Source organism: Astyanax mexicanus, unplaced genomic scaffold (assembly GCF_023375975.1).
Source record: "Astyanax mexicanus isolate ESR-SI-001 unplaced genomic scaffold, AstMex3_surface scaffold_45, whole genome shotgun sequence".
NCBI classification, from domain to species: Eukaryota; Metazoa; Chordata; class Actinopteri; order Characiformes; family Acestrorhamphidae; genus Astyanax; species Astyanax mexicanus.
This window is the reverse complement of record NW_026040055.1, coordinates 750,024-822,112: the sequence shown is the minus strand read 5'-3', so window position 1 is coordinate 822,112 and position 72,089 is coordinate 750,024. Positions and strand designations below refer to the sequence as shown.

General features: G+C 37.5%; 2 protein-coding genes and 1 long non-coding RNA gene across 3 annotated transcripts in view; 2 read left to right on the top strand and 1 right to left on the bottom strand.

Moving 5' to 3' along the window:
- Positions 1–3,063: 3,063 nt before the first annotated feature.
- LOC125795248 (uncharacterized) lies at positions 3,064–3,993 on the top strand. The gene is made up of 3 exons (XR_007434254.1): positions 3,064–3,240; positions 3,338–3,512; positions 3,617–3,993. It is a non-coding gene; the product is annotated as an uncharacterized LOC125795248 (long non-coding RNA).
- A 31,057-nt stretch (positions 3,994–35,050) lies between these two features.
- LOC125795232 (smoothelin-like) lies at positions 35,051–55,929 on the top strand. Its single transcript, XM_049473730.1, has 12 exons — positions 35,051–35,191; positions 38,281–38,284; positions 40,626–40,843; positions 41,030–41,105; positions 42,884–42,916; positions 43,518–43,697; positions 44,619–44,681; positions 44,767–44,836; positions 44,944–45,114; positions 46,441–46,558; positions 46,761–46,912; positions 53,822–55,929. Exons 1-12 carry the CDS (start codon positions 35,051–35,053, stop codon positions 53,973–53,975), a joined length of 1,380 nt encoding a protein of 459 aa, XP_049329687.1. The 3' UTR covers positions 53,976–55,929.
- Positions 55,930–62,334: 6,405 nt separating this feature from the next.
- The window catches only part of LOC125780516 (DNA topoisomerase 2-alpha-like), a 65,390-nt gene continuing 55,635 nt past the window's right edge, over positions 62,335–72,089 (bottom strand). The window contains exons 25-32 of the mRNA XM_049473734.1: positions 68,534–68,729; positions 67,393–67,481; positions 66,020–66,163; positions 65,855–65,938; positions 65,609–65,734; positions 65,093–65,225; positions 62,959–63,040; positions 62,335–62,861 (exon numbers count right to left, since the gene is read on the bottom strand). Coding sequence (XP_049329691.1) covers positions 62,456–62,861; positions 62,959–63,040; positions 65,093–65,225; positions 65,609–65,734; positions 65,855–65,938; positions 66,020–66,163; positions 67,393–67,481; positions 68,534–68,729 — 1,260 coding nt within the window. The 3' untranslated portion in view covers positions 62,335–62,455. The remainder of the gene's footprint in view (positions 62,862–62,958; positions 63,041–65,092; positions 65,226–65,608; positions 65,735–65,854; positions 65,939–66,019; positions 66,164–67,392; positions 67,482–68,533; positions 68,730–72,089) is intronic.

The following is a 72,089-nucleotide window of genomic DNA, read 5'->3' as shown; positions in this document are numbered from 1 at the left end:
TAATAATTCATGCGGATTTCTGGCCCGCCGGCGGGCCAGGGCATGTTAAGAGGTTAAGGAAACGACAGAAGTCACATCCATTGCTGGAAAAAGATATAAGTATGCTGAAACAGTGTGAAACTGGTGAAGAACACATGACTTCCAATTTGCATATTTATGCCACAAATAATGAAGTTGATGACCACAATAGAGAAATGCTTCACAAGACATGCAAAGATACTATAGTTATTCGAGCACAAGATTATGAGAGAGACCCGAAAACTGGACACTTTCAAAAAGTAAAGGGCCACCACAGCAATGTTTGCAAGACATGTCTTTCACGATCACTTCACATTGCAGTTAATGCAAGAGTCATGCTCCTTAAAAACATTGATGTTTCAGATGGACTTGTGAATGGTGCTTTTGGTACAGTTAGTGATATACATTTTAATCCTGGAGAAGATTTCCCAACAAAAGTATATGTGACATTTGACAATGAAAGAGCTGGTAGAGGCTTACGAGCAAAACGGCCATCCTTAAACCCAGGACTGGAAAAGGCTACACCAATTGAACCAGAAGAAGAGAGAGTCACAAGAAGTGGTGGCATACGACGACAGTTTCCCCTGAAATTATCTTGGGCTTGCACTATTCACAAAGTACAAGGTCTAACTGTGGATAAAGCTGTTTTGTCACTTAAAAAGATATTTGCACCTGGACAAGCATATGTGGCATTAAGTCGTGTGACTTCTCTGGAAGGTCTCATTATAGAAGATTTCAAGGAAACAGCTATTTATGCAAAACCTGATACAGAAAGTTTCATGCAAACTATGCCCGCATTTGTGGAGCCACTTAGAGAAACACATCGGTCATCATTATCATGTAAAGCACTTCTGCACAATGTTCAAGGGTTGTCATGTCACCTGGAAGACATAAAACAAGACAAAAGGTATATGGAAGCTGATATTATTTGCATGACAGAAACATGGATACAGTCAAGTCATAGTGAAAATGATCTACAAATAAGTGGATTTTCATTCTGCAACAGCCCAAGGTCTGTTTCATATGACAAAAGTGAGGAACTCTTTGCTTAGTTGAAAGAAAAAGAACATGGTGGTGTTGGTGTGTATTACAAAACACAGATTTACCCTGTATGAACACAGAGTGCATGCAGTTTACTATTCCCCACCTGAACTCAACAGCTGCAATTGTGTATAGACCACCTTCATACAGTTTAAAAGCATTTGTTAACAAGCTGTCAAATGTAATCAGTGTCATTGACACGTTTGCAGGAGGAAAAATTATTATGGGTGACTTCAATGAAAACCTTTTTGTGTCCAATACAGTGAGTGAAATGATGCAGCATAATGGCTTCACTCAAATTGTGAAAGATGCAACCACTGAAAATGGCACTTTAATTGATCATATCTATATTAAAGACATTGCAATTGAGAGTATATGTGTTTCTGTAATGCCTACTTATTTCAGCTATCATGAATGTGTTGTCTTAAATTTCTCGTATTAAAGGTTAGGTAATGACTAGTATATGGAGAGCAGTCCCATAAGATTCGTCCACCACCTGGGGGGGTGGGGGTGGGGGAGACAGGGGTATGACAAAAAGCTGGACGGCCCCTGTGGGAAGTGGGTATAGGCTAGAGCTGAGGTGCCCTATTAACTGGTTTACAGCATACTGTATTTTTCGCACTATAAGGCGCACTTTCAACAAATATTAAGGTGCACCGGATTATAAGGTGCATTATGTGACACTGGTAAGAAACAGTGTAAAAAAAAAAAACATGTTTTCCTTCTAATTCAGAGCAACTAACCTAACCAAACAAAACTAATTCTTACAACAGCAAAAAATCTGAAGAGTCAGATAAGTTAAACTAGTGCTGGACGCTATTCTACACACATTTCTCCTCTGAAAACTGTTTATTTGGGTGAGTAAAGCACTTCTGTTTTTTTTTTTACAGTAAGCTTAGATGTCCAGACTTTCCTCAGGAACCCTGCGTGTTCTATTAAACCAGGGAGATATTACCTACCGGTTCATCTCATGTAGCTTGTTTTAACATTGTAAAGGCTCTGGCTACAGGCCAATATACTCGCCTCTGAACGGGCAAAAAGCTAAAGATTAGCGCAGTTAGCACCTAATGCTAATACTGCTGAATAACTAAACTGAAACTGTATAATGCTGTATTCAGCAGAATGGCTTCACTGCTTCTTAATACTTGAATGGTAAAATTCATACATAAGGAGCACTGGATTTGTAAGTGCGCTTTATAGTGTGAAAAATATGGTACTTAATATTACTTTAATTATATAGTTTGCCCTAAAACTTGCAGAGGGTTACTTGAACACACAAAATGTGTATATTGTTACATGTACTGCGTCGATTTCTAAAAATCATTTGCTGGCAATCACTATAGGGCACCTCAGCTCTATTTTGTTTTTATTTATTTTATTTTTTTGAGACAGAGCTTTGTGCAAGATATATTTAATATTACAAATTATGCATGTCTTAAAATTTTATTTGTTTATAATATGTAAATGTATGTTATGTAATATATATGCACTTGTTAAAAATCATCCAAGACCTCCAACATTACAGCAACAATCACAAAGCTGTCCACTGACTCCAAGCACCAGAGATGATATATATGCAGTTGCAGCATTCTTTATAAAAGGTCACTAGATATACATAGCCAACTCTCTGCATAGAAGTCTTTTCTCATGACATTTAATAGTTCTCACACATGTCTTCTTGTCCCTTCTCATTCTCAGAGACGGCGTTGCCAGTCTGAAAATGACACAACTAAGCCAAGTTGGGGCTCCAGTCAACAGAGAATGCTCAAACTGAAGGTGGAGCAGTAGTCTGGACAAAGATTCATCATACCCAGAGTGTGCAGTATTCACCAAAGTTTCAGTATCTCACACCAAGATATCATCCATGCAGTTGCAGCATTCTTCATATCAGGTAAGTCAAATATATAGACAATTCTCTGTATAGATAATGTTTTCGCACAACATTTAATAGTGCTCACACATGTCTTCTTGTCCCTTCTCATTCTCAGAGACAGGGTTGCCAGTCTGAAAATGAGACAACTAAGCCAAGTAGAGGCTCCAGTCAACAGAGAATGCATAAACTGGAAGTGGTGCAACAGTATGGGCCATGAGTCATAATACCCAGACTGTGCTGTATTCCCAAAAGCTTCAGTATCTTACACCAAGATATCATCCATGCAGTTGCAGCATTCTTCATATAAGGTAAGTCAAATATATAGACAATTTTCAGCATAGAAATTGTTTTCTCATGACATTTAATAGTGCTCACACATGTCTTCTTGTCCCTTCTCATTCTCAGAGACAACGTTGCCAGTGTGTGACAGCTAAGCCAAGTTGAGACTCCAGTCAATAGAAGATGCTTAAACTGGAAGTGGTGCAGTAGTCTGGGTGAGGATTCATCATACCCAGAGTGTGCTGTATTCCCCTAAGTCTCTCACACCAAGATATCATTCATGCAGCATTCCTCATATAAGGTAACTTTAAATACACAGACAATTCTCTGCATAGCTAATCTTTTCTCATGATATTTTTTATTTCTCACACATTTCTTCTTGTTCTTTCTCTCTGTCTCTGCCAGTCTGTGAATAAGACAACTAAGCCAGGCTGATGCTACAATGAACAACAGATGTCTAAACTGGAACAGGTGCTCTACTGTGGACAATGACTCATTATAGCCAAATTGAACTGTAATCGCGAAGGCTAACTCACACTACATCGACCTATGCATGGACAAGTATTCCACTTACTTCACTTTAATTTCCTCTTGGATGCATCCTTTGCACTTGGACTATTGGACTATTACTCTATGACAACTCCCAACTCTACTACTGTATTCAAGCTGGCATGCTAACAATACATCTGTCTTTATGTACACTATATAATAATGTTTAATCATACCTGTTAATGTTTTTATGTATTTCATTTTGCTACTGTCCAAACAAAACCACATGTCTCCAAAATAGTTAGTTTACAGAAAAAAGGAAAAACAATCCCAATGTGAAACAAAATGTAGTCAAATTGTGTCATATTTTACACAATGAACATAGATTGGTATTTGTCTAACCGTAAAGAAATATGTATATAATATAAACAGAAGCAGTGGGGGAAAATAATCACTAATGTTACTATGTAGGCAGATGTTTTGTGTGGACAGCAGTAATATTCATATATATCCTGCACAAAGCTCTATCAATTTATTATTCATAGCACAAGTTGTTTTATTATTTATTTATTGTGTGTGTGTTGGGGGGGGGGGGTGGGGGTTTATTGAATTATATATGGGATTGTGTAGATACAATGAATATATGATTAAATAAAAGAAATCCTAAAACAACAGATTTGAAATGGTCTTTAAATAATATTCTTTTTAAAAAGCAGATGGATTAAAGTACTGTTCATGTATATATAAATATAACATCTTCATTCAACATAAGAACAGTGTGATCCATTAAATCACCTTTATTTACAATTGTAATGATCACTAACATACTTTACCAGGACACACAATTATCTTATATATATACATATCATTTATATTTATTATTTTTATAATAACTTCTAATAAAGAAGAATTTGAGATTATTTGGAATTCCTCTATGGTGTTTATTACAGGCTTGTGTTCACTTCCCTCTAGTGATCAGTGGGTACAAATGTATTAATATCCTGCTCTTACTAAATGTGGACTGCATTCCTCTACTCACTATAGATGTATAGCCTGAATGTTTACATACATTTGTATGATTACATATGTATTAAACACTGTATTTCATATTTCTAAAAAGTTACTATAGCATTTGCTATGGTACCCTCCAGCATTTTGTGTAAATAATAATGCATATAGCATCTCTGGTTAGAAGCTAGCTGCGTTTCATACGCTCTGTACCTGCACACTAAAAGCAACACTAAACTTCAGTCTAATGCAATGTAACCTTATAAATGAGGAAATAATGATACAACATATCGCCTTTATAGAAACATTTTCTATCTGTATTGATATTAAATTATTGTCTAGACCTAATGGTCTTTTTTATGTTTTGTAAATGCTTTCACATACCAACCTGTGGGAATTTAAATAGATCTGTGTCTTTTATTACAATAGAACATATTTGAACTGCCACACAACACATTCCAGCGTAGTATCATTTATTTCATAAAACTGCACTCAGCTCAAACATGCAAGCTATCATTACTCCACTAGAACTGCTAAATGTGTATTAATTGTATTATTAAAAATTAGGTGCCCCGTAAATCACAATTCATGCATAGCCAGCAATCAGGAACACTGGTCCACTAAGCAGCTGCATGGACAAAAGGTTGTTATCTTGTCTGTTTTAGGAGAAAAATGAGTTTCCTTACATTGCCGTTGGTTTTGTAAACCCACACTAAAGCTGCTGATTGCAAATCCATCAACCCTGTTTGGCTTTCTGAAATGGCTGATCTCCCACATGTTTTTTTAAAAGAAGTATGATGCTTTCATTAGCCCTAATACCATGATGATATATTCAAACATGACAATTTCTCAAAGCCAGAACCAGTGAAATTGACGTGTTTGAACATAAGTCAACAATCATGGGGTTAGTGTGTATATAAAATTAAAACTTTTACTAAGTAATAGGGACAGGAACGTTTTCAGAGCACTACAATACTATACAAGGGTTTCTGGACACACAATCAAAAAGGTGTGAGACTATAAAGAAAGGCACTGCTGTTGTGAAATAAACACAGAGCAGCAGAAAGGTGTAAAAATATGGGTAAAAAACGCTGAGAGCGGAGTTCTCCTGCAATGATCTATTTTCAGACTTAACACATGTTAAAACACACCGCACCACCAGGAATGCATCAATATCGGTGCCAGACAGAACTAAGAGGGAGTGGACCAGTGAACTAAGGACAGGCAGCATATAAAACTGAATAAACCTGAATAAAATGTATCCATTACCACCCTCTAGTGGACATTCAGCATAAATGTGCTTTTGTGCCGCTCTTATTAAATGCAGATATAATTTACTTTTTTTCAATAGCTAATTTTCATGTTACTCCCTATGGTAACATTCTGAATTCCATGTTAACGATACTGTATATTGCACTGCTGTTGGCCCGGTGTCTGTACTTTTCACACTAGAAGTTCACTAAAACAATTAGTCTCATGTTATCTTCTAAATAATTAAATGAAAAAAAAAACTATGAATTTCTATCACACCATGTATTGATATTAAACTATTATCCAGGCCGAACTGTCAGACACTGCAAATCTCTCAGTACCTAATCTCTCAGTAACCAATCATCAAAGCATGACCAAGATGGATGACCAACTTTAACATAAAGACAGGGCTGGTTGACTAGCATGACCATAATAAGCATGCTAGATGAGTGGTGTGAGTAAACTAGTTGAAAAGCATTGATAAACTGAGCTGTAGTGTTCAGCAGGTTTTATTTGGTCTCTTGCTGCACTCTAGTGGTCATTTGGTGAAACAGCACCAGATCTTAAATTGAAAAATACAAACCACATTAATCCTGATGAGAGCCTAGTAGTGAGAAATAAAAATGCCACATACAAATAATCCACAAATAGTGTATATGTTTTAAAATTATTAACATTCAGCCTGTAAAAAGTTTGCTGGAAAGTCATTGGCTAATAGTGACCACAAGAATGTATCAAATTTTCATTTGGTGTACCATTAGTGCATGGGCCGTAGATGATAAATGCCCAGGTTGAGCTTGAAACCTTGTATGGTTCTAGAGAAACACTTATCTAGCATTGGCCCCGCCCCTTGGGGGTGTATGTCTACTTAAACTGACAGGGTATCTGAGAATCATGTAATGATCAAAGGACTGAAGTGGTATTAGTGTCAGGTTAAGCATTCAAAAGTTATAAGTGTTAAAGACATTTTACTGCACCATGGTGAAACTAATTTGCATATGGCGACCATATTGTTTACAAATGTAAAGATTTTTTAAATAATTATTGAGGAGTAAGCTCTGCTGAACTGTTTGACACCAAACATGTCATGATTGGTCAAGGATCCAAGGACAAGATCTCAAAAGTAAGTTTTGCATATTATGCAAATTAAAAAAAAATAAGTGAGTGAAGCATAAACAAGAATGACCCAGGTGGCTGAGCAGCATGAACAAGAAGGATAAAGATGTTCAATTAAGCAAGACAAGCAAGATTGAATAAGTTCAGCAGAGCTTTAATTTAGAATAATTCACCTGTAGCTGTTTCACCAAATGACCACCAGAGCGCAGCAAGAGACCACATATAACCTGCTGGAAATCTATCACTCTATCAGTAAGACAGAACATTCCCTATCAGTGTGTTTCTATTTATTAAAAAGAGAAGAAACGTCCGATTGGGCTCCAAATTGGTAGTCATGATCAAGTGGTCTGTATATACATGGATGTAAATTTGTGTGTCGATAGGGTCAAAGGTTCCTGACTTCTGTCCATTTAGATTTGAAAAAAGCGATAATACAGGCTTGAGGCCTACAAAATCGCTGTAGTTTTCCAGCCGTTGTAGAGGCAAAACATGTCCGATTTGGCTGAAAATTTGCAGATTATCAGTCTATATATGTGTATAAATTTGTGTGTTGATAGGGTGAAAGGTTCCTGTCTTCTGTCCATTTAGTTTGGAAAATAGCGATAAATAGAATAAATTGAAAATAGTTATTTTGTCACTGTAGAGCCTACTGAAGACTTATTTGGCTCATACTTGGCACATGTACTTCAAATGTCATTGTTAATTAGTAGCTTCAACAGTTTTGGCATGTTTTAAACTTTGACAGAGTTTTGGCCAAATAACTCTGAAAAGGCTTTCACGTACATGTTTGATCAAGGTTTATGGGCCTCAAATAGTTAAAATGTCAAGATTTTTTCGATAATTATTTACCTACAGGGTCTCAAGATTGCATCAACACCAAATTTGTTTTGATTGATTAAGGACTTAAAGACAAGTTCGAAAAGAGCAATTTTTACTCTTTTGGCCACTGATGAAAATCTTTGCATTTTTGGTAAACATATGTAATTACAAAGTTGTAAAGGATACAGCAAAGTATACAACTAAAAAAGAATAACAAGCCTAGGCCACTTGTACCTTTAGATATAACTGATTTTCTGCTATAGCGCCCCCTTGAGGCCAATCAACGCCATATTTTAATGGATGATAGAAGGCCCTGAGATACATGTAGGGTATAAGTATCGTCCTGATTGGTCATTGTTTAGCATGTCAAAAGCTTGCTGGAATCTGATTGGCTAATAACGATAGCAAAAATTTGCATATCAAATTGTCCTTCTGTAAAACATTAGGACATAGGCCATAGATGATACGTGCCAAAGGAGAGCTTCATAACTTGTATGGTTCCTCAGAAACAGATTTTTAGCTTTGGCTCCGCCCCCTGGGGGCCTATGTCTACACAGATTGACGGGCTACCTCAGAATCATGTTGGCATCAAAGTTGTAAAGTGGCATTAGAGTTCAAAAGTTACAGCTGTTAGAGTAAATTTGGGTGTGCCACGGTAAGATTAATTTGCATATGGCGGCCATATTGTTTACAAATTTCACAATTTGACCAAATGACCAAAGTGAATGGCCAGCATGACCAAGCTGGATGGCCAGCATAACCAAGCTGGGTGACCAGCGTGACCATAAAGACCATAATGGCAATGCTAGATGAGTGGTGTGAGTAAACTAGTTGAAAAGCATTGATAAATTGAGCTGTAGTGTTCATCAGGTTTTATGTGGTGTCTTACTGCACTCTAGTGGGCATTTGGTGAAACAACATCAGTTCTTAAATTGAAAAAACACAAGGCATAAAAAGGGCATATAAATAACCCGTATATAGTATATAAGTTTTGACCTGATTAACATTCCGCCTGTTAAAAGCTTGCTGGAATGTGATTGGCTAATAGTGACCACAAAAGTGTCCATATCAAATTTTCATTTGGTGTACCATTAGTGCATGGGCCATAGATGATAATTGGCTAGGATGACCTTGATAGCTTGTATGGTTCTAGAGAAACAGCTATCGAGCATTGGCCCCGCCCCCTGGGGGGGTATATGTCTACTTAAACTGACAGGGTATCTGAGAATCATGTAATGATCAAATGACTTAAGTGGTATTAGTGTCAGGTTAAGCATTCAAAAGTTATAAGTGTTAAAGACATTTTACTTCACCATGGTAGAACTCATTTGCATATGGCGGCCATATTGTTTATAAATGTAAAGATTTTTTTTTTTTTTTTAAACTTTATTTTTTATTGTCTTTTAACATATAAAGGACAAACAACAAAAAAAAAAAAAAAAAAAAAAAAAAAAAAAAAACAACAGAGAAGGCAGATCAGGCATTTGACAAGGGTCTTCAAAGGGTCATGTAAATGCTATACATATATTTATATTAAGTAGGCAAAGAAAATAAAGGCAAGTCCTGTGAGAGCACAAAACAAAAAGAAGTCTAAAATGTGAATTTCAATTTATGAATCAATAAGGTAAATCAGCTCAGAGCCAGGTAGGATTTCCAGTTTCCCCAGTATGTTTTAAATCTTTTAGCCGATTGTCTTATTGAAAAGGTCATTTTCTCCATGACATAAATCTCCTGAACAATTTCAACCCAATCAGAAAGAGTTGGGGATTCTTTACTCAGCCACTTTTTAGTTATTGCTTTTTTACTACCCGCTAATAGTATTTGTAACAAATACCTATCCGAGTTTCTTAATTCGGCTGGTACATTTCCCAGATAAATGACACTAAAATTGAAATCAAGATCGTAATTGAGTATTGATCTAATCTCCTTTACCACATCAACCCAATATTCAGAAATGTTTGGGCAATCCCAAAATATGTGGAAAGGACCAGCAGACATATTGCCACATATCCGCCAGCACTGACCATGTGCAGGGTTGTTGCTTTGTACCTTTTTGATATTTGGAGTTATAAAAAATCTTAAAATATTTTTCCAAGTAAATTCCCTCCATAGACTTGAGCTAGAGGTAGTAGACAATGTCCTACATATGTTTGTCCAATCATCCTCAGTTAACATTATATTAGCCTCTTTTTCCCATCTTGATTTGACATACATTGTGGAGAACCCCTTTTCCAGCTGTAATGATGAGTAGATCCTAGAAATTAGACCTCGGTTGGTGTTCCCTTTGTATGAGTCAGTAAATATTTTAATTAAAGTCAGTCCCTTCTCTCCCACTGTTTTAATGTTTTTTTCAAAATAAGATCTCATTTGAAGATATCTAAAGAAATCTTGTTTTTCCAGACTATATTTTTTTGTAAGTTGCTGAAAACTTTCTATATCCTTTCTGGCAAATACTGTGCAGTATGATGTTATACCCCTATTTATCCAGTATTTAAACCTAACATCTAGCTTCGCTGGTGTGAATTCTGTGTCATATGCTACCCAGCGCAAAATTCGTACATTTCTTTCAAATTCTGAATTTTTCAATTCTTTATACCAAATATTTAGAGGGACCGTAATCCAATTTTTCATTTTAACTAAGTATTTCTTTAAGAGGTTTTTGTCTCCTAATATAGATTGCAAGGGTACATCTAGTTGACTTTGTTCTAAATCTTTCCATTTTGCCTCAAGGTCTGAATTACACCAACATACCAGAAATCGTACCTGTGCCGCTTTATAATAGTCTTCTAAACAGGGTACGGCCATTCCGCCCTGATTTTTGGGTAGTTGTAATGTTCGTAATCTAATTCTTGGTTTTTGTTTCCCCCAAATAAAGGTTGAGATCATTCTTTTCCACTCACAAAACTGTTTATGAGGTATTTCCACGGGTAATGATTGAAAAAGAAAAAGCAGCCTAGGTAATATATTCATTTTTATAACATCTATTCGGTTGGACATGTTCATTGGCAATGATGACCAACGGTTAAGGTCTGACTTAATTTCGGCTGTTATTGGGATATAGTTTTGCATATAGATAGCAGATAAGTCTTTAGGTATATGCACTCCTAAATATTTAATAGAAGAGTTTTCCCATTTAAACATTTGTTTTTTGTTAACTCCTACTTGTGGGTTATAATTAAACGTTAGAATTTGAGTTTTGTGTAAATTAAGCTTATAACCTGAGTATGTTCCAAATGTTTTGAGCTGAGATAATATTTTAGGTAAACTCACTTGAGGCTTAGTTAGTGTCAAAAGTATGTCATCTGCGTATAGACATATCTTATATTCTGTATTTTTAATAATCACTCCTGTTATATTTTTATCCTCTCTAATTGTCTGTGCTAGTGGTTCTATAAAAAGAGTAAAAAGTGTGGGGCTAAGTGGGCATCCCTGTCTGCATCCTCTCTCAAGAGATACTGGTTTAGATAAATTTCCGTTTATTTTAATTCTGGCCATTGGAGAGCAATACAAAGATTTCAGACAGCTAATCACTTGGTTATTAAATCCAAATTTTTCAAGGGCCAAATACAGATATTCCCATCGAACTGAGTCGAATGCCTTCTCGGCATCCAGACTTAGAACTAAAGAGTCAGTGTGACTGTTTTTCATATGCTCAATAAGGTAAAGAGTGCGTCTCACATTATCTTGGGTATGTCTATTTTTAACAAAACCAGTTTGATCTGTATCTATCAGGTCTGGGATAATATCCTCCAATCGTATTGCTAGTATTGATGCGAATAACCTATAATCAATATTTAGAACAGAAATAGGTCTATAGGAGCCACAATCTGTAATATCTTTACCTGTTTTAGGGATTACTGAGATTATTGCTTGTCTCCAGGATGGTGGGGGCTCTCCCCCTTTGAGTACATAGTTAAAGCAGTCTTTAAGCAGTGGTATTATTATCTTTCTTAGGATCTTATACCATTCTGATGGGTAACCGTCAGCACCTGGCATTTTATTAGTTTTCAATCTTGATATAGCTCTGTTTATTTCTTCTTCCGTTATCTCCTGAGTTAATTTTTCATTTTGTTTAGTTCCTATTGATGGTAAGTCCAAAGACATCAAAAATTGTAATGTGTCTTCTAATTCAGCTGCTGAGGGTTGGGCATATAACTTTGTGTAGTACTTTTCAAAAGAATGTTGTATGTCTTCCATTTTGTCACACATTTTATTAGTCTGGGGGTCCTTTACTTTTTGTATAAATCTCTCTGCTTGTTGTTTACGCAATCTCCATGCCAATATTTTTTTGAATTTTGGGCCATTCTCATAATAATTTTGTTTAATTAGTTTCAGTTTCTGCTCTATTTTATTTTCATACAATTCATTTAAATGTTGCTTTGTATTTCGAATCTGATCTAAAACACTAGCTTCATTATGTATCATGTGTTTACTTTCCAGGTGTTTTAATGTTTCGGTTAAATCTCTAATTTCTTTTCCTCTTTCCTTCTTTTTTTGAGCTGTCCACATTATAAGTTTACCTCTAATTACAGCTTTTGCGGCATCCCACAATATGCTGGGGCTTACTGTTTCATTATTGTTATTAATCATGTAGTCTTCAAATTCTTTCTTTATATATTTTACACACTGAGGGTCATTCAGAACACTGGTGTTAAGCCTCCATGCAGTCTCCTTGGGCATATTATCCAAATGTAATGTTAAATATACACCTGCATGGTCAGAAATGTCTCTTATCCCTATTTCACAGTTCAGAATCCTATGTCTGTCTGAGTTAAACATGAAAAAATAATCAATCCTTGTATAAACGGAATGCGCATGGGAAAAGAAAGTGAAATGTTTATCAAGTGGATGAAGATCCCTCCACATATCTACCAAACCCGATTCTTTAAGTAATTTATTAATGTATTTTGCATCAGGGTTTATAGTCTTTATTCTACTTGAGGAGTCTAAGGAGGGGTGTAAATGAATATTCCAGTCCCCACCACATATCAGCACCCCTGATGTTTCTAACAATATCATATTAAAAATCTTCTTAATCAGTTTTTTATCGCTACCTGGTGGTCTGTATACATTCAGCAATGTAATTTCTTTGTGATCAAGAAGTCCCTTCACCATTATGTAACGTCCCTCTTTATCGATAATCTGTGATGAAAACTGGAAATTAATTCTGTTTGGGATAAGTATAGCTACCCCTCTTGTGTTTTTCTTTTCAAAAGAAGAATAATATAGGTTTTTAAATCCCATTTTTCGCAACTTCTCATGTTCAATATTCGAAAGATGTGTCTCCTGCCAAAAAATTATATCATGTTTTTCTTTTTTCATTTTAGATATTGCCTTACTTCGTTTGATAGGATTATGTAACCCGTTCACATTAAGAGTAATTATTTTATATTTTTGATGATGCATTTCCCTTGTCAAAAAATGAAAAACTCTTTACCACAGTATTTAAATATCACTAGATGCTTTGAGCAATGAATCTGCCTGAAACATAAAAGGAAACTTAACTGACTAATACACAAATTTAACACAAGTGACTTCCATTTCTGAAGTATGAACTCAACTTCTGAATTAGGAAGGGAAGCCCTACGACCTAGAGGGGCCCTTCCCTGTGCGATCTGGTATTTCTGGCCGTTCGGCATCAGAACAGTGCACATAAAACGCAAACATCAATCACCAGACATACGGTCAGTTTCAAAGTTTGGGCTTATAACAGGAAATTCTCACGTAAGCTTTATATTTCAGTGTCCAAAGTGTTCAAGTTACTAAATAAGTGCTTTTACCAGATGTTATGGGAAGCTATCCAGTTCTTTAAATGTTTGCGGGCTCTCGTGTAGTATCGGCATGGTGGCGGAATCCCTTCAGCTTCTCCTGAATATGCCTAAATCGAGCCTCGCGTTGCCTGCGTGATGTTCCTCCCGCTGGTTCCCATGAGAGATCTTTCATTCTCAACGAGTGTGCGCCTCGTTCAGTGACCTCAGCTTCAAGAGAGTCTATTCCTCTTTTCTTCAGATCCTCTCTCGCCTCCGCAGCGCTGTTGTAAACAATTGGTCCGGTGTCCAAAAAGACCCGGAGTTTCGCTGGGTAAATGGTCTGGAAACGGAGCCCCCTTTCTTTAAGCGCTTTCCTGATTGTGGAAAAGGCTTTTCTTTTTCCCAGTATTTCAGACGGGTAGTCTTGCTCAAAAAACACCCTTCTGCCACTATGGTGTATCTCCTTCTTTTTCCAAGCGGAGCGGAGCACCAGCTCTTTGGTTTTATACTCCTGGAAACAGACCACTATAGACCTCGGGTTAGAGCCTTGCGGTGGTTTGGGTCCGAGAGACCGGTGGGAGCGCTGTATACCGAGGGTAGCGTCGGGGAGGGACAACTCTGTTGTGATAAACTTTTCCAGAAATACCTCCATATTCTCTCCCTCGGCTCCCTCCACAATCCCATGTATGCGTATGTTATTTCTGCGTGAGCGCGCCTCTAGGTCTGTTAGCTGAGCTTGAATGCTCTCCTGGAGCTCCAAAGTGTGGGAGAGCACCTGCTTAGCTTCGGTGCTCCACTCCTCCATTTCGGCTACTCGCTGCTCCGTCTCCTCGACTCTACCAGTTATTTCTTTCAGGTCAGATCTGATAGAGTTCAGCTTCTGATTGACTTCTTCTCTAAAGCCCACCAGTTCCTTTTTCAACATAAGCACAGTTTCGCCGAGTTCTTTTTTCACGTCCGAACGGATCTCCTTTATCTCAGTAATGATGTTAGCTTGGATAGCTTCCATAGCTTGATACTCGGTGAGATTGCTAGCGTCGTCGCTGGCGTTTTCACTTACATTCGAGGGTTTGTCGTCCGTTTTGGGGTTTTGATCCAAATTTCCTCTTGTCTTTCTCTTGTGCCCCCCTTTCATGGCATAAAAAGAAAAAAAAATCTACTTGAATCCTCAGTATTTGTTGAAGGGGGAGTAAGACCGTCTGGGAGCCTGAAACTTAAGCTGCTGCTAGTGTCGGCGCCATACCGGAAGTCGTAAAGATTTTTTTAATAATTATTGAGGAGTAAGCTCTGCTGAACTGTTTGACACCAAACATGTCATGATTGGTCAAGGATCCAAGGACAAGATCTCAAAAGTAGGTTTTGCATATTATGCAAATTTATAAAAAAAAAATAAGTGGGTGGAGCATAAACAAGAATGACCCAGGCGGCTGACCAGCATGAACAAGAAGGATAAAGATGTTCAATTAAGCAAGACAAGCAAGATTGAATAAGTTCAGCAGAGCTTTAATTTAGAATAATTCACCTGTAGCTGTTTCACCAAATGACCACCAGAGCGCAGCAAGAGACCACATATAACCTGCTGGAAATCTATCACTCTATCAGAAAGACAGAACATTCCCTATCAGTGTGTTTCTATTTATTAAAAAGAGAAGAAAAGTCCGATTGGGCTCCAAATTGGTACTCATGATCAAGTGGTCTGTATATACATGGATGTAAATTTGTGTGTTGATAGGCTCAAAGGTTCCTGACTTCTGTCCATTTAGGTTGGAAAATAGCGATAAATAGAATAAATTGAAAATAGTTATTTTTTCACTGTAGAGCCTACTGAAGACTTATTTGGCTCATACTTGGCACATGTGCTTCAAATGTCATTGTTAATTAGTAGCTTCAACAGTTTTGGCATGTTTTAAACTTTGACAGAGTTTTGGCCAAATAACTCTGAAAAGGCTTTCACGTACATATTTGATCAAGGTTTATGGGCCTCAAATAGTTAAAATGTCAAGATTTTTTTGATAATTATTTACCTTCAGGGTCTCAAGATTGCATCAAGACCAAATTTGTTTTGATTGATTAAGGACTTAAAGACAAGTTCGAAAAGAGCAATTTTTACTCTTTTGGCCACTGATGAAAATCTTTGCATTTTTGGTAAACACATGTAATTACAAAGTTGTATAATAACAAGCCTAGGCCACTTGTACCTTTAGATATAACTGATTTTCTGCTATAGCGCCCCCTTGAGGCCAATGAACGCCATATTTTAATGGATGATAGAAGGCCCTGAGATACATGTAGGGTATAAGTATCGTCCTGATTGGTCATTGTTTAGCATGTCAAAAGCTTGCTGGAATCTGATTGGCTAATAACGATCGCAAAAATTTGCATATCAAATTTTCCTTCTGTAAAACATTAGGACATAGGCCATAGATGATACATGCCAAAGGAGAGCTTCATAGCTTGTACGGTTCCTGAGAAATGATTTTTAGCTTTGGCTCCGCCCCCTGGGGGCGTATGTCTACACAGATTGACATGCTACCTCAGAATCATGTTGGCATCAAAGTTGTAAAGTGGCATTAGTGTCGGTTTAAGCATTCAAAAGTTACAGCTGTTAGAGTAAATTTGGGTGTGCCACGGTAAGATTAATTTGCATATGGCGGCCATATTGTTTACAAATTTCACAATTTTTTCGATAATTATTGAGGTTGGGACTCTGCTGAGTTGTTTGACACCAAATATGACAGGATTGGTCAATGACCCTAGGACAAGTTCTCAAAAGTAGGTTTTGCATATTATGCTAAATAGCAAAAAATCTAAGTGGGCGGAGCTTAGTGGTTCTATTGAACTTTTTGATTTGCCATTAACCAAGGAATCATATAATGCAAGAATTTTTGCTCTAGCTATCAGGGCGTGGGAGTTACAAGGCCTAACGCGTTTACCTTCGCCATAGCGCCCCCTTGAGGCCGATCGAGCTCATCTTTTGAATCTGAGTAGCGGTGAGAAGTACTACCATATGACCAAGTCTCAGCCCTGTAGGCCTTACGGTTTCTTCTGCCCGATCACTTCTATGGCAGAAAAAGAATAAGAATAATAATCGGAACAATTACAATAGGGTTTCTAGCACTACGTGCTCGAACCCCTAATAATCAGAACAATTACAATAGGGTTTCTAGCACTACGTGCTCGAACCCCTAATAATAATAAATATAGCCGCAAGCGGCGATTTACGGGGTTCGAGCGTTACAGGCAAAGAGACCCCTGGAGGCCAGTTAGGCTTAAAACATGTTGCCGGTTGACCGGCATCGCCAAACTGGATGAGGATGACCAGCATGACCGTGAAGACCAAGCTAGATTACCAGCATGACTAATCTAGATGACAAACTTGTTGACCATATTGACCAAGCTGGAAGACCATAATGACCAAACTGGATGACCAGCATGGCAAAGGTGGTTGGCCAGTATGACCAAGCTGGATGACCAGCATTGCTATGATGACAAAGCTGAATGACCAGCAGGACCATAATGACCAATGTGAATGACCACAATGACCTAGCTGGATGGGCAGCATAACCAAGCTAGGTGACCAGCGTGACCATAAAGACCATAATGACAATGCTAGATGAGTGGTGTGAGTAAACTAGTTGAAATGCATTGATAAATTGAGCTGTAGTGTTCAGCAGGTTTTATGTGGTCTCTTGCTGCACTCTAGTGGGCATTCGGAGAGCCTAGCAGTGAGGCATGACAAGGGCACATATTAATAACCAATAATATCAATAATAGTACATAAGTTTTGACCTGATTAACATTCAGCCTGTCAAAAGCTTGCTGGAATGTGATTGGCTAATAGTGACCACAAAAGTGTCCATATCAAATTTTCATTTGGTGTACCATTAGTGCATGGGCCATAGATGATAATTGGCAAGGACGACCTTGATAGCTTGTATGGTTCTAGAGAAACAGCTATCGAGCATTGGCTCCGCCCCCTGGGGGGTTGTATGTCTACATAAACTGACAGGGTATCTGAGAATCATGTAATGATCAAAGGACTGAAGTGGTATTAGTGTCAGGTTAAGCATTCAAAAGTTATAAGTGTTAAAGAGATTTTACTGCACCATGGTAGAACTCATTTGCATATGGCGGCCATATTGTTTATAAATGTAAAGATTTTTCTTAATAATTATTGAGGAGTAAGCTCTGCTGAACTGTTTGACACCAAACATGTCATGATTGGTCAAGGATCCAAGGACAAGATCTCAAAAGTAGGTTTTGCATATTATGCAAATTTAAAAAAAAAATTAAGTGGGTGGAGCATAAACAAGAATGACCCAGGCGGCTGACCAGCATGAACAAGAAGGATAAATATGTTCAATTAAGCAAGACAAGCAAGATTGAATAAGTTCAGCAGAGCTTTAATTTAGAATAATTCACCTGTAGCTGTTTCACCAAATGACCACCAGAGCGCAGCAAGAGACCACATATAACCTGCTGGAAATCTATCACTCTATCAGAAAGACAGAACATTCCCTATCAGTGTGTTTCTATTTATTAAAAAGAGAAGAAAAGTCCGATTGGGCTCAAAATTGGTAGTCATGATCAAGTGGTCTGTATATACATGTATGTAAATTTGTGTGTTGATAGGCTCAAAGGTTCCTGACTTCTGACCATTTAGGTTTGAAAAAAGTGATAATACAGGCTTATGGCCTACAAAATGGCTGTTGCTCTTTGGCCATATTAGAGGCAAAAAATATCTGATTTGGCTCAAAATTTGCAATCAAGATCACAATATCAGTCTATATATGTATGTCAATTTCTGTGTCGATAGGGTCAAAGGTTCCTGACTTCTGTCCATTTAGGTTGGAAAATAGCGATAAATAGAATAAATTGAAAATAGTTATTTTTTCACTGTAGAGCCTACTGAAGACTTATTTGGCTCATACTTGGCACATGTACTTCAAATGTCATTGTTAATTAGTAGCTTCAACAGTTTTGGCATGTTTTAAACTTTGACAGAGTTTTGGCCAAATAACTCTGAAAAGGCTTTCACGTACATGTTTGATCAAGGTTTATGGGCCTCAAATAGTTAAAATGTCAAGATTTTTTTTGATAATTATTTACCTACACGGTCTCAAGATTGCATCAAGACCAAATTTGTTTTGATTGATTAAGGACTTAAAGACAAGTTCGAAAAGAGCAATTTTTACTCTTTTGGCCACTGATGAAAATCTTTGCATTTTTGGTAAACATATGTAATTACAAAGTTGTAAAGGCCAGGCCACTTGTACCTTCAGATATAACTGATTTTCTGCTATAGCACCCCCTTGAGGCCAATCAACGCCATATTTTAATGGATGATAGAAGGCCCTGAGATACATGTAGGGTATAAGTATCGTCCTGATTGGTCATTGTTTAGCATGTCAAAAGCTTGCTGGAATCTGATTGGCTAATAACGATTGCAAAAATTTGCATATCAAATTTTCCTTCTGTAAAACATTAGGACATAGGCCATAGATGATACATGTCAAAGGAGAGCTTCATAGCTTGTACGGTTCCTGAGAAACATACACGTACATCCACGCCTCAGAAAACACTGGTAATTTACACTGCTAGTAAGAGTGTTACTGACCAAAATAAACGCTTTTCAGGAGAGATATAAGTTCTGTGTAAATATTTATAAGACAATACCTGACAAAATCTGTTTTAATGATGTTAATAAACATCACTGTGACAGCGCTAGTCACAGTTTCACCGCAGTAAAGGACGTGAATCACTTATCTAACCAGCCTGTACTGATTTCTGCTCCAATAACCCTTTCAATAACCTCCAATAGCCTTTAATAGTCCTCAGTAGCCTTCAACAGTCTAACCTTGCAGCCGTGGTGTGTTCTAAACTCCGTAGTTATAAACATCCTGAGGTTAGCAGCGCGCTAACTGACCTGTTTATAATGTAATCCCAGCAGTGACTCTGTGACGGCTGCTCTAAACTGCTGCTGTTAGCTGCTTGGGCTGAAAGATGAACTGTAGAGAGCTGTATTATCCGTTTAGTGGGGTTAAAACCTTTATTTCATACACAGATAACTGTAAAAAACGCTCTAGACTGGCTCAGCTGAGCCCTGTAGCCCGTGGCTGGGCTGTAGCTCTGACTCAGTAAAGACAGCGAGGCTTGTTCTGCTGCTGCTGCAGCTCTGACTAGTGGTTGGATGAGGAACTGCAGCTTCCTGTAAGTGAACAGTTTCACCAGTTTCATCCACACACAGCTCTGATAAACTGCTTAACCCTAAACTCCTGAATCAGACCGGCTAAAATCAGAGGCTGATCGCCGATACCGTATTTTGGCTGAAAATCGGCCGATCTCTAGTTATTTGGTTTTTGTGTGTGTTTTAAGAATGAGGGCCCCTAGGGCCCCAAAATGGCTAGATCCGCCCCTGCTAACTAACACTACATAATAATCTGCACGTTATAAATGTAGATAATAAATAAATAAATGGCAATTGGCCCTGTAACAGATAATGAGCGGAAAATGCCCCTTTCAGTGCTCGGCTCTTAAACAGCAACCCACGCAGTTAGAACCACATTTCCCTTAAAGTACTACAACTTTATACTCGTAATATTACATCTTTTATTCTCGAAGTGAACTGTTTTTATAGATTTCTTGTATGGCCCTTAAACACTGTCGTAATTTTAAGTCAGACAGACATGGTGTGATTTTTTTAATCAGGTGTGGAGAGCTCATCTGCATGTTTGAATGGTTTGTCCTGTAGGAAAACGCACACGATTTATATGCATTAATCCACCTGCAGAGCTTTAAACTCGCGGATGAGCTCTAACTTTGGATCAGCACAAAAATCACAGTGTGTTTTATTACATTGAACATAGTTCTACATCAGTCACAGACCGTTTTCTCCAGCCGAACCCGACAGCGCGCCAGGAAAGCAGAGAGAATTCTCACCGGCCCAAATTCAGGCCTCGGGTCAGTCAGGCTCGCGTTCTATGGAGTCAAATTGGGGTCTTTAATGCTGAAGAGAAAAAAAAATCTGATATTGTAAACAAAGAAGAGAACATGAGTTACCTTTTTTCACTTGTAATATGTTTTTTAGAATGAATCTTGTGCAACAACACTTTTTCTTTGTGTTTTGCGCTTTTTTCTTTTTGCATTAGGAGAGGAGAGGGGCGTGGCTAATATGGAAAGGCGGGTTATGGAGGATCGGGTCATGTAATGCTGTGTCACAGTTTAGCCCATGTCTGTCTTCTGTTTCTCCCTCATTTGGTCTCTTGTGCTCCTGCCCCTCTGTTTTCCTGTCATGTGTTTCCCAGCCATGTGCTTTTGTTGGGTTTTTGTACCTGTCTCCGCCCTAGCTCCGCCCCAACCCTGCCCTAGCAATTAGTGTTCTCACCTGTGTCTTGTCTGTAACCCCGCCCCCTCGTCATCCAAGCCCAGGTGTTTCTCATTGTATTTAAGCCCCTCTGTTTGAACTGCAGTGTGGAGTCTTTTCTATCCTTGTTTTCCGTCTATTCTAGTTTTGTGTTCTGTGGTCCCTGAATCCAGGTCTGTTGTTTTGTTGTCTTACTTTTACCAAGTTTGTTAATTTTGTGTTTCTAGTGTTATTATAGTTATTCTGTGTTTTATTTATTTAGTTACATCTAGTTTTGTTCATAGTTTTCTTAGTTCTGAGTTTTTTGCGTTACCCACGTTTTGTTTACTGTTTTGATTTAATAAATATAAATATCACAATATTCAGCACATACGTCCATCCCCTCATCATGTGTGACATGCTGCAGGACGGCCAGTTCAACCTGTATAAAAGTTCCTGGAACAGTCTAATTTCCACAGGGAGATTAATAAATAATTTCTTTAAGTTCTGTTTTATTAGGGGTTTGAGCATGTAGTGTAATTGTTCTGATTATAGTTCTTATTCTTTTTCTGCCATAGAAGTGATCGGGCAGAAGAAACCGTAAGGCCTACAGGGCTGAGACTTGGTCATATGGTAGTACCGCTACTCAGATTTAAAAGATGAGCCCGATCGGCCTCAACGGGGCGCTATGGGCGCTAAGGTCATGACGTTAGGCCTCATAACTCCCTCCGCCCACTTAGATTTTTTGCTATTTAGCATAATATGCAAAACCCAGGCTGTGACCGAAATGGCTCCCTACTCCCTCATTAGTGTTGCGCTATGTAGGGAGATACTAATAAGTTCACTAATTAGTTGTAAAACGGGAGTGAATTTGGACACACCCTCATCATTATCATGCGCCAGCACCGGTCGCATAAACACACAGGTGAGAGAGGGGGTTGAGCCGTGTTTAAAACTCCATAAACACACTGAACTGAGCTCTGAATTAAAGATAGTGAAGCTCTGAGCTGATCATTAAGTTATTTATATGCTTGTTATATTTACGCTGTTTAGAAGACGATCCTCACATTACTGAACTACATGAAGAAAACCTTAAAAATAGCAGCGTACACCGGCTCGCTCTGTTGCCAGATTGGGCGGTTTCATGCCAAATGTCGAGTTGTATCTGAAATTGTTTGGAGGAAACTCTGTGATTTGACAGGTGAACAAAACTACCAAGTCAAAGTCAAAGTCAAAGTGGTTTTTATTGACATTTCAGCTATATACAGAGTACACAGTGAAACGAAACAACGTTCCTCCAGGGACCATGGTGCACATAAACACAGTGTAGACAGAACAATAAGTGCAACAGTACAAAAGTGCAGACAGACAATCCAACACAATACAGACAAAGAATAATAAATAACAAGACAGTGTGCAAATTATGCAGTGTGCAAAAAGTGTGCAAAAAAGACCAGTGAGGTAGTAATTACCTCTATTACACAGTGTGCAATAGAGTCCAGTGAGGTAGTAGGGTTTTTAGTGCTTTCCATTTTCTGGGGTAAGTGGGGTAAGAGTGTGTTTGCATGTACAAAAAACCATCAGTTCAGTCTCTGCAGTTGAGGAGTCTGATGGCTTGGGGGTAGAAGCTGCTGCAGAATCTGGTCGTGCTGGACCGGATGCTGCGGTACCTTCTTCCCGAAGGCAGGAGGGAGAACAGTTCGTGTGAGGGATGGGTGGGGTCATTCACAATGCTGGTTGCTTTGCGGATGCTGCGGGTGGTGTAAATGTCTGTGATGGAGGGGAGAGAGACGCCGATGATCCTCTCAGCTGTCCTCACAATACGCTGGAGGGTCTTGCGGTCAGAGACGGTGCAGGTCCCAAACCAGGCAGTGATGCAGCTGCTCAGGATGCTCTCAATGTGACACCAAGGAAACCTCTCAGGTGAGGTTATCTGCTAAGTGGACACCAAGGAACTTGGTGCTCTTAACAATCTCCAAAGAGGACCCGTCGATGTTTGGGAAATTTAACTCATCGGTGTTGTAGTTAGATATGTGGATTTGAAACACGTTTTACCCTGTAAATTGGTTTTATCTGAATCCCACTGTAACAATCTGGCAACCCTGGTGGCTCGCTGTCCGCTCCGTTTCTTCGGCTGTCTGTTGCTTAGTAGCGAGACCCGCAAAGCATTTTGGGACACATTCAGCTGGCTTAGTAAGCAGCGAAGTTTACTATAAATCATGATGCATTATGGGAGTTTTTAGTGCCCTCAAAATCACGTTCGAATCCCCCCTTATGATTCGGACACTCAAAGAAAAATGGCTGACATACTCAATAGTGCCCTAACTAGTAAACAGGGAGCCATTTCGGTCACAGCCCTACTTTTGAGAACTTGTCCTAGGGTTATTGACCAATCCTGTCATATTTGGTACCAAAGAACTCAGCAGAGTCCCAACCTCAATAATTATCTAAAAAATTGTGAAATTTGTAAACAATATGGCCGCCATATGCAAATTAATCTTACCGTGGCACACCCAAATTTACTCTAACAGCTGTAACTTTTGAATGCTTAAACCGACACTAATGCCACTTTACAACTTTGATGCCAGCATGATTCTGAGGTAGCCTGTCAATCTGTGTAGACATACGCCCCCAGGGGGTGGAGCCAAAGCTAAAAATCTATACAAGCTATCAAGCTCTCATTTGGCATGGATCATCTATGGCCTATGTCCTAATGTTGCACTGAAGGAAAATATGATATGCACATTTTTGCGATTGCTATTAGCCAATCACGTTCCAGCAAGCTTTTGACAGGCTAAACAATGACCAATCAGGATGGTACTTATACCCTACATGAATATGAAGGCCTTCTATCATCCATTAAAATATGGCGTTGATTGATTTTCTGCTATAGCGCCCCCTAGAGGCCAGTTATATCTAAAGGTACATGTGGCCTAGGCTTGTTATTCTTTTTTAGTTGTATACTTTGCTGTAGCATTTACAACTTTGTAAATACATGTGTTTCCCAAAAATGCAAAGATTTTCATCAGTGGCCAAAAGAGTAAAAATGGTACTTTTCAAACTTGTCTTTAAGTCCTCAATCAATCAAAACAACTTTGGTCTTGATGTAATCTTGAGACCCTGTAGGTAAATAATTATTGAAAAAATCTTGACATTTTAACTATTTGAGGCCCATAAACCTTGATCAAACATGTACGTGAAAGCCTTTTCAGAGTTATTTGGCCAAAACTCTGTCAAAGTTTTAAACATTCCAAAACTGTTGAAGCTACTAATTAACAATGACATTTGAAGCACATGTGCCAAGTATGAGCCAAATAAGTCTTCAGTAGGCTCTACAGTGACAAATGAACTCTTTTCAATTTATTCTATTTATCGCTATTTTCCAACCTAAATGGACAGAAGTCAGGAAACTTTGACCCTATCGACACAGACACTTATACACGTATATAGACTGATAATTTTCAGCCAAATCGGACATGTTTTCCCTCTACAACGGCTGGAAAACTACAGCGATTTTGCAGGCTGTAAGCCTGTATTATCGCTTTTTTCAAACCTAAATGGACAGAAGTCAGGAACCTTTGACCCTATCAACACAGAAATTTACATACATATATATATACAGACCACTTGATTATGACTACCAATTTTGAGCCCAATCAGACTTTTCTTCTCTCTGTAATAAATAGAAACGCACTGATAGGGAATGTTCTGTCTTACTGATAGAGTGATAGATTCTCGGCAGGTTATATGTGGTCTCTTGCCGCGCTCTGGTGGTCATTTGGTGAAACAGCTACAGGTGAATTATTCTAAATTAAAGCTCTGCTGAACTTATTTAATCTTGCTTGAACATCTTTATCCTTCTTGGTCATGCTGCTCAGCCACCTGGGTCATTCTTGTTTATGCTCCACCCACTTAATTTTTTTCAAATTTGCATAATATGCAAAACCTACTTTTGAGATCTTGTCCTTGGCTCCTTGACCAATCATGACATGTTTGGTGTCAAACAGTTCAGCAGAGCTTACTCCTCTATAATTATTTTAATAATCTTGAAATTTCTTAAACAATATGGCCGCCATATGCAAATTAGTTTTACCATGGTGCAGTAAAATGTCTTTAACACTTATAACTTTTGAATGCTTAACCTGACACTAATACCACTTCAGTCCTTTGATCATTACATGACTCTCAGATACCCTGTCAGTTTATGTAGACGTACAGCACAGGGGGCGGAGCCAATGCTAGATAAGTGTTTCTCTAGAACCTTACAAGGTTTCAAGCTCAACCTTGGCATTTATCATCTATGGCCCATGCACTAATGGTACACCAAAGGAAAATTTGATACATTCTTGTGGTCACTATTAGCCAATCACTTTCCAGCAAACTTTTTACAGGCTGAATGTTAATCAGGTTAAAACATACACACTATTTGTGGATTATTTGTATGTGGCATTTTTATTTCTCACTACTAGGCTCTCATCAGGATTAATGTGGTTTGTATTTTTCAATTTAAGAACTGAAGTTGTTTCACCAAATGCCCACTAGAGTGCAGCAAGACACCAAATAAAACCTGCTGAACACTACAGCTCAATTTATCAATGCTTTTCAACTAGTTTACTCACACCACTCATCTAGCATGCTTATTATGGTCATGCTAGTCAACCAGCCCTGTCTTTATGTTAAAGTTGGTCATCCATCTTGGTCATGCTTTGATGATTGGTTACTGAGAGATTAGTTACTGAGAGATTTGCAGTGTCTGACAGTTCGGCCTGGATAATAGTTTAATATCAATACATGGTGTGATAGAAATTCATAGTTTTTTTCATTTAATTATTTAGAAGACAACATGAGACTAATTGTTTTAATGAACTTCTAGTGTGAAAATTACAGACACCGGGCCAACAGCAGTGCAATATACAGTATCGTTAACATGGAATTCAGAATGTTACCATAGGGAGTAACATGAAAATTAGCTTTTGCAAAAAAGTAAATTATAAGAGCGGCACAAAAGCACATTTATGCTGAATGTCCACTAGAGGGTGGTAATAAATCCTTTTTTTCAGGTTTATCCTGTTTTATATGCTGCCTGTCCTTAGTTCACTGGTCCACTCCCTCTTAGTTCTGTCTGGCACCGATATTGATGCATTCCTGGTGGTGCGGTGTGTTTTAACACGTGTTAAGTCTTAAAATAGATTATTTCAGCGTTTTTTACCCATATTTTTACACCTTTCTGCTGCTCTGTGTTTATTTCACAACAGCAGTGCCTTTCTTTATAGTCTCACACCTTTGTTTAGTCATTTTATTTCATTTTATTAACTCTACGTGTTAGTATACCTACAGTCTTCATGCTCTTCTATGGAGTAGTGGAGGACATATTGGCTTTTCCCACCTGCAGCCTGGGTTCAAACCCTGCTTGTTCCAAGTTTCTCATATCTGCTTTTTGAGTTCATCCTGATTGTATTTTCCTTAGACATGTGTAAATGTGTAATTTTCCATTATAGCTGCTTCAGAAAAACAAACTGTGTGTCCAGAGACCCTTGTATAGTATTGTAGTGCTCTGAAAACTTTCCTGTCCCTATTACTTAGTAAAAGTTTTAATTTTATATACACACTAACCCCATGATTGTTGACTTATGTTCAAACACGTCAATTTCACTGGTTCTGGCTTTGAGAAATTGTGATGTTTGAATATATCATCATGGTATTAGGGCTAATGAAAGCATCATACTTCTTTTAAAAAACATGTGGGAGATCAGCCATTTCAGAAAGCCAAACAGGGTTGATGGATTTGCAATCAGCAGCTTTAGTGTGGGTTTACAAAACCAACGGCAATGTAAGGAAACTCATTTTTCTCCTAAAACAGACAAGATAACAACCTTTTGTCCATGCAGCTGCTTAGTGGACCAGTGTTCCTGATTGCTGGCTATGCATGAATTGTGATTTACGGGGCACCTAATTTTTAATAATACAATTAATACACATTTAGCAGTTCTACCTTTGTGGAGTAATGATAGCTTGCATGTTTGAGCTGAGTGCAGTTTTATGAAATAAATGATACTACGCTGGAATGTGTTGTGTGGCAGTTCAAATATGTTCTATTGTAATAAAAGACACAGATCTATTTAAATTCCCACAGGTTGGTATGTGAAAGCATTTACAAAACATAAAAAAGACCATTAGGTCTAGACAATAATTTAATATCAATACAGATAGAAAATGTTTCTATAAAGGCGATATGTTGTATCATTATTTCCTCATTTATAAGGTTACATTGCATTAGACTGAAGTTTAGTGTTGCTTTTAGTGTGCAGGTACAGAGCGTATGAAACGCAGCTAGCTTCTAACCAGAGATGCTATATGCATTATTATTTACACAAAATGCTGGAGGGTACCATAGCAAATGCTATAGTAACTTTTTAGAAATATGAAATACAGTGTTTAATACATATGTAATCATACAAATGTATGTAAACATTCAGGCTATACATCTATAGTGAGTAGAGGAATGCAGTCCACATTTAGTAAGAGCAGGATATTAATACATTTGTACCCACTGATCACTAGAGGGAAGTGAACACAAGCCTGTAATAAACACCATAGAGGAATTCCAAATAATCTCAAATTCTTCTTTATTAGAAGTTATTATAAAATAATAAATATAAATGATATGTATATATATAAGATAATTGTGTGTCCTGGTAAAGTATGTTAGTGATCATTACAATTGTAAATAAAGGTGATTTAATGGATCACACTGTTCTTATGTTGAATGAAGATGTTATATTTATATATACATGAACAGTACTTTAATCCATCTGCTTTTTAAAAAGAATATTATTTAAAGACCATTTCAAATCTGTTGTTTTAGGATTTCTTTTATTTAATCATATATTCATTGTATATACACAATCCCATATATAATTCAATAACCCCCCCCACCCCCCAACACACACAAAATAAATAAATAATAAAACAACTGGTGCTATGAATAATAAATTGATAGAGCTTTGTGCAGGATATATATGAATATTACTGCTGTCCACACAAAACATCTGCCTACATAGTAACATTAGTGATTATTTTCCCCCACTGCTTCTGTTTATATTATATACATATTTCTTTACGGTTAGACAAATACCAATCTATGTTCATTGTGTAAAATATGACACAATTTGACTACATTTTGTTTCACATTGGGATTGTTTTTCCTTTTTTCTGTAAACTAACTATTTTGGAGACATGTGGTTTTGTTTGGACAGTAGCAAAATTAAATCCATAAAAACATTAACAGGTATGATTAAACATTATTATATAGTGTACATAAAGACAGATGTATTGTTAGCATACCCGCTTTGGCGTAGGAACCGGGGGGCGGGACATGTCTCACCCAATATTAGAAACAGGTGGATTTGTCCCCCCAAAAAATTATATAGTTTCGCTCAGATCAGCTGTACTATTAATGGGGAGACACACAGGACCAATCACGGAGCCGGTTCAGGTATTCAGTCCCGCCTCTCAGTAGAAACAGCCAATCAGCTTACTGGTTTTGCAGCGCGCGGAGGAGAGGCAGTTTGCTGTTGGGGAAGCCCCGCCCCCTCGCTGTGAGATTTAGCAGCGGGATCGGGGTGCAGCAGCTTCATCTGATTTTAAAGCAGATCTGGATATACGGAGATTTTTCTAAAAGAAAGGTAACGGTATCTAACCACGTAAACTGTGATGTTTCTGGAAGCTGGTTTAAAATACACGTCTCTGAAGCAGCACACAGTATAAACTCACTGGCTGTATTCGAAATGGCATACTACATACTACTCGCGTACTAAATCTGCCTAAAGCTAGTATGCAGTACGCAGTATGCGACCAAACTGAGGATCTGTAGTGCACTACAGGTACCCGGATGGTGTACTACTCCGCTCAGATTTCGCAGTGTGCATGGAGAGCTGTCTTCGTGGTGTACTGCATCCCAAAATGCATTGCGGCTGGCTCCTCCAGCTCGCTTCAGAAAAAAACAAGATGGTGGCGAGTGCGAGAGATTTTCAAATTATGGAAATATATATATTTTTAAATTAAGGGAATTATTTTGGAAAGTTTCGGCTCACCGCTGTCGAGCCCCTCCGCTGCCGCGGCCGCGCGCTCTCCGCGGCCGGGACCCTCCGCAGTGTGCAGCAACATACAGTTTTAATAAATTATTCTGTTATTTTAATAAATAATTTCCTCAGTTTTAATAAATTATTCTGTTATTTTAATAAATAATTTCCTCAGTTTTAATAAATTATTCTGTTATTTTAATAAATAATTTCCTCAGTTTTAATAAATTATTCTGTTATTTTAATAAATAATTCCCTCAGTTTTAATAAATAATTGTTATTTTAATAAATAATTCCCTCAGTTTTAATAAATTATTCTGTTATTTTAATAAATAATTCCCTCAGTTTTAATAAATAATTGTTATTTTAATAAATAATTCCCTCAGTTTTAATAAATTATTCTGTTATTTTAATAAATAATTCCCTCAGTTTTAATAAATAATTGTTATTTTAATAAATAAGTCCATCAGTTTTAATAAATTACTCTGTTACTTTAATAAATAATTCCCTCTGTTTTAATAAATCGTTCTCTTTATTTAATAAATAATTCCAATAAATCGTTCTGTTAATTTAATAAATAATTCCCTCAGTTTTACTACATATTTTTCTTTTAAATAAGGGAATGATTTGAATACAAATTAATAAAATTGTTTCACTTGTGCAAGGTGTGTCATGGTCAGAACAGAATAGCAGACAAGCGCAGATACTGATAAAAACAATAAACGTTTATTATAAGAATAAACAGATGTAATCAGGGTCAATACAGAAGCAGGGGTAATTACCAGTAGACAGAGCAATGCAGACAAAACCATACCATAGACGAGAGACAGTCCAGAGGTCATACACAAGCAATCCAGTATCAGAGATAATCCAAGAGGCGGTGGTGAAAGCACAGTCCAGGTCATACACAAACAATCCAATATCAAAGGCAGAGGCAAAAATCGGCGTCGAGAAAACAAAAGCAAGGTCATACACAAAGTAAACTGAGACAAGAGATAAGTAACGCTTTGTACGAGGATAACCTACAATACGCGGCGTGGTAGTCTGTTTGGCGTGCACCTTTATAGTGCCAGTAATCAGTATTCGGGACTTCCAGGAGGAAGCAGGTGAGGTGTCACGTGATCAGGTGTGTGCGTGATGTCAGCGGGTGGTGCATTCTGGGTAGTGTAGTTGTTAACCTGAGAACCTCTGTTAGAGCTGGGTGTGGAAGGGACAGAGGAGCTAACAGCACCAGACGTGACAAGGTGTCTCATTTCTTTTATAGTTGAGATTGTGTAAATATGAATAAGAGTTTGTTTAAATGTTTTCTTCTTGATGGTACTTACATAGATGAAAATAGTAATCTACTAAAATAAATAGGAAAACGTATTTAAATATAACTGGAACTTTCTTGGGTTGTTTCTGTTTACAACTCACTGTGAGGAATTCGGAGCACTACAGAGGACTGACTGGTGTGTCATGGGGCCATATAGGGTACTACAAACAAAAGTGTTGCAGTACCGAATACTACATACTGGGCAGTGTGTAGTATGCAGTACGCAGTACAGTAGTATGCCATTCCGAATACAGCCATTGTGTGATTAATAAACTGCAGCTGTGTTAGTGAGTTAGCTTAACTTCGGAATGAGCTAGAGAGGGAGTCAAGGTTAAAGAAAAATAAACTATATAAGTAATGTTCAACTTGACCTGTACCTGATCAGCTGATCACTATTTCATTTTCAAACGGTCTTTAATTTAGTATTACAGGAGTTACTGTGAGCTATAATGAAGGAAAATTCATTTAGATAACTAGTTTGATAGAAGCCGGATGTTGTGTATAGTCAGAATTTAGTACAGTACTTTATGTTTGTAGTTTAAAGCAGTTTCTGAACTCTGATCACTGCCTCTAAATTGTGTTTTCCACCTGATCCAGCTGATCAGCTAATAAACAGTCATGTACTGAGTTTACCTGTTAAAATCCCTTAGCCCCCTATGGAGCCTAAATTAATCATGTATATCAGCAGTGTATTAGACACATCATTCCACCACTTACTTTATTAAATGCCTTTAAACAGAGGAAGCTCTAAAATATGCAGAACAGTGGGAATATGCAGGAACAGGGTAGAGAAACACTGCTGTAACGTGACTTGTTTATTTGTAGTTCACAGTAAGACCACATGTCCTGTTTATAAAAATCTCTATGAAACCTAAAGTTACATTTAAATAAAAGGACACCATCTTAAGAAGAGCTCTCAGTAGAAAAAAAGGGCAGTTTTTTTAAAAGAGTGGAGAAAATGTAAATATACAACATAATTTAAATGCCAATACATAATAATAATAATATTAATAATAATAACAACAACAATAATAATAATAACCAAATCTGTTATTATTTTAAATATTAGGTGATCAGTTTTGTCATATGTATTTAATTCAGACTTTGCATGCATATTTTTTTTAACAGTAACTGTAACATGGAGTAACATGTTTAGGGTCTAAAATCACCTTTACTTGAATGTTAACTAATATGAACAAAATACAAAAAAATGATTATTTGTGATTAAAAGTAATTTCCACAAATTCTAGTTCTAGGAAACTATAGGGTGGGCTTGGGTTCATATTGGCAAATATGTCCCCCCCCTCCCAATATCAAACCCGCTCCTACGCCCTTGGCCAGCTTGAATACAGTAGTAGAGTTGGGAGTTGTCATAGAGTAATTGTCCAATAGTCCAAGTGCAAAGGATGCATCCAAGAGGAAATTAAAAGGAAGTAAGTGTAACACTTGTCCATGCATAGGTCGATGTAGTGTGAGTTAGCCTTTGTGAACAGTTCATTTTGGCTATAATGAGTCATTGTCCACAGGAGAGCACCTGTTCCGGACAACATCTGTTGTTCATTGTGGCATCAGCCTGGCTTAGTTGTCTTATTCACAGACTGGCAACTTGTGTCACGGCCTCGTTTAAAATGGGCCAAAATATCCCTTAACCCAATTAAAAAAACTATACACCTTGGGGATTAGTAAAGCCAACAGTAATACACTGGAGAGGGTATACGGTTCACAATCATTTATTGAACAATGGAAAAATAAGATCTACTTAAAAGAGATTAAGAAATAAGATTTTGTAGAACTTCTAAAAGTCCATGCAGAAGTCCAAAACCTAGGCAGCAGCTCAAGGCAAAACCCACACACTCTTCACAAAAATAATAAGTAAATAGCAATTTAAATATAACCAGAAGCCAGAATAGAAAAAAAACTAAATTCTATTATTAATTTAAAGTAAACCAAATCAATAAACCAAAAAAATATAAAATGTACTTAAACTAATACTAGTGGTGAGCCAAGAGTAGAATTCTCAAAATATGGGGGGAAAATAGCACTTAACTTAGGGAAGGGTGAGCGTTCTCACCCTTCCTTCTCCTCACAACGCCTCTCGCAGCAGACAAACGCCGCTGCAATAGAGTCTCTCACGTTCTCATACACACCGGCAGGTCCACGTGGCTTCCCAGCGCGCTGCAGCAGACACAGGGCAAACACTAACATGAACAGAAAGCCGCTCCGTTTCTCACAGACAGCAACTTGTTCAGAACTGACTCAGAATAGAAACTTAACTTTGTGGAAGGGTGAGTCGAATACACACCCTTCCCCCAGCCAACACAGCCTCACCGATTCACCTTCTCGATCAGTGATTCAACCAGCGGCCACTCGATTCCTTCGAATCCCAGTTCAGTCAGCGCGAGTCATTCTCAGCAGCCAAATGGGTCAGAATTCGCCTGGGTCTGACGGCGCTTAAAGCGTGCGTAATACTTAAAAAAACGCCGTCCAAAACGCCGTGCAGGGCTTACTTTTACGCCTTGGAACAAACGCGAGGCGCCGCCAGGCGTTTAAGAGCGTGTGGCGGCGCCAGGCGCTTACATAACGCCACCACGCGTTTTCATAACGCCTCCAGGCGTTCCATATGCAAAAACGGACAGAATATACATATCCCCTCCTTCTCCAAGCAGTTCAGCCCTCTGACTCTGTCAGGGAACTATATCTCCTGTTAAAATAAAAGCCCCCAAGTGCTTCAAATGTCTGCTGTGTTATTAGATGTGCTAGATTCATGTATTTCTGGCTAAACTGGGCTTTGCAAAATGTAGTCCCTGATTAAAACATAACAAAATAAAAAAACTTATTTTTTATCAACTCTTTCATTGCTGCTTTATTTAGTAATCATGTTTCATTTGCCGTAAGACCTCAGCCCGCCAAAACACACACACACACACACACACACACACACACACTCTCTCTCTCTCTCTCTCTCTCTCTCTCTCTCTCTCTCGATCTCTCTCTCTCTCTCAATACAGACAGAGACCACCACAGCATACAGAATGAATGCATAAATGGAGAAATTAGGAAATCAACTGGACACACAAAATCCAGCAACACATTTAGCAGATCTGTGTAGAGATTCTTTACGTTTTAGGGACATTCTTAAAACATAAAAACTGTTCACTATGAGATCGTAATATTCCGACTTTAATCATTCAGTATTCAAGGTATTCCTTAATTAACCTCAAACGGGCAACGTGGGTCTAAAATGAGCCACATTCATTTTCTATGCTAAGTATGGCTGTGTGGTGCTATTATATATTTTAGCAACACATTAATTCCGTCGTTCAGAATTTAATTGACGAATTTATGAATGAGTGTTTCTTTAGCACAAATCTTCATTTTCATTCTCCTTACACAGGTTTACACACACGGGTCAGACACAACGCACATGAATTTACCATTTCACAGCTCAGCACAGCTCCCTCAGTACTGTTTTACGATAACATCACCTTAGAAAATATTTGATACCACTAGTGAAAGATAACTGTACATAATATTTGATTAGGATTAGGTTACCATTAGAGTGAGAATATTACCTGTCAGAAAGTTACAAGTAATTATTATTAGATGTTGACATGTTCTATTTTAGTTAGCTTAATATACTGTAGTACTGTAGTACTTTGTTAGGCCATTTAGCTACAGGGTGTGTTTATAATAATGTTGTTGGTGACAGTAACTGAAATATTTTATTAATTTAAAGAATAAACATTTTTAATAAAATAAATAGTACAGTCTAATATAGGATAATAATAATAATAATAATAATAACTAGATTGCAGTTCCTACAGAAACTGCGAGTGTGATTGCAGTGCTGGCAGGGGTACCCAAACTTTTGACCCGTGGCTCCATTACACACAGTACTGGAGTTCTAGCTGCCGTCCTTCGATCTAGCTGCCATCCTCCGATGGCCCCATTCATTCCTATGGGGCCACTTCGTATGACAATAGTACGAAATCCGTACGTCGTAAGGTTCAGCCCTACAGAACCAGCCCTACAAGAGCAACTACTATGAACACCACCAGCCCAAGAACCAGCCCTACAAGAGCAACCACATTTGTAAACAGTCCAGAAGAAAATGTGTGAGTGATGCCAATACAATTGCAACAGTTATGCTTTCTTAGTAATGCCTGAAAAGTAAAGTATATAACCTTTATGTGCATTTGGTGCTTTTTTAGATCCGACCTGAAGGAACTGCTTCACCATCTCAGCAGTAATGTTGACTGGGCATCTAAACCAAGGTCAAATCAAATAAATGTCATCAGAGACAGTGTCTTTGAATGTGCACTTCGGGCTTTTCGAAGGAACAGATTCGATCCAAGGGCCAAATTGGACATTGTTTTCCAAGATGTTGATGGACAAGGTGAGGGCGCAGCAGATGAGGGGGGTCCCACAAGAGAGTTTCTCAGGCTCCTTATGAAAGACATACATACTTCCCATATATTCGAAGGGCCTGATTGGAATAAATGGTTATCCTGCAACTCACAAGGTGAGTTATACCTGTGTGCAGTTTTATATTGAATGTGATCTTGTTTACTAAAATGATTTTGCAGTTAAAGGTATGATCATATTGCTGAATTGTTCTTATGTGCACTAGCACTATACACAGGATTGTACAGGCAGGTGGGCCGCATGATGGCAGTATGCCTTGTGCATGGTGGTGTGGAGCCTCAGTTTTTCTCACAGAGGCTCTACAACCAGGTTTGTGGACTGCCATCTCCAAAAGCTGATCCCAGTGAAATTGTAGACTACACATTTAAGGAGAAGCTTCTCAAAGTAAGCAGTTTTTAATTAATTAATATATCTTTTCGATTCTAACATTGACACGCATGAAAAGTTAATTTATCATTTGCATTTAGATTCTTTCAGCTGAATCTACAGAGCAAGCATGGGCTGCAGTTATGGACGCTTCAGATGAGCTATCAATGCTGGGTTCTGTGCAATGCATACGGACAGGTAGCATTTCACTGCACCCTATAAAAAGAGTACGGAGTCTTGCTGTCTAAACATATAGAGTTTTGGCCACTCCTACTGAATTCCCATGAACATTAGGGTGCTTATGGAAACTAGGCCTCCTCTGTTTATAGCTGGGTCTTGTCTCCCATGTTCTTGTGTCATCACTTAAGAAACACACCAAATCCCCATCTAACTCTTACTGCCTGTCACCCACTCACATGTGTACAGTTCTCACACGCTGTCTTACACACACTTACATATTCAGAGTAATACGCCTAAAGATTTGTGGTTGTTAAAGGGCATATACACTGTGATCTACAGTTGGGTATATTCAAATGAACAGGATAGATATATATATATATATATATACTGTACTGGAGAAAAGTCTTGGGTGCCTAAGTGCACTGTTTAAAGTCATTTATCTTGGTTATAAGTATGTTGTATGTCACTAGAATAGATTTGATTAGGGAAATTAAGGAGATTTTTTTAATCTACATTGGATCACATTTCATTACAGATTTTACAGAGAAGCACTATATTTTTGCATTTTTGTAATATGTTTTTTATTTACTTTTTAAACTTTATTTTTCAGGTGCCTAAAAGATTTTCATATTCTCGATACAGGATGTGTGATGATGCACTTGGCCCACTATTTGTTTTGTTTCATGATACTGGGATCATACTGGGACCTGTCCTAAACAAAATTTAATTTAGCATAAAGTAGCTAAAAGATTAAGGCTGGGAATATGCAGTGTGATGTGATTGTGTGTTTATTGATAGTGGTTGTTAGCCAGGTTTTTGTGTTTAAACAGTGTAAATGCTTTAAATATCTGAGCCCTTCCTGCAAATAAATATATCAAACATTCTGTTATTTTTCCCTAATGTTGTAAATTATGATTTTACTTTTGCCTTTACGAGTAAAAAATAGACGTTTAAAAGAAGCAGCTCACATGTAAATATTAGTATTAGTAATAATGTTTTGGCTCCATTTCTTCTTGATTCTCTGTTTATTCTGCTGTATGTTTTTGTGACTTTTTCATTTAGTAAAATATATTAAAAGCTACACACGTGGACAAAATTGTTGGCACCCCTCGATTAATAAAAGAAAACCCACAATGGTTAAAGAAATAACTTTCATCTGACAAAAGTAATAATAAATAAAAAATTCTACGAAAATGAACAAATGAAAATCTGAACCGTGGTTTAACAGAATTATTAAAAAAATAAGTAAACTCAGAGTGGTCCAGCAGACTGAGGCACTGCCACTATGACTGAGAGATCGCTGGTTCAGAGGAACTCAAAGTGGTTGATAGTTTGGATAGCTACCTAGGACAGTATCTAGTTCAGGCTCGTCAGAAATCTCTTACAGATCACATTGTTTTATAAGATCCGCTAGCTTAGCATTGAAAGCTGCTGTCATCTCTGCTATGAAAACTACAGGCTAATTATGTTTTCTGCTTTTGTGTTAGAATTTACATCATAATCATCGTAATATGATGGCATATGAAAATATTTCATTGTATTCAAAGTGAATGCAGTGTAAAGTAGCAAGTGCTGTAGCTGGCTTGCTCTGCTAAATCAACATTCCAACAGACTAATTTACAGTTTCAGATCGATTTAGTACAGCAATGATTGGCTAGCTCTCAAACAACCTAGTGGGACACCATAAAACTTTTTTTATATACAGTCATATGAAAAAGTTTGGGCACCCCTATGAATCGTAATCATTTTTAGTTCTAAATATTTGGGTGTTTGCAACAGCCATTTCAGTTTGATATATCTAATAACTGATGGACACAGTAATATTTGTGCTTTTGCATACCTCAGGTGACTCTGTTTGTGGCGTGCTTGCAGAAATGGCTTCTTTCGCATCACTCTCCCATACAGCTTCTCCTTGTGTAAAGTGCGCTGTGTTGTTGAGCGATGCACAGTGACACCATCTGCAGCAAGATGATGCTGCAGCTCTTTGGAGGTGGTCTGTGGATTGTACTTGACTGTTCTCACCATTCTTCTTCTCTGCCTTTCTGATATTTTCCTTGGCCTGCCACTTCTGGGCTTAACAAGAACTGTCCCTGTGGTCTTCCATTTCCTTACTATGTTCCTCACAGTGGAAACTGACAGGTTAAATCTCCGAGACAACTTTTTGTATCCTTCCCCTGAACAACTATGTTATACAATCTTTGTTTTTAGATCATTTGAGAGTTGTTTTGATGAGCCCATGATGCCACTCTTCAGAGGAGATTCAAATAGGAGAACAACTTGCAATTGGCCACCTTAAATACCTTTTCTCATGATTGGATACACCTGGCTATGAAGTTCAAAGCTCAATGAGGTTACAAACCAATTTTGTGCTTCAGTAAGTCAGTAAAAAATAGTTAGGAGTATTCAAATCAATAAAATGATAAGGGTGCCCATACTTTTGCAACGGTTAAATTTTGGTTTAATGCATATTGCACATGTTCTGTTAGTACAATAAACCTCATTTCAATCCTGAAATATTACTGTGTCCATCAGTTATTAGATATATCAAACTGAAATATTTAGACCTAAAAATGATTAAGATTAATAGGGGTGCACAAACTTTTTCATATGACTGTAAAACATCCACACAAGCATCTGTATGTCTGCTCTTATCATTCTGTGAGAGGAAAATTCCTGAACTGAAGCGGGTACATCCGGTGCTGTTCACTGGAGCTTCATAACCAATACAGTTTTCTCGTGAAATTAAGCTCTTTTTTTTGTATATATTGTTCATATAAAAAAATGTTGCCAATATTGCATTCAATACGATATGGCACACCCCTAATTGCTGATGTACCTCATTATTGTAAGTCGCTTTGGATAAAAGCGTCCACTAAATGCTATGTAATGTAATTTAGGGTGTTCTGATGCGGATTTCTCCTCCACAGAGTGGTAAGAGCAGACATACGAGCATTTGGGTTAATGTTTTAAATTTGTTTTAAATTCCTTTCTTTTTGTGATGTGCAATTTAAATTATTCTCTTCATTTTAATCATGACACCCTCTAATTGAGCATAATATCTATATCTATACTGATCATTTTGCATGTTTTTTTCGCTGTGGTTGTAATCTATTTTAGTGAATCCGTGGTCAACACAAGCTGAACAAAGGTGGCTCTAATTTGTAATTGAAAATAGGGTGAATATAGGACACATCCCGTATAATTGTTTAAAAGGCTTGTATTGTTTAAGCATTCAGATTTTCAAAACATTACAGTATGTTAGTGTTACACCACATCTCTTTCCACCAAGACTTTTAAATATGTTTAAGGATTGTTTTCTTTGTTTGTTTGTTTTTGTTTGACTCCTTTGTGCTATGCATGATCTGAGCGATTAGCAACTCCAACTCTGGAAACACACTTCATTCCACCTGGCAGGACGGGGAGTTACTGGTTGATCCAGAGGCTGGGATTGGGCTATGAGAGTCTGAATGCCGGCCAGGCTCTCAGGGACATTCACAGAAATCAACGCGCTCTCATTCCTGTTTAAATGTCAACCAGCTTCCATGGCTTTTGTGTAAACACAGCTGTAAGGATAGATCAGATCTCCCTTCCCCCAACTCTTCCATGCGTATGCACACACACCATGCTGTTTTTCCATCTCCCCTTCCTCTCTTCTATACTGATTTTGTAAAATAAAATAAAGAAATAAACAGGATGACCATTTTTGATTACATTTTATAACTAATTATTTAATTAACCATATATTAAATTAATTAATATGAATGTAATAATGTTTATTATAAAGACAATATTAAGACAACTTTCTTAGTAATAATCAAAAATAATAAGTTTACAAACAAACATCAATTATCTGTTTTTGCCCAAAAATATACCTGTTTTGAGTTTTGACACTGGAAATAGAGTGTTGGGGTTATCTACCTGGTTGTAATGAAATGTACACGTCGCTGGGCCCACAGTACTATCTGTGCTAGCTAAACAAAGGAATGAATGGAAATAGCCTAAAAATCGCTTTAGAGCATTTCTCACCCCAGAGTTAAATGTTTTCAAAACCAATTGTTCAATCTTCACATCATCTACTCACTTGTGCAGATCACAAAACCCATTTTTCATTTATTTATTTATTTATTTATTTATTATACAAACAGTAAATGATTCTGTACAACTGTCTGCTGTTTCCCAAATAATCAATTGCTTTTGTTCACAGTATCTTATGTTACCCTACTTCAGTGCATACGTGCTTAAATTCAACTTAGTATGAACAAGCAGGTGGTCATAATGTTATGCTTCATCAGAGTATAATGATATACAGTACAGTATGTGATCTGTGATCTGACAATTCTGTGATTTTAGAAACGTAAATCTGATATGTATACATAACTGTATCTTTTCCAGAATAAGAATAACTGTTTGTACAAACCTGTTTTGAGAAATATTAATTCTGATTTGAGAAATACATCAGAAAACTAACTTGCGTAAGAGATTTGGAAGCTGGAAGAAAAAAAAAAAAATGTTTTTACTGTCTTCAGCATTTCAAGACCTTTTCTATGGATTTATGACAATTAGACAAAGTAAGGACTTTTAAAAAATGTGTTAACTTAAGTAACTTTAAAGACTGAAACTGTGTAAATATTGGAAGCTTTGAAATCGAAGGTTGAAAAAACAACATAAAGTGCTTTACTGTGGTGATGGGCCTGGACACATGTTGTTCAAGGCATTGAAACTGTACTGAAGGAAACAGCCCTGTACTTTAAAAGATATTCAGCTGGTGTTTTGATATTGGTCTTTGTTTATTATTTACCTGAGTAGGACAGAAATGATTTACAGTAGGATGAGGGGAATTGGTCATAATAACGTTACGATAAATACATTGAAATACTTTAATAACGCCTTGAATAACAGCAAACTCTGCATTGTATTACACCTGCGCATCCCCATGCATCAGGCTGGGCTCACATTAAATAACAAGGCTGGAGGCAGGGTGAGGGTGAGGCAGAGGTCCACAGTAAACCACACACTAAAAAATGAGTGCAGGCAAAGCAAGTCCTGAAAAACTCTTTAAATCACTTTTCACATTTACATTATGACACATCGCATTTTTGTCCATATCATGCACCCCTACACCACAGCAAGACACCAGCTACCTTCACTCTAGGGGTCAAACAGTCAGACCTGTGCTGTTCCATACTTCACACATTATTGTGTAATTGAGTTTGCTTCATGATTTATGTGATTTGACCGGTTCTGTTGATGCTCCTATGTGCACATGTATGAGTTACTGAGTCTTATTCTAAATCTTCCCCCCACCTCGGTCTGCAGATGGACACGGAGCCTGGCTTTACAATCGAACCTCCCGTCCAGACAGCCAGTGAAGCCCCAGCTGTCCCTAATGGCTCATCAGTGGCCCAAGTGAAAAGTGAGGTGCGCAGCAGCAGAGCGCTCACGTCTGAGCAGCTGGAGGCCATAGAGGATGAGGAGCTCCTGGACAGAATGGTATGTCAGGAAATTACCATCACACTGTTGAAGTGAATTACAAAGTAAAGAAAAGGGATAAACAGAAGGCCTAAATCAAACCCTGCATGTGATCACAGATTAAATACGTCTAAGCACTCGTGTGTGTGTGTGTGTGTGTGTGTGTGTGTATTGTATAATAATTGTGCTTTGTTGTTGTACTGACAGCTCGATGATTCCAAAGATTTTGAAGAGCGGAAAATGATCAGGGCTGCTATGAGAGAACTCCGAAAGAAAAAGAGAGGTCAGTCCTTTATGTCATTGTGTCATTTCTGTCTTTCTTCAGTACTTTGTGGACGGGATTAGTTTATGTAGGGAGCTGGAGTACCGTAACTTTACTACAGGACGTCTGTTAAATATGTGACCAGTTCCCAGCGGGTAAGAAAGGTTTGCTACATAATTGAAGGAATCAAGGTATCTATACCATGCATTACAAAACTCAACGCATCATCAAGCATAGAATATTTACAAACATGTTGATTTGCATGGGATAAATATAAACTAAATATATTACAGCTTTTTTTATACACAGTAAAAGATTTTTAAGCTTGAGCACACAGTCTGTAAAAATGACTGACATGTAGCATTCAGGCTCTGTTAATGAATACACCACCTCCCCAGGTAAAACTATTCCTGTCCAAAAAAGGTTTTAAGTCTTACTTTCTTTCTGTCGTACTGCCCTCTCTACTTATTGTCTCTTTTTAATGGTATTTGGTCAGGATTCAGTTTATCTTAGGTCCTGAAATAATTCTCTTTTCCCATGTGCTCCTCTGTGGTTTTTATTTCCGTCCAGGTCAAACAAGGATTTTCTCTCTCAACCTCTGAGAAAATTACAGGGTGAACTACCGACTATTTCACAGCAACATCTGTGGTGGTCTAATAATTTTAGTCTTATAATAATCTACCTTATAAAATAAAAATGCATTAATTATAAATATTAAGTATATATTATATTATATTAAGTATATATATATTATATTATATAAGTATGTATATATTATATTATATTAAGTATATATTTTTAACAGTATATTTAACATGAAAAAGTACATATTTAAAAAAAATGTAAATATGTACTTAAATACATACTAAATGTAATTATGGCAACTTAAGGATATTTCAGTTATAAATCTATATGTAAACACAACATAAAAATATTAAATTGTGCTTTTGAGTGTTTTTTTGTACAACTTCTGCAAACTTAAGTAGATTTAAGTATGCGTTTTTTAAACATAATTTTTAATACACTTTAAGTATGCTGTAAATGTACTTCTTTGCGTACTGATGCACATATTGTGTACACCTTAATGCTACTGGGAAAAAATACACTAAAGTGCACTTTAAGCAGAAATTAATACCTCTAAATTTATTTTTTTATTAACACAATGTATAATTTAAAGCATATTCCCTAAAATTACATTTTATGAAAATACAGAGAAAGTATATTCAATGTTTATTACATTGAATTCACTTTTAGTATTCTTTACCTAATTTGAACAAACTTTAATGCTCTTAAGTATACTTCCTTTACACGAGGGTTTCTCCGGTGTTTTCTTTTGCCCTTTGGACTCCAGGTTGTAAATGTAATGTGATCATGTGACCATCACTTTCCCCTGTCTTTCTCTTTTTTTGAGCCCCATTGACACATGCACATGACCCAGAACATTTCTGAATATTAACTATACATATACATAATAACTATACATCTGAATAGATATGTTTAGATCATTTATATCAGACTTTATCCTGCCAGCCCCCCAGACCTAAGTCCAGTAATGTATCAAGTGTGTTGGTGTGCTTAAAACACGTTGATAACCTCCTGTAGTGAGAGTGTTTTGACCTGGATAATTAATTACATGTGCATTAAGGTAACTGGGTTATGATTCTCTGGTCATTTTCTGTAAATCATATGTGCAAACGATTTTGCTCTTTCATCCATGAGCTCCCTACATTCACCTCCGGAGGACTTGTTCTGTTTCTGTCTCCTCACTCCACCTTTCTATTCCCCCCTTATGCCTTTAGAAGCCAGGTTGGGCTGTTCTCAGGAGGAGCTAGGTATGGTGACTCACCTTCCAGCTGTGTGTGTGTGTGTGTGTGTGTGTGTGTGTGTGTGTGTGTGTGTGTGTGAAGTTTTGATTTCTGAAAGTGTGTGTTGTGTGCCAGCATTGTGTTAACTCATTTTGCACTTGTGTTTAGATATAGACGTTCCACTGAAGTTGCATTTGCATGAAAATTGTTTGCATCGTTCAACTAAGAGTTCACCAATGTTCCACTTTATACACCTCGTGTTCTGCGTGTTAATTTCTTAAATCCAGAATAACTTCAAATCCAGAAACAAGCTCCTAACAGCTCTATTCTTCCGTGCGCCTTTAGGTTCCTTTTCAATATTTTGACTCTTTCTCGAACTTTGAACTCAGTTATTTTTGGAGCTTAAAATGTACAGGTAAGGCTGTTAAACTCCCAGTCTGATTAAAAGATCAGCTTAAATGTCTTTTAGAAAGATTATTTCCTACAGTTTTGGGTATCTCTTGGGTGTGTTGTTGTGTAAATGTTTTAGAGTTGAAATGTGACTTACACTTATCAGTGCAGGAATTTTTCAGAGAGGTTATTTTGAGTGTTTCTTTTTTAATCTCTTCCCTGCTCCTCTTTCACTCAGACCAAAGAGAGAAGGAGCGTGAGGTGCGTCTGCTAGAGCTGAGGCAGCAGAGAGAGGAGAGGAGCCAGAAGGCTCGAGGAGGTCCGGGAGCTGGGGAGGTAGTGATGAAGAAGATTGAGAAGTCTGCAGATGGCTCCACCATCAGTGAAATCACAAAAACCAACCGTTTCGCCCAGTCAGGTAATCAACAGATCATATCAAATCAATTGTATTTGTATAGTGCTTTTTACAACTGATGTTGTTGCAAAGCAGCTTTACAGAGAATCAGGCAAACCATTGAACATAAAACAAAGAACCCCCAGTGAGTCCGGAGGCAAGGAAAAGAAACATCAGAACTGGAGGAGGAGGAAACCTTATATGTACTGTGGTAGGCCCCTGGGGTTAGGGGCGTGACCACTGTGACCCGGAAGGAGGAAGCTCACAGAAATACACAGACACGGGGAGTAAATGAACTCAAAACGTACCTTTATTTTCTTAAACGCCCTCCACCACACCCAGAAACAAACTTAAATAAACATACTATGGCCCAATGGGGCTCTAGAGTCTATAAACCACTTCGGGGTCGTTTTAAAGGTCCGTGCGGCCTCAGCTCACTCCTCCCAAGTCCAAGTCTCTCCCGAGTGTGAGCTGAGGCAGAGTTTTTATGCCTGTCCCAGCTGGCGGCTTAATCAGTCCTGAATGCACACCGGCTGGGACAGACATGGCTGTGAGTTCCGGCGTGGGGCGGACCCACGGTTCCCCCGCCTCCTCACGCCACAGTACCTTATATTATCACATACACTATCACATGTACTTTCAAGGCTTATACATAAGGGGGGACCCATCCTCCTCTGGTCAGACAACTTATAAATGAATGTTAAAAAGTCATTATACGTGAATGCAGGTCTAATATATTCAGGTGAATAGCCACACCTGCAGTGAAAGCAGTTAGAACATTTTAAGATAGAGTTCATATACAGTAAACTTTATGTTCTGTTTCATTAGCTAACAGTACTCACTTTGGCTTGGATTAAACTTAAGTGATGGGGAAGAGGGAGGATACTGTACTCAGTTAACTGAACCTGTGTTTATCTGTGTTCTTCTGAATGCCTATATGTGTAGATGATGGCAGCAGGGTGTCCCGTAGCACGATCATGGAAAGCACCTACACACAGAAGTCTGACAGTAAGTTGTTCAGTTCATTTTCTTATCATTCCTTTAAATTGCAGCTTGTGTCTGAGTAAAATTCTGTATATCTCTGTGGTTTCAGGAGGGACCATGCAAACTAAATCTTATAGCTACTCCTCTTCTTCCTCCAGTTCCTCCAAGAAGGTTGGAAGGTGAGCATTCTCTGGGAAATACCTTTGAGCGATTGTTCTTCTATGTATTGGGAGTCCACTGATCAATAAAATGTGCTATAGTTTAATAATAGCTTGCTTTCTCTCAGCGTGTTTGATCGCGAGGACGACACCTCGCGCAGTGGAGGCACCATGGCTGCGCTGGAGCGCAGGCAGGCTGAGCGCAAGAAGGAGCTCATGAGGGCTCAAACGCTTCCCAAGACCTCAACCTCTCAGGCCAGAAAAGCCATGATTGAAAAGCTGGAGAAGGACGGTGGAAGGTGAGCACTACACGTTTATGACCATTCTTGAAAGAGCAGTTATACAGTGAATAAGAGTGTTGGATATCGTAGTTATTTTGTGGTTAGTGTAGCAGTGTGGTTACAACTCACCATGTAGCACATTTTATTGTTTTCTTTTTAAGCTATCAAAATATATAAATATATATATATAATTTCTAAATAAGCACATTGGGTGCAGATAGTGTTAGCAAGAACAATGACACGAGTCTCAAACTTATATTTAACAAAAAGAGCAAGAAATATAAAAATAGAAATAACATTGGCTTCTTAGTTTTGATTATTATATTGCAATTTAAGACATAATATTTGTCATTTTGAACATATTTGTTATTTGGACATTTGAGATTAATTTGAACAGTTGTGTGAGATGGTGGTTATAGAACTATACAGGTAAAACTATCTGAATTACTTTTAAAGTTTAAACATAAGTTTTAAACATAAGTTAAAAGTAAAATGTATTGAAAAAAATACTAAAAAAAGTTATTTTAAGAAAGAATATAGGACACTCCCACATTTATTACTACTTAAAATGTGTAAGAATCAGGTAAAGCCTGCAAATGATTACAAAATGATGTGGGAGGAGTCTGTCTTATGGTGTTTTCACGCCTGTAGTTGGTTTCTCTGGTCTGGATCAGTTGATGATTTTGTTTACTTGAAGCATTTCTTCCTCTGTTTGGTTTGGTTTCACACAGGCATAAACCTAAATGCATCAAAATGTGCACCAATAAACCACACGAGCATATTGTCTCCTCTGATTGGTCAGAGCTGTCTGGCACAGGAGCAATAAAGTGAATATAGAGAGAACATTGTGTTCCAGCACATATATCTGTGCAGTGTGAAGCTGCTCTAATACAGAACGCTACACTGTAAAAGTAAACAGAATCATTCGGCTGCGAGCAGTGGATGCTGCACAGACCACGTGTGTAAACATGAAGCAGAGACAGTATTTGTTTGGGACCAGACTGAGACCACTGAACCGCACTAAGGGTACAAATGAACCAGAGTCTGTTTTAATGGACCAAATTTTGCTGATGTGAAAACACCCTTAGTGAAGTGAGTTCATCTCCATGGCCAGACCCAAAGAGTTCTCTAAGGCCTTCAGAAAGAACTGTAGATGCTGATGATCACACACTACCCCTGTAATCTATCGATGAGCTAGAATGCAGGAGTGTAAAGATGCTAGTTGAATCTTTAGTGATGTTTCTTTGCATACTTTTCAAATTTCATTTTTAATAGGATTATAAAATCACAGATTTTGCAGTTTAAATGCATTGTTCCAGTCATATTTTTTGATTTTGGTTACAGTTCGCCAGCTGTCCAGATAAACAAGGTCCAGCGCTCCACTAGCTTTGGTGTACCCAATGCTAACTCCATCAAACAGATGCTGTTAGATTGGTGCCGAGCGAAGACTCGTGACTATGAGGTAAAGAAGTCAACAAGCATAACACTAGTGTCTCTAATGCAAATAACACTCGTTGCTCAGCACAGCCAATGAAGAATACCCATTCTTCACAGTTCAAAGCTTATTATTACATCAGCACTGACGGGCTTCAGGTGCTCATAAACCAGCAAGATCTATACAGATGACTCTCAGTTTCCTCTGTGATTCCTCTGTGTGCTTTTAGAATGTGGACATTCAGAACTTCTCCTCCAGCTGGAGTGATGGAATGGCGTTCTGTGCTCTGGTGCACAACTTTTTCCCAGAGGCCTTTGACTACGCTGCCCTCAGCCCCAGCAATCGCAGACAAAACTTTGAGGTTGCCTTCAAAACAGCAGAGTGAGTATAGAAATAAAACCCAGTGTTTTAAATGTTTTGTGACAGCAATTAAAATATACAAAAAAAAAGTTTAATCTTTAGGATGTGAAATTTTAACCTCTTGTGCCAGTAAATATTTTTCATCTCTTGATCTTTTAATGATTAACACTCCCTACTAATGTCTAATATGTAATCAAGCAACAAAATTTGGTATTGCTTTAAATGTAGAAATCAACAGCTAGTCTCTATGCATTAAATATGTTTCTTCAAAAGACTGAGCCCAGATCAGTTAGTAAAATATTTTAACATAGCAAACTGTTTTAACAAAGTGGAGAAGCTGAGTATATTGTCCATCTTTTTAGAGAACCTCAAAACTACTACATAAAGAGACAGGAAGTTAGCCTAATTGACTGGTTACAGCAATTTAAACTAAAGTACCACATTTAAATTGTAACACACCAACAATTAATCCTCCAGGAGATTTAGGTTGCCTAATGAAGTAATATTATATATAAATATATAAAAAATATATGTAATATTAAAAATATATGTCTTTAACTTTGGCATTTAGTATTTTGTATCATTACTACTGTTACAAAAATCCAGTCAGACTCATCGGTGTCCTTATTAAACATAACTACACTATAGGGTTGCATAGAATATTTGCTGATATTTGCTGGTATATTAAGTAAAAAAAACTAATAATTTATACAGAACAATGACAATTGTCCTCCATAATTCATAAATAAATGTATGACTAAAATTGCACTACTGAGGTAAACATGTTACTAAAATAGCACAGCTGACACATTTAATTTATTTAGTGGTGTAAAGAGTGAAAAGATGAATAAAAATACACGTCAAAAAAACGTGTTAAGCATTCAGTATATCTTCAGCCAAATCTCTTATTTTGTTTGTTTTTTTATAACAATTTTTCTCTCAGAATCTTTGGTAGAAAGAACAAACATGCCTAAAGGTAAAGTTAGTTGTGATCTGTCTTTTAAAATGCTATTTGATCCAGCCATAAAATGAATAAATACTGAGGTTAAAGCCAAATTGCTGCAGTCATCAGCTTATCAAGCATTATTCCTCTAAGATTTTACTGTGCAACACCGTATTATTCATGAAACAGATCCTGAGGGTTAGAGTGTTTTGTAGAGGTCTAACTGGGTATGTGCTAAAGACACTAACCTACAACACAAACCTTAACCTGTTCTACTGAAACATTGCTTCTACTTAGCCTCTGGAATTAGCCTGCATTGATCTAATAAAAGGTTGTTGGGATCATTTTAACAATCCTACTTTTTCTTGCATCATATGTCATAAAGTCATGACATTTCATGGCTGCTGTTCAGTGTTTGGTGAAGCGGTTCAGTAAAATAACTGCCCACTGCTAATATGCTTCCTTATTCCACTTTCCCTCCTCTCCCCAGAGAGGTAACGCCCCCTACAGCTCGACTCTTTACTAAGCCAGGGGCATCCAGCTGGACTCTAATGAATGGCCTAAGTGTGTCCTTCGCTGGATAAGCTCTACTTGGCATCGTTTAGTGAATCCTTAACTTGATCTCCTGGTTAATCGTGAATGGGTTTTCAGGTTTCCCTTGACCTTTTCACTCTATCATATTTCTTTTTTCAGTTCTCTCTTTTATTTTTTAATTATTTGGAAAAAAACTCTCACTCATCCTGACTGACTGATGTGGCCCTGGGCTTTTACACATCAGTGGCTGTTACTTTCACCTGCTTTTTAGAGTCACAGTGTGCCCTGTAGTGTGTGTAGCCTGCAGAAAAAAAGATATCCTTGCAAGTCAGCCATCTTGAAAGAAGCCAATATCTTCAGTACTGCACATGTAAACACTATTCAGTTCTGTGGCACTGAATTGAACATTTGTTTAGCTACAGAGTAACAATAATGCAAGCTAGTCTTGCCAGAGATGTCTTTAGTAACTGCCTTACTTGTCATAAAGCAAGCCAGGGGTGAAACCTTTGTTAAAGCAAGAGAAGAAACCTTGAACCAGTGAAATCTATCCATTTCTGGTTCTCACCATATATTATTATATTATCGTATATCTTAACCTTAAGTATAAAGGTTTGTGTTTTAAAAGCTTTACTTACATGCAATGTTATACTGTTTTTTGTGTTGCACCAATTTACAAGCAGAGGTCCCCCATCTAGTTATTTACTTAGGTAAAAGTACTAAAGTATTTCCCTTCAAATGTGCCAAAGGTATTAAACCATATTGCTGTCCTGGTTGCATTTTCGTAACAAGGCTACTTTATCAAATGGTTTTAGGTGAAAGACTCTAGGTTCATGTCCTTAATAAATCTGACTCTAATAAACAGATTGTTTATTTTAGTGAAGTAAAATATAAGATGTTTGTAAATATGTCTGTAAGAATTAAGGTACAGACATAAATGAACTGAAGTACACTACATAGTAACATTTACTTTGTTACTGTCCATTACTGATTAATATTGACCGGTATTTGTTACTTAAATGGCCATTTTCTAATTTTGTGCTGTATTTCTCCTGAATAAGAGAAAATATGAAGAGAAAATAAAGCCAGTGGGAAAGTTTTCCTACTATAATCTTACAAAAGCGAGATTAGATATGTTGCCATTCAAGATGGAATGACTTGCTATAATAACACGACTTGCTGTTCTTCACCTTTGCATCCTGCATCCTGATCACCCAGTGCCCATGTTCACACAATCTCCACTCAGAGCGTCTGCCGCAGGTCACCTCACAGCCCACGTTTACGTCTGTGTTTTTAGAATAGGGGACTGAAAAGTTGCTGTTTAAGTCCCTGTTGTCTTACTGTGTGATATGAATGTCTCTGCACTTGTGATTCCATGAAAAAGCAAAGCTGAGTGGATGCACAGCAGTTCTCCATTTCAGCTTTTGTTTTGACTGCTTGTGTAAATGATCATGAAGCATGAAAGCACATCAAAATGTTTGTCATCACAAATGTAATGTTTGTTCTGATTTTGTGTCTCTCCACCTCTCTCTCTCTCTCTCTCTCTCCCTCCCTCCTTACTGTCCACCTGTCTCACCCTGATGTGTGGCTGCCCACTACACTCTTCACTTACTCTCTCTCGTTCTGTTTTCTTTATGTCTTCCGTTCGTCCTTTCTTTCTTTATTCTACCCCAATACCTCCTCCCTTTCATCCCATGGTTTTGCGAGTAGGACGCTTGCAGACTGTCCCCAGCTTTTGGATGTGGACGATATGGTGAGGATGCGGGAGCCTGACTGGAAGTGCGTGTATACGTACCTCCAAGAGTTCTACAGAGGCCTGGTGCAGAAGGGTTTGGTCAAAACCAAGAACTCCCCCTAAGGTCCAAACTAACGCTGAACGGTGAGAGTGGCAATAAGGCCTATCAGGAAAGACCAGACCAGTGATCATGGCTGGGTGGGGTTGGTTGGCGGGCTGGGTGGGATGGAGGTTTTTGGTTTGTTGGGTTGTTCAGGGTAAGACGGTGGTTAGAGAAAGGGGCAACAGTTTTAAAGTAACAGTTTGCAGTTTTGTTCTGCAAATATAGGTTGGTTAGCCAAGAAGTCTTTGTCATCTTTGCTCCTTTAGTTTTTCAATTGTAAATTTTAAAGTTTAATTTACCAGAATGCAAGGCAGGTTTTGTGGTGCAGTTTGCATAATTCTGATTGGTGGGGTATTAGCATCCATCACATGTTAGCTACATTATCATGGTAATGCTAATCATAAACCGAGTCTATCTTGGCTGATGGACTGTATTTGGGCAAGAGACAAGTTTAATTCTTTGCTGAACGTTTATCTTTTTCAGGAGGTGGTTGGTGTACTGTTTTGCTAAATCAATATGTGAGAGTGTAAAATGTCTGGATAAGTTCCAAAAAAAAAAAAGTTGGCAAAAAATATCTTTTGATTGCTTTCTTAGAGTCACTAAAGTCCAAATGTAACCAGAGTCGAAACAGGCATTACACTGTTTAACAAAGGGCATGAAAAGATAGAAACTATCAACTTAAAAGGCAATGCCTTTCCTAAGCCGATGCTGTATACGGGTAAAGCCTGTATGAAGTCAGGTGATGTTCTTTATCACAGCTTTGTTTGTCAGTTTTGGCGGATCAGCATAACGTCATATCAAGAGCCTGGCTACGTTCACCATCACTCAGTGTTTGCAGGAGTGTACAGCGCTTTGGGATCCGACGCCCAAACATGGTCTTGGTTTGGGCCTCATGACATGAAGAAAGAGCACTGCAGGATCAAAGATTCCTGTCGTCCTTTATAGTCACTGCCTTAGCTACCGTTTCAGCATATGTGATGGAAACGGAACAGCACCAAACAAAGCCAGAACTCCTCCTGCGGGTGCCAGATGTACATGCCTTCAGAAAAGCTAAATGCCACCAGTGATTATTGTGGTCTTGGTGAGGGCCTTGTTTTGAATTTGCACAGTAGCCAGTTTGTGTTCTTGGCAAGCCAGTCTAAAGATAATTAGTTTAGCATTGTAGGAGTTCTGTCTATTAAGATAGTTCTATAGCAAACTATTCACAGTGTTAATAAATCACTCCACACTGCTTGTCTAAAGCCTTGCTGTTCTTCCGTGTTTAATGGGTTGATCATTATACAGAATACTAACTTGATACCATAGCAGAGGCAGTAGGGCTGATCAGAGCTGATATGATAATTTTGTCACCAATACTGATTCTAAATTTTTGCTTCTTTGGTTAATGTGTCATTCTAGAAATCTGTGCATTTTCCCTCACATCTTAAAATATGCATTCAGAATTTTAGCAAATATTGAAACTCTTGATTTTATCTGACTCCACCCTCAGCTCAAATTAAAAAAAAAAAGTGAAGGGTAGTTTGGGTGGGGCAATGGGTGATGTATGGGTTTAGAGTCAGAGCAGGAGGGAGAGTTGATTGGCAGAACTGCAGCAGTGTGTCTCTGATAGTGGTGAGATGGACATCAGCAGGGGGAGGTGTTGTTAAACCTGAGAGGGCGCTGCAACTATCCTGACAGGCGGAAACTATCACAATAAAAGCGTTTGTTAAAGATTAAGAAAGATTTATAAACATTTTAAGCAGGACAGGTATGTTTCATTACGTCACAGGAACACATTTCAGCTATTAATGGAAAAAATAATGTTTGGTGTTTATTGCCTCTTTAATACAAATGTGGCTAAAGTAGAGCAGCAAGAATGTTTTAAAGATGATTTAGTTCTTTTTCATATAGACACAGTTTTAATTTCAGTTACTGTGATGTTTTATATGTCAGCATGGACAGCTTAATCTTTACCTCAGCTAAATATGGAGACATGATTAATTTCATTTGATAAAGTGTTTTGATGTCAGATGTTTCTTAAATGGATAGTGCTATGTAAACATATCCTGGACATGTTTAAATAGATTGATATTTTTATGACAATAGCAAAATAAATAATTGAAAACCTTTAGAAAATATTATTATAATACAATAATTATTCACCTTTACCAAGCAACACTGCAGACATGGCAAAATCCCTGTCCCTACATCAAAGAAAACTATAAAATGTAGAAAAACGTATTTAAAGTGAAGGTTAACAACCCTCTGCATCTGTGGTAATGTGTTTATTCAGAGTAAATCTTGAAAAATATTTTGTTAGAAAAAGGCACGTTATATTGATATAGGATATAGGATTGAATTAGGATATTATCTAGGATCAATTGGTACTTTTGGCAGTGTGGGCAGTGTGCCAACTACTGCTGGAAAATGAAATCCGCATCTCCATAAAAGTTGCCAGCAGAGGGAAGCATGAAGTGCTGTAAGATTTTGTGGGAAAACAAAACTGCACGGACTTTAGACTTGATAATAAAACACAGTGGATCAACACCAGCAGATGACAGATATGACTCTCCAAACCATCACTGATCATCAGTAAATTTTACATTTCATTTAAAGGAAATCAAGGGATCAGAGTCTGGAGGAAGAGTGGAGAGACACACAGTCCAAACTGCTCGAGGTCGAGTGTGAAGTTTCCACCAATCAGTGATGGTTTGGAGAGACATGTCATCTGCTGCTGTTGATCCACTGTGTTTTATTATCAAGTCTAAAGTCAGTGCAGTTTTGTTTTCCCACAAAATCTTACAGCACATGCTTCTTTCCTCTGCTGACAACTTTTATGGAGATGCAGATTTCATTTTCCAGCAGGACTGCCAAAAGTACCAATTGTTCTTATACAATATTCAAATTTTCTGAGATACTGATTTTTGGGTTTTCATTGGCTGTAAGCCATAATCATCAACAATAAAAGAAATATACCCTTAAAATATACCAATGTTTCTAATACATCTATATAATATATAATAATAATAATATATATATATATATATACATATAATAATATATAAGTTTAGCAGTTTTTAACTAAATTAGTGAAATGAAGTGGCTTTTTAATGATATTCTATTTTTTAAGATGCACTTAAAATATTTCTTTGTAATTTTAATCCAGATAGATGTAGTCCCAGTATCAGTTTCAACTATCAAATGAGCATTACCAGCAAATAACCTAATATCATTTATTTCTCCTTTTGTCAGAAATCATTAAGTTATTCAAATGCTTTTTTAAATAAATAGATTGAAGTCTAAATTAAGCTCATTTTTGTGTTAGGGCTTTACTAATTTAGATGTAAAAATTAACAGATTTCTTTCAAAAAGTAGAAATGTTGATATATATATATCAAATCTAAAACCCAGTTTCTGTATCTGCATACCCATCATATGCTGTTCATCATGGTGATTTAGTTTTTGTTTGTTTTTCTTGCAGTTTTTTCTTTGAACCTCAATTATAACAGTGTTTCTCTGCCACCTAGTGGTTTTCAGTGCAAATTTTACTGTATATTTGTAAAAGTTCTGACACTGTCATAGGCTACAGGCTATTTTTTAACTATCTGATCATTTTTTCTCCTCCTCTTTCTCTTTCAGGGCCTTTGCTAACTGTATGCCCCTGTTGGAGGTGGAGGACATGATGATTATGGGCAAGAAGCCAGACTCCAAGTGTGTCTTCACCTACGTGCAGTCGCTGGTCAATCACCTGCGTCGATACGAGATGACCTGTCGAGCCCACTCAGACCACTGACCGCTTTTCTGACTCTGGCACTCCTCTCAGGCACGGCGCGGACATCCGAAGGCCCGTTCCACACTCCACACTGTGCTGAAAGAAAGAACTGTTCCCTTACTGCTTTACCTTCAGGGCTTGTAGTCTTTCCCCGGGTTTCCACTTTAACTAGCCAGTGTGTACACCAGTGTCAGGGGACTCTAATAAGCCATATTTCTGTACTTTAGGACATACCCATGTCCTAATGTTTAAAATAAAAGAAGCTGATTCTATTAAGAAAAAAAGCAGTAAGTTTAATATTAAATCCCTAGAGTTCTATGCCTATTTTACTTCTCTCGTGCCAGTGGCATAAAAGTGAATTGAAGTGGACTGCCTAAAAAAACTTTAATGGTACTTTTTTGCATCTTAGCGGAAGTCAGATCTGCATGCTTCACGTGTTTACTTGAATTCATTTTTTTTTTATTGTTTTTAAGCTTATCTATAAGGAACGAGTGACTGACTTTGGTATGCGCACTGGTATACAAATATAATTTTCACTGCTTCTTCATTTGACAGTTCAAACTCTTTTAACTGCAGCTGAACATTTAACCACATATCTCTGTTTTATTCACTGTCAACTGTTAATTGGTACTCAATTGTAATGTATATTATTGGCTTTCAAAAAGAATGTACAGAGGAAAGACATTGGCATAGAATTACATGACCATTCATGCACAAGTCACAATAGACAGTATAGCTTATGTATTCCCCTAATTTATGGATCATTTTAAGTTGTTTTTTTTTTATATATATATATATTCAGTATTTAACAACACTTTGAAGCTATTGCTATCTTTTGTTGCTGACAAATGGGTCCTCCGTCAGATAAGTTGTCACCCTGTTTATAGGGTGTTTGTAATTCTTTAGCATTTATTTAAATTTTAGACTTAGAGCCTACTGACAGAACAGTCCAGAATTTTGAGCTGCAATTATGTACAAGATTTTAAAGGATTATATTTATATATTTAGGACTTGATCTAGTTTGTGACTAATTTTGGTTTTGGATTAGGAATTGGTTTATTTAAAGAAATAAGAAGATGAAGTTTGGGGCAGATCTCAAAGCTATAATATATATGGTAAGTAATGGTTTGTTTAATAGGAATAGCTTTTAATGGCATCATTTTAAACAAATGAACTGCCTTGCAGAAGAAAACTAACTTTATTTAATTCAATTTTTTTTATCTATTTAAATGTAATAGCACCTACTAGTGTTTAATTTTCGGAAATGTCATTAGCACAGGTAATGACAGGTAATACTTTCGAAGAGTATTCTGCTAAATAACCAATGTAAAATCACAAGCAGTGTTTCACATTTTTCTAGATTTCTATTAAACAAAGGTCACATTTGTGATTGAACATGTCCTTGTGTTTGCTGGTTCATTTTACGTTCTATACATCTTTATCATTTTCATTTTATTTACTATGTAGTTTATTTATTGCCTTTTTTTTGTTTGTTTAACTGTAGCCAATAGTGGAAGTTAGGCCTCTCCCATAACTAGCATTCGCACCACCTCACAACAATGCTAGTTTGTGCATTTGTGCCATGCTGTTGTGGAAAGGTGAAAAAGAAGCCTACTGTTTTTCATTCCAAATGAAAAGAAACAGCAGTGGATGGTTCTTTGACTAATGTAGAAATTCTAACTTGTAGGCCTATTGACCTGTTCAAAACCATATCACTGCTCTACAGTCACTGCATTGTGAAATAACTTTCTTTTTAAGAATAAAACACTCACTAAAAAGCTCATTAAGGCAGTGAAGATACAATTCTAGTCCATATTGTATTTAGTGCAAAACTGAATTTGTACAGAAAGAAAATCGACTGGCTTTTAGGGGCCATCATGTTTTATATGTTTGCACAGAAGAATATTGTTCACTCAGCATTTCTGTACACTGCACGAAAATAGGAATTGACTATTAAACCCCTATAAGAAAACAATGTCCTTGTTTGTTTCTTTGTTTCAGTAAGTATGTGTGAGTGTGAGAAACCTAATAATAACCTAATAATAATTTATTTATCTGACAAGATCTGTGGAGACACATGTAAGCTCAACACACATAAATAAAAATAAATAAATATATGGGTGGCTGACATATGTGTCTAAAAAATGTTTTTAAAAAAATCAAGTCATGGAAATCACTGGTTTATATTATATTATAGCTCTTATATTTCCAACTATTTATATATGCTTTTGTAGATTTTTTTTTCTTGAAATGTACATATATACTATGTTACGGTCTTATTGACTAAAATTATCATATGGTAAAATATGAATGTTAATGTGTATTAAATTAAAAATGGGTATAATGTGAAAATGTAAGTCAACTTATCCTTAGTCTTTATAGTTACTATATAAAATTATAACATTGTTCACATGCAAATATGTTACCTTTTGCATTATTTTTAATTATCTACACACATAGGAAGACATTTAATTGAATTCTTCCAGTATACTTCAAATTAGTTTGGGAATAACTTTTTACAAATGTGCCAAAATTCTCTCAGTTACAGCAAAATCACAAAAATACTGTTGTGTGTACATGTCACTGATTAAATATGCGCTACACCGCGCTGAACTTAGTTCAGAATCAGCTTCTTATCACTGGTAACGCCGCGGCTCTCCTCTCACTCATTCCCGCAGCTTCACAGCGCTGCTTTAAACAGTGCACAGACTTCAATAGCGGAGCAAAGCGCGCGGCCAAACCAGACGAGTCATTGGATAAATGCTGGGCTTTGTCCCGCCCATCGGACGCTCAGCGTCTCTGGGGGTCTATGGAGCAGTGGGCTGGCCTCGCCCGGCCCGGACGCTCAGCTTCTGCATGATGATTGGATGATCTGTCTGAGGCGGAGAGTCCCTTTTTGATTGACAGCGAAATGAGCGAATCAGCGATCTTTTAGTGTAAAAAGTATTTTCATTCTGTTCTGAGTTCGGAGACTTTCCTAATCCTTATAGCGGCATTTTCTTTATTAAAAACGACTAGCGACAAATCCAGCTTCTATTTCTGGTGCTTTTCTGTAGCTGCTTGTGTTTGGAGACTGACTTCTATCACTCTTTCTGACTTCTATCACTCTTCTCTATTGCAGTTTCTGTCCAGCGGGTGCTGCTGAGCCCCTCCACCGTCACACAGCTCTCACAGACGGACACTCTTCACACTAGCCTCGCTCCAGTGCAAGCTGAGCATAATATCAGACAGTTTTAATGTTGTGGACGGATTTTGGAGAAGCCATTTAATAGTCTTCCTTACGAAGAAAAACTTAGAGTTAAACAGCAGCAGGGCAGATCAACTGCTCAGATTAATTTGGTGTAAAAGGTGGGAAAAGTAACAGGTATTTTCAGCTGTTCTGGTTTGATAAAGTGAGCTGGCTGACTGGAAGTGCTGTAACAAATAAAATGTACTGATGTCCATTCCTCTTGATGAAACTATCTCAGGACATAAATGAACAGGGGCCAGTAGTAAGTATTGTGTTATCATTAAGAATAATTATAATAATTAAAAATAATAAAGGGATTATTCAAGGAAATTAAAACTGTCCAAAAACTAAATTTACCTGCATTTGTTCCTTTACCATATTTAAAGGTTTATGGAGTGAATTTTGTGCCAAAAGTTTTACGTAAAAAAATAAAATCCACAATCAAAATTTTAAGAATCAAAAGTAAAACATGTATGTTGCAAATTCAAAAGAGAAAAAATATATATCAAATATATATATTTAAATATACTTGGTTATTTATTATTCTTTGCACTTATTTGAAAATTATTTTAGTTTGGATTTTGCCAGTCTTTGCTTTCATTTTTGGATTTTTTTGGATTTTTTTGGATTTTCTGTGGATTTTGCTGCTAAAGACTTTTGCTTCTGGAATCTCTCCTTTGCTTCTGCTTCATTTTTTTGGTTCTGATTTTTGGCACACTTTTCACGGGTGGGCGGGGCTTAGAAGAAGGCGTTCCCCTTTAATCTCTATTGGTCACCTACCCTGAACCCTCGTCTGAGACAGACCACGCCCACCCCGCCAGCTTCAAGCGCTCTTCCAAACATGGCGGAGCGAACGGGGTTCAGCTCACAGCAGCACCAGCAGGTACTTTTCCAATTAAATTTCATACATACGTTATGTTTAATGTTATATTTCTTTTTTAAGTAAGTGTTTAACTCTATTAAGATGCTCATGTTAGCGGGGTGTGCTAAATATCCATGCTTAAATTATACTAGTTAGTTAGTGAACACTAACCTACCTAGTCAGTGAGTTAGCTAGTTTACCTAGGTCATCTGGTCAGTGAGTTAGTGGGTTAGCTAAGCTAGTTAGGTTACCTAGTCAGTGAGTTAGCTAGTTAACCTAGGTTATCTGGTCAGCGAGTTAGCTAGTTTACCTAGGTCATCTGGTCAGTGAGTTAGCTAAGCTAGTTAGGTTACCTAGTCAGTGAGTTAGCTAGTTAACCTTAACCAGCACTTACTTGGCTTTACCCTGGGGCATAATAACTAGCTTAGCTAACCCACTAACTCACTGACTAGGTAACCTAACTAGCTTAGCTAACCCACTAACTCACTGACCAGATGACCTAGGTAACCTAGCTAACTCACTGACTAGGTAGGTTAGTGTTCACTAACTAACTAGTATAATTTAAGCATGGATATTTAGCACACCCCGCTAACATGAGCATCTTAATAGAGTTAAACACTTACTTAAAAAAGAAATATAACATTAAACATAACGTCTGTATGAAATTTAATTGGAAAAGTACCTGCTGGTGCTGCTGTGAGCTGAACCCCGTTCGCTCTGCCTTGTTTGGAAGAGCGCTTGAAGCTGGCGGGGTGGGCGTGGTCTGTCTCAGACGAGGGTTCAGGGTAGGTGACCAATAGAGATTAAAGGGGAACGCCTTCTTCTAAGCCCCGCCCACCCGTGAAAAGTGTGCCAAAAATCAGAACCAAAAAAATGAAGCAGAAGCAAAGGAGAGATTCCAGAAGCAAAAGTCTTTAGCAGCAAAATCCACAGAAAATCCAAAAAAATCCAAAAATGAAAGCAAAGACTGGCAAAATCCAAACTAAAATAATTTTCAAATAAGTGCAAAGAATAATAAATAACCAAGTATATTTAAATATATATATATTTGATATATATTTTTCTCTTTTGAATTTGCAACATACATGTTTTACTTTTGATTCTTAAAATTTTGATTGTGGATTTTATTTTTTTACGTAAAACTTTTGGCACAAAATTCACTCCATAAAGGTTTTGCGTAATGTTTTTTTACTGATCATTTTATGTTTATTTATGTCATAGCGTCTTTTTTTATGTAATTGTTCAATGTAAAGAATGGGTACCTTTTTGTTGTGTAGTGAAAACTTGAAAATAATGCCTTTTGTTTACAAAAAAAAAATAAAAATCTCAGGGAGAGTAGAATTTACGTATATGTTGATAGTTGATTAGTTAGTTGATTGGTTGATTAGTTAGTTGTTAGTTGATTCGTTAGTTTTTAGTTGATTGGTTGGTTGATTAGTTAGTTGATTGGTTGATTAGTTAGTTGATTGGTTGGTTGATTAGTTAGTTGACTGGTTGATTAGTTAGTTGATTAGTTAGTTGAATAGTTAGTTGATAGTTGATTAGTTAGTTGATTAGTTAGTTGACTGGTTGATTAGTTAGTTGAATAGTTAGTTGAATAGTTAGTTGAATAGTTGATTAGTTAGTTGATTAGTTAGTTGAATAGCGTCTTTTTTTATGTAATTGTTCAATGTAAAGAATGGGTACCTTTTTGTTGTGTAGTGAAAACTTGAAAATAATGCCTTTTGTTTACAAAAAAAAAATAAAAATCTCAGGGAGAGTAGAATTTACGTATATGTTGATAGTTGATTAGTTAGTTGATTGGTTGATTAGTTAGTTGATTAGTTAGTTGATTGGTTGATTAGTTAGTTGATAGTTGATTAGTTAGTTGAATACTTAGTTGATAGTTGATTAGTTAGTTGATTTGTTGATTAGTTAGTTGATTAGTTAGTTGATTTGTTGATTAGTTAGTTGATTAGTTAGTTGACTGGTTGATTAGTTAGTTGATTAGTTAGTTGAATAGTTAGTTGATAGTTGATTAGTTGATTAGTTAGTTGACTGGTTGATTAGTTAGTTGAATAGTTAGTTGATAGTTGATTAGTTAGTTGATTGGTTGATTAGTTAGTTGATTAGTTAGTTGTTAGTTGATTAGTTAGTTGATAGTTGATTAGTAAGTTGATTGGTTGATTAGTTAGTTGATTAGTTAGTTGATTTGTTGATTAGTTAGTTGATTAGTTAGTTGACTGGTTGATTAGTTAGTTGATTCGTTAGTGGTTAGTTGATTAGTTAGTTGTTAGTTGATTCGTTAGTTTTTAGTTGATTAGTTAGTTGATTAGTTACTTGATTGGTTAATTAGTTAGTTGAATAATTAGTTGATTGGTTGATTAGTTAGTTGTTAGTTGATTCGTTAGTTTTTAGTTGATTGGTTGGTTGATTAGTTAGTTGATTGGTTGATTAGTTAGTTGATTGGTTGGTTGATTAGTTAGTTGATTGGTTGATTAGTTAGTTGATTAGTTAGTTAATTAGTTAGTTGAAAAGTTGATATGTTAGTTGATTGGTTGATTAGTAAGTTGATTGGTTGATTAGTTAGTTGATTAGTTAGTTGATTGGTTGATTAGTTAGTTGACTGGTTGATTAGTTAGTTGATTAGTTAGTTGATTGGTTGATTAGTTAGTTGACTGGTTGATTAGTTAGTTGACTGGTTGATTAGTTAGTTGATTAGTTAGTTGAATAGTTAGTTGATAGTTGATTAGTTAGTTGATTAGTTAGTTGAATAGTTAGTTGAATAGTTGATTAGTTAGTTGATTAGTTAGTTGAATAGTTGATTAGTTAGTTGATTAGTTAGTTGAATAGTTAGTTGATAGTTGATTAGTTAGTTGAATAGTTAGTTGAATAGTTGATTAGTTAGTTGATTAGTTAGTTGAATAGTTAGTTGAATAGTTGATTAGTTAGTTGATTAGTTAGTTGAATAGTTAGTTGATAGTTGATTAGTTAGTTGAATAGTTAGTTGAATAGTTGATTAGTTAGTTGATTAGTTAGTTGAATAGTTAGTTGATAGTTGATTAGTTAGTTGAATAGTTAGTTGATAGTTGATTAGTTAGTTGATTGGTTGATTAGTTAGTTGACTGGTTGATTAGTTAGTTGATTCGTTAGTTGTTAGTTGATTAGTTAGTTGTTAATTGATTAGTTAGTTGATAGTTGATTAGTTAGTTGACTGGTTGATTAGTTAGTTGATTAGTTAGTTGAATAGTTAGTTGATAGTTGATTAGTTAGTTGATTAGTTAGTTGAATAGTTAGTTGAATAGTTGATTAGTTAGTTGATTAGTTAGTTGAATAGTTAGTTGATAGTTGATTAGTTAGTTGATTGGTTGATTAGTTAGTTGACTGGTTGATTAGTTAGTTGATTCGTTAGTTGTTAGTTGATTAGTTAGTTGTTAATTGATTAGTTAGTTGATAGTTGATTAGTTAGTTGATTGGTTGATTAGTTAGTTGATTGGTTGATTAGTTAGTTGATTCGTTAGTTGTTAGTTGATTAGTTAGTTGTTAATTGATTAGTTAGTTGAATAGTTAGTTGATTGGTTAATTAGTTAGTTGATTAGTTAGTTGACTGGTTGATTAGTTAGTTGATTCGTTAGTTGTTAGTTGATTAGTTAGTTGATTGGTTGATAAGATAGTTGTTAGTTGATACGTTAGTTGATTAGTTAGTTGATAGTTGATTATTTGGGTCAGGTGTGCTGTAATAAACTAATGACTGTAAATAAATAATAAACCCTGTGGGAAAGCACTGCTCCTGAACTGAGAACCACTTTCTCTAATAATCTGCCTTTAAAAGCTCTAACACAGACTACACTGCTCAACATCACCAGACTGCTAAGAGTTTTCACCTGTTTAAATACTTTAATGATCCTCTGTGAAGAATGTGATCCGGACGGAGTTTGCTGGTGTTACATAGAATGCAGTGATATTTAGGAGGTAAATGTACACAGAATAGAACGTATGTGTAAACAACATGCTGCCGACTGCAAAATGACGAAACGCCTTCGGTGGTCTATTTGAACCCTTCTGACCCGCTAATAAAGGTAATATAAATGTTGAAATGGTGCTTATTTAACAAAATATATAAAAAATACCCATAAATGACCTTCAATCAATTCAGTATGAACTTTTAAGATAATCTCCTCAATAAAGCGGTTGGAGAATTTCAGAGGTCAAGGCTAAAGATGAGTGAGTGAGTGGATCTATATCTATATATAATAATAAATAGAGAAATAAAGAAATACACTGGTTTGCTGGAAAAGTATCAATAACTAAATAGGTTTATTATATGTTTAGTTTTGCTCAGTTATTAACAGTTTTGCTCAGTTATGAACACATTTGCTCAGTTTTAAACATATGTAAACCTTTGTGAACAGTACTGGATAAATCTTTTTTCTACAGATTTTTTAGATTCTGCTGCTGCTGCTTCTTTTTCTGCTCCTGCTGCTGCTTCTTTTTCTGCTGCTGCTTCTTTTTCTGCTCCTGCTTCTTTTTCTGCTCCTGCTTCTTTTTCTGCTCCTGCTGCTGCTTCTTTTTCTGCTCCTGCTGCTGCTTCTTTTTCTGCTCCTGCTGCTGCTTCTTTTTCTGCTCCTGCTGCTGCTTCTTTTTCTGCTCCTGCTGCTGCTTCTTTTTCTGCTGCTGCTTCTTTTTCTGCTCCTGCTGCTGCTTCTTTTTCTGCTCCTGCTTCTTTTTCTGCTCCTGCTGCTGCTTCTTTTTCTGCTCCTGCTTCTTTTTCTGCTCCTGCTGCTGCTTCTTTTTCTGCTGCTGCTTCTTTTTTTTATTCTGCCACTTCTTCTTCTTCCTATTAAACAGGATTAAACAGGATTATTATGATAATAATAAAGAGCAGGAGGATCAGAAGGAGGAGAAGAAGGAGGAGGATAAAGAAGTAGACTCACGCTGGAGGCTGAACAGCAGAATCTCCTCGGTTAGGAACAGCACTGAGCTCAACCTCTGCAGGAGCTTTTCTTTTCCTGTTACCTGATTCAAAAACATCAACTTTATAAACTCTCACAACCAAAGGTGTAGGAGGGGGGGGGGGGGTTATATTGGGGGGAAACATTTACTAAAAAATGAATTTTAGTAACTTACAACACCATTTACAGAATTACAGTGAATCACAAATAAATAAAATATAATTTTATCTGTACTAGTGTTTGTTATTAGTTTAATCTAACCAGAGGTCTCTTTACAACCTAAACATAATATTCCACATTACATTTACTGTTTAACAACAAAACATATGTGTGAAATTATGTATAAGGTTTCTTGCACCCTTTTAAAAGTGACAAAAACTGATCACCTGATATTTTAAATAATATAATATAAAATCAGATTTGTTTCTTATGATTATTATTTTGTATATTTACACATTTCATAGAGATTTTTGGCAGCAGTAAATATAGACCTTAGATAACCCAAACCCTCCCAGTCTGCAGAACAAGACATATCAAGACGTTGTTTTTATTGCAGGTTATTATTATTGTTGTGATTCACTGCTCTAATCTCTGACCGCACGTGTAAAGCCGGTGTTGTGCTGAATTCAGCACCCCCGCCAGGAAAAGCACCCTCTCTCGGGAGCGCACACTCACCTCTTCTTCTCCAGTTGTTTAGCTAACTTTAATAAGAAATGTGCTCCCGAGACGAGGTGCGTTTCATAGCGGGGGTGCAGATTTTGGTGCGCTTTCAAAGTAACTCCTGGTGCAAGCAGTCGTCATCTCACGCCTCGACTACTGCAATGCCCTGCTAACTGGCCTCCCGGCCTGTGTAGTAAATCCACTCCAGATGATTCAGAACGCAGCAGCACGTCTGGTCTTCAACCAGCCAAAACGGGCACATGTCACCCCGCTGCTCATTGAGCTCCATTGGCTACCAGTTGATGCTCGCATCAAATTCAAAGCTCTTACAATCGCCTACAAGGGGATGACAGAACAGCTCCTTCCTACCTGCACTCGCTCCTGAAGGCTTACGCTACCTCCCGGCCGCTGCGCTCCTCCAATGAACGTCGCCTCGCTTTACCAAACAAACATTCACACAAAGCAATCCAGACTGTTCTCATACAGAGTTCCCCAATGGTGGAACAAACTACCTTCCACTACCAGATCAGGAGAATCTCTCACTATCTTTAATAAACTCCTGAAGACAGAGCTCTTCAAAGAGCACTTACTCTCTTAACACCTCTAACACACTAACTACTTCTAACGTCATTTCCTTCTTCCCCTCCTTCACTTCTCTATCCCTTTATTTCCCTTTGACCTCCTTTTATCCCTATCCAAAGATGTTTTACCTTTAAACTTATTTTACATTGTACTTGACTATTGTAAGTCGCTTTGGACAAAAGCGTCTGCCAAATGTAATGTAATAAAATGTAATGTAAATGTAAAAGTTTATTTTAAAACAATTTCTGCTTTTTTTTTCGGTTCCTACGCCAATGCTCACATTCGTGACTCACTGATCCTACTGCTGAAATCAAACCTCAAGTATTTCATCTACAACTTCTTAAAGTATCTTCCCAGAGTACTATTACAGCTATTTAAAAGTAAATAATGAGAGCAGAGTCTGGAGGAAGAGTGGAGAGACACACAGTCCAAACTGCTCAAGGTCTAGTGTGAAGTTTCCACCAATCAGTGATGGTTTGGAGAGACATGTGATCTGCTGGTGTTGATCCACTGTGTTTTATTATCAAGTCTAAAGTCAGTGCAGTTTTGTTTTCCCACAAAATCTTACAGCACTTCATGCTGAATCTCTGCTACTGACAACTTTTATAGAGATGCAGCTTTCATTTTCCAGCAGGACTTGGCACACTGCCAAAAGTACCAATTTGTCTTATATAATATTCAAATTTTCTGAGACACTGAATTTCGGGTTTTCATTGGCTGTGGGCCAAAATCATCACTCTGTTTAATACATCTATATAATATATGAGTTTCACATTTTGACCTGAATTACTGAAATAAAGTAACTTTTTAAAGATATTGTAATGTTTTAGATGGCCCTGTATAGATTTATTAAATGTGTCGGTGCGTGGATTACCTTTCCACTTTCTACACCTTTTTTTTGCTTTCTTGGTAAGAGGAGCATCCGGTCCTGTCTCCACAGCTTCTCCTGCTTCCTCTTCCTCAACTTCCATCATCATCATCACCTCCACACTTCCCTCACTCTCAGCCTAAAGAGATAAAACTGTAGTTTGATAAACTGTAATTCACAATTACAGGAATAAAACAGAATAAATTAGCACTGTATGTGGAAACAATTAAAATCATCTTAATAAAATCATTCAGCTCCACAAAAGCAGCAGCTGAAGACGTTTCTCTTCTTTTTGCTAAAGCTGTAGATCCAGTATGAAGTGCTGAAGCTCCAGGCTGAGAGATAAGTGAAGGAACTTCAGTGCTGGAGACCAAATTAACCAGCTCAATTCCAGCAGCTGCACCAAAAATTAACCCTTCTATTATAACTGGAGTCGATTTAACCCTATTCAATATTTAATCTAATAATGTGTTTATTGATAAGATAAATCATTAAACTCTTATAAATCTGTATTAAACGCACCCCGGTGACACATTCCTGAGGCGTAGGCCAGGTCCGGTTCTTCCTCTTTACCTCCTCGGCTCCGCCCTCTTTCCCCTGAACCTGGGTCAGTGTGAGCTGGGACTCCTCCTGCTCCTGCTCCACTCGCTACAGATCAGAGATCAGCAGATCAGGCCAGTTCTAAAGTTGTAGAAACCTCCAGTAGAGGAGAAGATCAGAGAGACGTTCTCAGACTAACTGAAGAACCTCCTGCAGGTGCAGCTTTACCTCCAGCTCCTCTGTGAAGGCAGCGAGATCCTCCCTCCACAGATCTGAAGCCTCCTTCCTCTGCAGCACCTTCAGCTCTGTGATCTACAGCAGAACAAGCAGAGTAAAAGTTGTAGAAATGAAAGATCTGCTGAAACGACTCCATCACTCTCGCCCTGCTGATACCTTCTCATCCCTCTGCCTCCAGAGCTCCTCCTTCTTCTCTGAGGTGAGGAACCACACGGGCATGTTCAGCAGGTAGTTGTAGTCCGGTCCTGAACCTCCTTCTTCCTCTTCCTCATCATCCTCTTCGGACTCTTCCTCCACTCCCTAGAAGAAACCAATGAGTCGGCTCAGAAACGTGCGCTAATATCACTGAGCGGTGGTTGCTAAGGTGTTAGTGTTTGAATAGTGGTAGGTGTGGGGCATGGTGTGTAGAGCGTGTGAGTAATTACTAAGTGGTTGCTAAGATCTTGCTAAATGGTCGCTATGCTAGAACAATAGAACACTCATATTTAAGGTGATTGCCAAGGTATTTAGGTATTTAGATATTAGGTATTTTATTCAAGGTATTTAGTTGCTAAGGTATTCCAAGAGGTTACTAAGATGTTGGTAAATGGTTCCTATAAAGTTGCTGTCATAAATAAAGTGGTTACTAAGGTGATGCTAAGTAGTTACTAAGGTATTCCAAAAGGTTTCTAAGGTGTTGCTAACTGATTGCTAAGCATGCTCTAACTTTTCAGAAAGGGTTACTAGACAGTTGCTATCGTTTCTGAAATTGGTTGCTAGGCAATTGCTATAATTTCTAAAGTTGCTGCTAATGTGTTGCTAAGGTATTCCATGTTGTTGCTAAGATGTTAAGTGGTTGCTAGGTGGTTCTGATCATATTTGTGGTGGTTGCTAAGGTATTACAGATGGTAAGTGAGGTGTTGCTAGGCAGGTATTCCAGGTGGTTGCTAAGGTGTTGTTAAATGGTTGCGAGACAGTTGCTATCATATCTAAAGTATGTATGAAAGTCTTGCTAGGGAGTTGCTAAGGTGCTGCGCTAGGTGGTTCCTAAGGTGTTGCTAGGCACTTGCTATCATATCTAAATTGGTTACTAAGGTGTTGGAATGCAGTTGCTAAAGTATTCCAAGTTGTTGCTAAGATGGTTGCTAGGCAGTTTGCTATAATTTTAAAGTGGTTGCTAATGGGTTGCTATGCAGTTGCTAAGGTACTCCTGGTTGTTGCTAGGTGGTTCTGATCATATTTGTGGTAGTTGTTAAGGTGTTATTAAGCAGTTGCTAAAGTATAACAGGTGGTAAGTAAGGTGTTGCTAGGCAGTTGCTAAAGGACCAGGATCAGTTATTGAACCGTAAGGGCTTATCAGTAATCTGTATCAGTTATTGATCAGTTAGAGCTGATCAGTAATCAGTATCAGGATAAGTTATTGATCAGTAATGACTATTAGGATCAGTTATTGATCAGTTAGGGCTGATCAGTAATCAGAATCAGTTATTGATTATCTGGATGTGATTAGAGCGTTTGGTCTTCATATTCGGCTCCGGATCTCATCATACCTTCTCTTGGGCTCGTTTCCACACTTTAATATGGTCCGACTGATAACCCATCTTCTGCATCGCGATGATCGTCTCCTTACGAGTGTTTCCTGGAAGAAATCAGCCCACATTAATCAGACCTTCAGCACTGAGCTCCAGCAGCGCTGCAGAAACAGGAGAACCACGCTTGCCCATAGGCCGGGATAATAATTCCATATCGGTATTTATCGCGATAAGAAGTGTTTCAATAACGGTGATATCAGTTTAGTAATATATTGATATGTATTATTTACAGAATCACGGACAGGCGTTTTTTACTGGAGTCAGCTCGCCGCAGAGCTCAACACATTCAGCCCTCGTAGCTGGGCTACGTCAGTGCGTGATGACGTAATCACACAGGCACGTAGCCAAACAGGCTAGGCTAGGCTAGGCTAGGTTAAAATGGCTAAGCTCGGGTCCGCTTCGCTACGCAGCTAAAATGTCTTGCGCTGGAGCCAAACGTTTTTCTTTTATGTATATAAAGGCTTCTTGTATTCTGTCTGAAGCACTTTTATAGCTTATGTTGTAACTAAGTTATTTATAGTTGATAAAGCCTTCCTAAATTTCCTTCGGGATAAATAAAGTATCTATCGATCTATAGGTTTGTTTATTTGAGTATATAATTTATTTATGTATATAAAGGCTTCTTGTATTCTATATCCTAGTTGAAACACTTTTGTTTTAATCTGTTAAATTTGTTTACAAAGAATAAGAAGCTCTGCCTCTGTTGTAATTTCAAGTTATTTTTATTGGTAATAGTTATATAGGCTTGTGTTTGAAAGGGATGACATGTTATTATTTTGCTCTATGCAAATAATATTGAGCATTGATTTATTTTGACTACTTTTATTTCTAAAGTATTAAAGTTTTTGTGAAAGGAGGTTTCAAAGATTTCAGATTTCCATTAGATAGATAGATAGATAGATACAAAAAATACAAAAAGTGCAAATACACAGTTATATAATAATTTAAATTCGCAGTGCTGCAGGGATTGCAGGGATTCTTAGCAGTTTTCTGAGGCCTTCAAAGTATTTATATCAATATCGAAATTATATCGTATCGACCGAAATTTAAGAAATATATTGTGATATAAATTTTGGCCATATCGTCCAGCACTACATACCAAACACCAGAGTACGTTCATTCTTCTGCATAATGAACGCGGTCTGATTATGCAGGTTATTGATCTCAGCTTCCAGCATGCCGAGCAGCCGGTTCTTCCTCAGGACGTAGTATTTCAACCGCAGATCAAAGAAATCCCTCAGAATGTCCTGCACCAACTCGTACTTCTTCAGAAAACCCAGAACATCATACAACACCTGCAGCAGAGAAGAAGAAACACTGATTTAATCTCTATTAAACTCCTGTTCATTCTCCATCTCCACCATATACATAACAACTGATTCCTATTAAAAAATGAGACGTGTTTAAAGATATGTGTTTGGAGAGGTTGGTAGAGGTGTTGTAGATGTTACAGTAGTAGATGTGAGTGGAGAGGTTGGTAGAGATGGTGTAGATGTTACAGTAGTAGATGTGAGTGTTTGGAGAGGTTGGTAGAGGTGTTGTAGATGTTACAGTAGTAGATGTGAGTGGAGAGGTTGGTAGAGGTGTTGTAGATGTTACAGTAGTAGATGTGAGTGTTTGGAGAGGTTGGTAGAGATGGTGTAGATGTTACAGTAGTAGATGTGAGTGTTTGGAGAGGTTGGTAGAGATGGTGTAGATGTTACAGTAGTAGACGTGAGTGTTTGGAGAGGTTGGTAGAGATGGTGTAGATGTTACAGTAGTAGATGTGAGTGTTTGGAGAGGTTGGTAGAGATGGTGTAGATGTTACAGTAGTAGATGTGAGTGTTTGGAGAGGTATGTAGAGATGTAGATGTTACAGTAGTAGATGTGAGTGTTTGGAGAGGATGGTAGAGATGGTGTAGATGTTACAGTAGTAGATGTGAGTGTTTGGAGAGGTATGTAGAGATGTAGATGTTACAGTAGTAGATGTGAGTGTTTGGAGAGGTTTGTAGAGATGGTGTAGATGTTACAGTAGTAGATGTGAGTGGAGAGGTTGGTAGAGATGTTGTAGATGTTACAGTAGTAGATGTGAGTGTTTGGAGAGGTTGGTAGAGGTAGTGTAGATGTTACAGTAGTAGATGTGAGTGGAGAGGTTGGTAGAGGTGTTGTAGATGTTACAGTAGTAGATGTGAGTGTTTGGAGAGGTTGGTAGAGATGTTGTAGATGTTACAGTAGTAGATGTGAGTGTTTGGAGAGGTTGGTAGAGATGGTGTAGATTTTACAGTAGTAGATGTGAGTGTTTGGAGAGGTTGGTAGAGATGGTGTAGATGTTACAGTAGTAGATGTGAGTGTTTGGAGAGGTTGGTAGAGATGGTGTAGATGTTACAGTAGTAGATGTGAGTGGAGAGGTTGGTAGAGATGGTGTAGATGTTACAGTAGTAGATGTGAGTGTTTGGAGAGGTTGGTAGAGATGGTGTAGATGTTACAGTAGTAGATGTGAGTGGAGAGGTTGGTAGAGATGGTGTAGATGTTACAGTAGTAGATGTGAGTGGAGAGGTTGGTAGAGGTGTTGTAGATGTTACAGTAGTAGATGTGAGTGGAGAGGTTGGTAGAGGTGTTGTAGATGTTACAGTAGTAGATGTGAGTGTTTGGGGAGGTTGGTAGAGATGGTGTAGATGTTACAGTAGTAGATGTGAGTGTTTGGAGAGGTTGGTAGAGGTGTTGTAGATGTTACAGTAGTAGATGTGAGTGTTTGGAGAGGTTGGTAGAGGTGTTGTAGATGTTACAGTAGTAGATGTGAGTGTTTGGAGAGGTTGGTAGAGATGTTGTAGATGTTACAGTAGTAGATGTGAGTGTTTGGAGAGGTTGGTAGAGATGTTGTAGATGTTACAGTAGTAGATGTGAGTGTTTGGAGAGGTTGGTAGAGATGGTGTAGATGTTACAGTAGTAGATGTCAGTGTTTGGAGAGGTTGGTAGAGATGGTGTAGATGTTACAATAGTAGATGTGAGTGTTTGGAGAGGATGGTAGAGATGGTGTAGATGTTACAGTAGTAGATGTGAGTGTTTGGAGAGGTTGGTAGAGATGGTGTAGATGTTACAGTAGTAGATGTGAGTGTTTGGAGAGGTTGGTAGAGGTGTTGTAGATGTTACAGTAGTAGATGTGAGTGTTTGGAGAGGTATGTAGAGATGTAGATGTTACAGTAGTAGATGTGAGTGTTTGGAGAGGTTGGTAGAGATGGTGTAGATTTTACAGTAGTAGATGTGAGTGTTTGGAGAGGTTGGTAGAGGTGTTGTAGATGTTACAGTAGTAGATGTGAGTGTTTGGAGAGGTATGTAGAGATGTAGATGTTACAGTAGTAGATGTGAGTGTTTGGAGAGGTTGGTAGAGATGGTGTAGATGTTACAGTAGTAGATGTGAGTGTTTGGAGAGGTTGGTAGAGATGTTGTAGATGTTACAGTAGTAGATGTGAGTGGAGAGGTTGGTAGAGATGGTGTAGATGTTACAGTAGTAGATGTGAGTGGAGAGGTTGGTAGAGATGGTGTAGATTTTACAGTAGTAGATGTGAGTGGAGAGGTTGGTAGAGATGTTGTAGATGTTACAGTAGTAGATGTGAGTGTTTGGAGAGGTTGGTAGAGATGTTGTAGATGTTACAGTAGTAGATGTGAGTGTTTGGAGAGGTATGTAGAGATGTAGATGTTACAGTAGTAGATGTGAGTGTTTGGAGAGGTTTGTAGAGATGGTGTAGATGTTACAGTAGTAGATGTGAGTGTTTGGAGAGGTTGGTAGAGATGGTGTAGATGTTACAGTAGTAGATGTGAGTGTTTGGAGAGGTTGGTAGAGATGGTGTAGATGTTACAGTAGTAGATGTGAGTGTTTGGAGAGGTATGTAGAGATGTAGATGTTACAGTAGTAGATGTGAGTGTTTGGAGAGGTTGGTAGAGATGGTGTAGATGTTACAGTAGTAGATGTGAGTGTTTGGAGAGGTTGGTAGAGATGGTGTAGATGTTACAGTAGTAGATGTGAGTGGAGAGGTTGGTAGAGATGTTGTAGATGTTACAGTAGTAGATGTGAGTGTTTGGAGAGGTTGGTAGAGATGGTGTAGATGTTACAGTAGTAGACGTGAGTGTTTGGAGAGGTTGGTAGAGGTGTTGTAGATGTTACAGTAGTAGATGTGAGTGTTTGGAGAGGTTGGTAGAGATGGTGTAGATGTTACAGTAGTAGATGTGAGTGTTTGGAGAGGTTGGTAGAGATGGTGTAGATGTTACAGTAGTAGACGTGAGTGTTTGGAGAGGTTGGTAGAGATGGTGTAGATGTTACAGTAGTAGATGTGAGTGTTTGGAGAGGTTGGTAGAGATGGTGTAGATGTTACAGTAGTAGATGTGAGTGTTTGGAGAGGTATGTAGAGATGTAGATGTTACAGTAGTAGATGTGAGTGTTTGGAGAGGATGGTAGAGATGGTGTAGATGTTACAGTAGTAGATGTGAGTGTTTGGAGAGGTATGTAGAGATGTAGATGTTACAGTAGTAGATGTGAGTGTTTGGAGAGGTTTGTAGAGATGGTGTAGATGTTACAGTAGTAGATGTGAGTGGAGAGGTTGGTAGAGATGTTGTAGATGTTACAGTAGTAGATGTGAGTGTTTGGAGAGGTTGGTAGAGGTAGTGTAGATGTTACAGTA

Excerpts from the sequence above, each read along its gene's own strand:
- LOC125795232 (XM_049473730.1), top strand. The coding sequence starts at position 35,051 with ATGGCAGTATGCCTTGTGCATGGTGGTGTGGAGCCTCAGTTTTTCTCA. Across the intron at positions 45,115-46,440 it reads CTGGAGAAGGACGGTGGAAG|TTCGCCAGCTGTCCAGATAA; the intron begins GTGAGCACTACA and ends TTTTGGTTACAG. Across the intron at positions 46,913-53,821 it reads GTTGCCTTCAAAACAGCAGA|GGCCTTTGCTAACTGTATGC; the intron begins GTGAGTATAGAA and ends TTTCTCTTTCAG.